We start from the raw sequence: 72,089 nt of genomic DNA, 5'->3' as shown, positions 1-72,089 counted from the left end.
TACCTTGTCAATACTGAACAAGTTGATTTGAGTTATCCTACTCAGATGTACCAACAGTACTTGATCTTGCGAATTAATAAACAAATGTTATCTCTTTTACTTGACAACAATAAAGATCTAACATAATTAAATATAAGTGGGTGAAATCTATGTCAAACACTGGGTTTAGTACGATAAGTATATTTACTTTAAAAATTACGAGATTTTGCCGTGAGGATTTAACATTCAACTCTCTGATGATTGTCTGCAAAGACCTGTGATTTAACAGAAATAATATCTAAGTAATATTCAGTTTTAAATTACAATCTTCTAACGATTTAAGTTCTATCACTAGGGGAGACCCACTAATAATACAATTGCGATTATGATGTCTTTCCTTTCAAGTCTGACGGAACAAGATCAAGTTACCCTCGTAGAATTATTAAAAAGATTCATTCCAAATTCTGCACAGATTTCCGAGTTCTACAGAAATGCATCTGAAGAATCTGGAATGTTACATCGGCTTGAACGTTGTGTGAATAACATCAAAGATTCGAACAGTAGTTCGAATAATCCAAAGAATAAGAAGTATCAGTCATTATCTCCAAATCTCTAAAGCGTTGCATGTACGTTAGTGTTGTTCTTTTTAATTACGTTCATTACAAAAAAAACCTCTATACGAGCACTGTTACTTTTAAAATCCGGTTATATGACTACTTACAATATGTCAGCAAGGCTACAGCCGGTTTCTGGCAAAAAGATGACGACGGCTTCTCTGAGAGGTTCACAAGGATTCACTTGTTACACACTGTTTCTTAGTTCCACGTGAGGTCAACTATTTTCAAATAATATGTTTATAAATTTACTTTTATTTATTGCAGACTATTATCCTCTTCTTTCTTAGTTGTTGTTTCACGAGTTTTCGACCAACTATTCCCCTAACCTTCGTCAGGTGGAAACCGCGACGAGATAGGAACTCGTAATCTTACTGCATCCCTAGCAATTACTGTCTCCTATAGTTTTTGCCGTCTCAGCACGTTTTGACCAAGTAAGCCTCTGGATGTCTTTAGGTCAGATTGAAACCGCTATCTTCAGACAATTCTCACTTGAATATTAGAGTTTCAACTAATCCATCCACTGCGCCATAGGCCCCGAAGAACGATCAAGGTTGGACGTTTTGGTCTTATAAAAAACCGTATATTTATTATCTGATCTTCTAGGGTGGGTTCGTACAGAATGGTATATATATATATATATATATATATATATATATATATATATATATATATTATTTTAATTGAAATTCATTATTGAGATGAGTACTATTCATTAATTTTATTTATTGCGGACTATTATCCTCCTCTTCTTAGTTAATTCCAATTAAAATAATATATATATATAATTTAAAGGAGATTAGAATAATAGTCTAAAGAGCTAAGTGTATTTTAATGTAATAGTGAAATTACTAGTTTAATTAAAATACAGGAAATGCTCGTTGTAATTTAGATATATAATAAGCTCGATAGTTAAATGTCCTAGAGCTAATTCAATATTAAGTAATGTGATTTATAATTTAAAAGTTTTAAAATTTTTAAAATTTAAAAATCAAAATTTAATTAAATTAAAAATCAGTTTCATAAGAAGGAACAACAACAAAGTCAATTATCTGTACGATCGTTTCGGAAATCCGTGCTTTTTATTTGCGGTATACATGAAGTCACGTAGAATAATTATACATAGTTTTTTTGGTAAGCACGGTCTCCTCATCAGCAAATTTAGGAGGATTTCTATTGAATTGAAAAGACACCAAAAATAAACCTAGCATTAAAAGTAAGGCAGATGAATCTGAAAAATTGAAGTAAAAGGTTTGGATATAAAATTTATAAGAAAATTAATAAGAAAATTGATATAGGTTAGAGATAGAAATGAGTAGAAAAAAATATATATTTTTGAATTTACATAATAAATTTGATTTAAAAATATATAGATATATAATTACCTTTTGGTTTTTCTTTTTTTGAAATCAGGAACTGTATTTAAAGTATTCATTTAGATGTTTGCTATAGCTTTTTATTTTATTGAATGATGAATTTTAAAAGGGCGACGCTCGTGCAGTAAATTGTTTCCGTTAGCGTATTTTGATTTAGAGACGCTACAGTTAATATCTATAGAGAGAGAGTTTTTTTTTTTTTTTTTTTTTTTTTTTTTTTAAGACCGTGCTTACCAAAAAAACTATGTATAATTATTCTACGTGACTTCATGTATACCACAAATAAAAAGCACGGATTTCCGAAACGATCGTACAGATAATTGACTTTGTTGTTGTTCCTTCTTATGAAACTGATTTTTAATTTAATTAAATTTTGATTTTTAAATTTTAAAAATTTTAAAACTTTTAAATTATAAATCACATTACTTAATATATATATATATATATATATTATTTTAATTGAAATTCATTATTGAGATGAGTACTATTCATTAATTTTATTTATTGCGGACTTTTATCCTCCTCATTCTTAGTTAATTCCAATTAAAATAATATATATATATATATATATATATATATATATATATATATATATATATATATATATATATATATATAGTAAGTTATAAAATGTATATGGCGATTAACCTATGCTGAATATTCCGCGTTTCATCCACTCTAGGATTCTTCAGTCTTATGCGCGAATTCGGTGGTTGTTTGTTGTTTTTTTATGCTCATCTCCCATTGAGGATTTAGTTAGCCAATCAGCTATCTAGTATCCACCGCGCCCTTCCTATCACACAATGGAAATGCATTTATCGGACAAAGGCTTATTTGACCTCTGGTTGACCTGTTCCTTTGTGTGTGCTCTATTTAGCCTGAATATTTAGCTCCTTGATCTGTTTTAAATCTAGGTTAGTTTTTTTAATGTAAGTTTATATACAGATATATATATATATATATATATATATATATATATATATATATGTGTACACACATATATATGCATATATATACATATGTACACATATATATGTGTGAATGTTTATGTATATTCATGTTTATTTAATTTATTTATTTGTTTACTTTCCATTGTTTTTGTTAGTTTTAAATCTTTTTTTTATCGCTATCCTAGAGTAAATTTTATCTTGTGAACACAGTTTTTTGGTATTTCTCTTCTACAGTTTAATAGATTTTGGGGTTCTTTAAAGGTACATGATAGCAAATTTTTCATAAAGGCATAATCTACATGGGTCGTCTTTGTCCCTACACGTGGTAGCTTGTCTTATTATTTTCCATTCGACTACCGGCGAATGTTCGCTTTCCTTTAGTTCCCAGTATTTATTCGCTAGTGTTGTTTTCATACGGTGGTTTTTTATTGTTGAATGTTCTTTTATTGTCATAGTGTCGAGTTTTGAAATCTAAGGAAGTCATACCTACGTAATATTTCTTGTTATTCGGGTTTTCTTTCGCAAAAAAAAATGTGGCATGGTAAACTACGCTTTTGGTTAGACATTTATTTTGAAGTGAGAATAGTGTGCGGTGTCTACAGTTGCATTTATTTTGTTCGTTATAAGTATTTTTATTTCTAGTATGGTTGTTCTTGTCCGGCGTTTGTTTATTATTATTATTATTATTATTATTATTATTATTATTATTATTATTATTATTATTATTATTATTATCATTATTATTATTATTATTATTATTATTTCTGCTAGTATAAGTTTTATTTTTGTTATAGTGTCTACTTTTTTATTGTTTATTTTGTTGTTGTTTACATTGTTTTTCTTTAATATTTTTTTTATTATGTGCTTTAATTATCATCTCTAAATTTTCGCAACTACTGTAGAATAGCTTTAAGGTATTTTTTATTGAAAATTTTGTGTAAAGGGTTGGTTGCGGGAAAGTGTTTTTAAATAAGATCTAGAAATGTCTTGCCAAGTTTTGTTTTTAACGTTTCATTGTATGGGGCTGTATACCAAATTATAGTTCGTTTTCTTCTATTTTTAATTTTATTATAGTTATTGCTGTAATGTTGCTTATATTTGATATCGATATTTTTGTATCCCCTATTTTTTAAGGCTGTTTCATAGGTATTGGTTTACCTGTTAAATGCATTTTCATCGCTTGAGTTATTACTGAGCCTACTTACGATCGAGTTAGGAATGTGTTTTATAATTGATGGTGGGTGGTTGGACTTAGGGTTTACGTATATTGGAGTAGCGTTATCTTTTAAGTAGGGCTCATGTGTGTTTTATCTAAATTTAACGTGACATCCAGGAAGTTTGTTATTTTTATGTTAGCTGATACGTCTGCTTTTAGGCCTAATTTTTTCATTTCCTTGTATATGATTTTCTTAAAGTTATCTCCCATGGCTTTGTTGGAGTTTTTTATTATAGCTAGTCCGTCATCTCTATATAGGCCGATATCCGTAGTATCAAATATGTTTGTGAGGGTATATTGAATTAATACTCCCACAAGATCTGATGCCTATGCAGAATCCCTGGCACCCATCGCCAAATCAAACGATTTTTTTAATTTTAGTTTTTATCCATTGGTTATTGTTATGTAGCTTAATCGTCATATACATTTAAGAGCTTACAATCTAGCTCTACCTACGTATTGATCACTTTGGAATAAATACTTTAAGTTTACGCATAAATCTATACTTTCGTATATTATTTTTATGTGAGTAAATTAAGTAGTAATATATATATATATATGACCCATCCATCCGGACCGTCAAGCGTAGCACGGATCTCATCTGTAAATAGCACACTTTGTGGGTGTGTATGTGTATATGTATATGAGTATGTATATATATATGCATATAAATGTATGCATATGTATATATTTTTGTGTGTATGTATATATTAATATATGTATATATATTTGTATAAGTATATATGTATATGCATATATAAGCATATATATATGGATATATATGTATACGTATATATATATGCATGTATATGTACATATATATGCATATATATGTATATATTTATATATATGTATATATGTTTATATATGTATATATATATTTATTCATATATAATCATGTATATATAAGCATATATATATATGTATATGTATTTATATATATATTTAAATATATAGATTTATGAATGTATATGTTTTTATATATGTATATATATATTCATATGCATGTATATTTATATATCCATATATATGTATATATATATATATATATGCATTTATATATATATTTATGGATATATATATATATGTATTTATATAGGTATATGTATATAAATGTATTTATATATATACATATACATGTGTATAGATGTATGTATATGTACATATTATATGTAATAATATATTATATGTATGCATATATATTTATGTGTATATATATTGCGTATATATAATAAACTTACACCTCTAGTGTGTATGTTTATTAACTGACTAAATCAGTACCAATTTTGGAGAGGAATTAGTATGTGATTGAGCAAACTTTACTGGGACTTACACACGCAGCTACCTACAGATGAGTTATCCATTCTGTTTTGAGAGTGTACAGAGACAATGAATAATGAACGATATACATATGCACATACACTCATACACACACATAATTACATACACACATAAGTAAATTCATACCTATATATATCATTATTATTATTAGTAGTAGTAGTGGTAGTAGTAGTAGTAGTAGTATATTATTAATTCAGTAACTGGAGCAAAGGTCACTATTTAAGTGAAAGTATGGAATGAGCCTTTCTTTGTCTTCGTTTCTACTAGAGCTAATAGCCAGATCAGACAAGGTGTAATGATAGGCGCACACGTCGGTGTGATTGTATGGGATGCAGTAATATACCTTTTCTCTGCTACTTTTTCTAGCCGTTCGTACATGGTTTTTAACTAGGCCAACAATGGCATTTCCGTTCCCTTTTTGCTAAAATTACAAACGTTTTAGAATTTGCCTAAAGCAAAAATACAAAACGATCCTTTATTCCTGCATCCTTATTGGACTGACCTGTCCGCACAAAGTTCTGGCCTCCACTCCTACATCACAGAATGAGAAATTGAGTCACTCATCAAAATGGCTGTGCAAAAGTAATAGCAGAAATAAAGGTGACTGGAAAATAACATGTCGTTCTCTTAGCTTACGTGTCTCTCTACTAATACACAAAAAATTTGTACGAAAGTTCCAGCAATATTGTTAATTGTCCTAAGGCCCGCATGGGAAACCCAGAGATACTGTGAGCTAAGACACATATAGGCATACACACATTAACAAAAAATTATTTCATTCAGTTATATAAAACTAAATATTTGACCTCTTTCAAAACAAAACGTAAGACTGCAGAGAACAAAATCAGTCCTGCAGATACAACATATTTTCTAACTTCTCAGATTGAAGACCAGAACTTCCTTACTTGCGTTGAAAATGTCAAAATAAAAAAAAATAAAAAAAATTCAAAATTCAAAAATTTTTCAATCTGGTAAAACTCCTTTATCTAGTACTAGCGAGGGGTACCCGGCGTTGCCCGGGTTTTTGGAGGTGTGTGTGGAAACTCCGGGGGGGGGGGGTTAAAAAAGTAAGTATGAGGATCGAACCCGAACTGGGTACCCGGCGTTGCCCGGGTGTTTGGAAACTCCGGGGGTGGGGGGTCGGTTAAAAAGTAAGTATGAGGATCGAACACAAATCCTTGAGCTAAAGTTGTAAATTAAATTGTGAAAAAAAGTGCGACGTTAACCATTGCCCCACCGTGACATGCTAACGAAAACACGTTTGAATTTATTTAATTACTTGGATTTAGCAGGTGCCCGTTTCAATGAGTTAATGAGGTCAAGTTTGACTGCGGGATAGTACCTTCATTTACTGCTGAACGCTTCCCCCCCCCAAAGATGTTATAGGAAAAAGACTAACCCACATGCGGCGAGCGACAAATCTTTAATATTTATCTTCCCGAAATCAAGCAAATTAAATAGAAAGACGAGCTTCGTTGGTAAGTGTTAGATATTACGATTTATATGTGATATAAAAAGTTTTAAAAAGTTGTGAAGCGAGCGACCGCTTCTCTGAAAAAAGCTTTTGTTGACGTACAGAAAAAGCGAACACACACATACATACATACACACATAAATACATACATACATTTCGCTTTTATATATATCGATTAATAGCCTCATGGTATTACCTATTCAGTTACAAAATGTGTTTTTCTTTTTAGTTTCTAATGATGTGTCGGGCAATATAACGTATTAGGAAATAAAAGAAATAGATATAACTATAGTAAACAAAAACTTCAAGGATAACTTGCAAATTTTGATAAACAATTATTACAGTAAGCTTTATATAAACACACCTCATTTGTAGAAGAAACATAATTTAACATGCAGTATACGTTATATATATATATATATATATATATATATATATATATATATATATATATAACGTAGTGTGTATTAAGTAATTAACGAGGTTATACTTTCTTTTTAAATATTTAAGGAACGAGTGAATAAAAATCCATGAAACTTTGAATAGGTTCTTACAATACTATTCAGCTAATCCAGTTAAAAAATAAAAGTATTTCAATGAGTAATCGCGGAAATATGTCAAAAGATAGGAATAGCTGTTGATTGTATTGTGCCAGGTTATTAACGAGGTTGAGAAAAACACAATATACCGATAACGTGTTTATTGAAATAATTTTCAAACATTAAATGAACTAGAAAAAATGCTTAGAACACAATAACTATATAGCAATTTCTACGTTGACATAATTTGTAGGCGATAGGCGATCCTATTTTATGAATGACTTGTAAAAGCTGTTGGTCCACAGAATTAGTCACATTTGTGATTTCGTCAACAATTATACCTCGCGATATCTCTTGAGGGCATCCCTTAACACATCTTTGCTTTTAAATTGGCGTCCACTTGCATAGAGGCATCGCGTTATGATACCCCAAAGGTTCTCAATTGGATGAACATCTGGTGAATTTGAAGGTCAGTCCATCCTCCCTAGCCCAGAGAACCCCAGTTGGTGCAAATACTCTTTACTTTTGTTTGCTGCATGCGAAGGAGCAGCATCCTGCATAAAAATAATGGTTGTCTGGAACGTCAAACTTTGCTTCTTCAGCCATGCTTACAAATGCCCCTTCACAAATATATATGCATCTCTCTTTCTCTCTCTCTCTATATATATATATACATATATACATATATATATATATATATATATATATCACTAGCTGTTTCAGCCCAAAATTGCAGGAGTTGATTTGCAAAATTCTAAAATTGAAATTCTATTTTTAAAAACTGAATCAGGACGTACACTTGTGGTGTAATAACGTTTCCTTGTAGTAGCATTTTCAGCAAATAAATAGATACTCAACTTTTTGAAATAGATTTCGAGCTTCAAAAAAAGCACCTGGGCAATGTATATTTTTCGCCTGAATATTTCCAAATATAATAATCCAGATAAAGATAAGTATACGAAATATTTAAGTAATGTAAATTATCTATTGACAATCAAGCTAAATGGTATTTGCTTATTGTATAATTTGTCGTCGGTTGGACATCTTGTTATCAGTATTGGTAATCGTACACACACCGATTCAGAAGTGCGGTTGTTATTACCGGACTTCCGGAATAATGTAAAACGTATTATAATAATGACAAAAGCGAAATAACCTGATCGGAACGTTGTTAGTTTTTAATTGCTAATTTATGCAAAATAAATATTCATTATTTAAGGTCTATGCTTCCGAAAGCATTTCTCGGGAAGTATCAGTCGATAAATTTCAAGATGAAAGAAAATACAACGCAAAGTATTTTATTTATCGCTTTTTCAATGTGCTTATATTTATTGTATGACATTTACATTTGTCTTACTAATTTTGCTTTGCTGTTATTCCTTATTTATTTATTATTTTAAAAATTAGTATGAAGGCAAAAAAATTATAACTTATTCTCGAAGTCAAAAACCATTCGATGTAAGGATTAAACGAGAATAAAAATTTTAGTTTAGTAGTAAAAATATTAAGAAAAGTAAAACGATGAATGAAAAAAGAAGGCTTAAAAACTACTACGGTTGCTAATGAAAATAATTAATTTTCATGTGATTTGTGGATAAGCATAATGTAGTTGGCTGCGACGCACTCCCATTCGTTTATAAAAAAATATTTCTGGCGATATGCACCATAGGAAAAGTAAAATCATTTCAGTTATGGGACTAATAAATTTTAAATGCGTTTTGTGAATATCGTGCAGGAATGAGACAGAGATTGGAGCACAAGTTAATGTTTATCTATAAAAATAACGATAGAGAAAATAAATACTGGCACACATGCAACGTGAATCAGAACAAATACCTGATGACCATTACAAAGTCTGTTACAGATAAGGTGGGCTCCGTCTATAACGCTACAAAAAAGGCAAATATTTTATAGTCCTCCGAAGTCCCCATTTGCTCATGGATGTAATAATGTTGCTAGGTTTTTATTAGTCTTCTTTAATTAAGCAAATGGAAGCAAACAACACACACATATATAACTCTTTCAAATTTCATTAATTTTATATACGAAATATTTGGATTCTTAAGACTACTGATTTCATCATGAGTGCTATTCGCATAACAATGTTACCCCAAACCTTGTTAATGAGTATCTTGTAAACCTCTGGAATCTTTCTGATGAACTCAAGAATTTTAATGCCGAGCTCCAGAATATGCAAGTGGCCATGGTAAAAAAGATAGAATAATTAGTGAAATTTAGTGGTAAAAGTTATATTATTGGAGATGAAAGGAGTATTCCTCAGTGCGAGCAACCTCAAAAATGCAAGTACGAATTATTTATGTGTTCTACCAAGTCATGGCTGACAGAAGTAAAACATGCTACCCTCGTAGATTAACCAAAGTGTTCCATTCAAAGTTCTTTCTAAATTCCTGAGTTTGATATAAAATTCCCCGAGATCGACAGAAAGATCCCTATATTCGACAAGATCCACCCGAAAAAAGTCAGAGCGAAAAGTTGTGCAAATCAGAATCAAGATGATAGAAGAATCCAAATAATACAGATAATTAATCCTCATTTGAGAAATCATCTGAAATAAGATTAAGTTATTTATTCATCGGTCGGTCACATTTCTAACTTTCATTTTTATCAAACAATATATATATATATATATATATATATATATATATATATATATATATAGATATATATAATTGTACAGAATGGCAGATAAACATAGTTACCGTCAGTTTCAAGCCTAACATAAGGAGGTCCAGTTAATGGTAAATAATGTTAAGCTCTCCTCAGCCATATTATATTCGTTTTATTTTTCAGCTTTTATCTGTAATAATATTCATTTTTTTTTCTCATTGTGGCTTATCTGTCCCTATTTCTACATACTTTATTTTAATATCAATTTTTCAATTATTTATTTAATAGATTTTAGGAAATAGATGTTTAAATTATTTATTTGGTTCTATTTCGTTCTTCATTGACATGGCTTCCAGCCTTGATCGGTTATTTCTGACACGTCCTAGGAAGGTAAATAATGTATCTGATTAATTCTTTGAACCTTTGGTCCACATATTTCATTTTAATTAAGGTGGCTTAACTCATGAATCATTGCTTTTATATTTTATTATATTTTTTATATATTTCTTTATGTATGTATATATGTTTTATATATTTTTTACGCTTTAATTTTGATTAATTAACATTAAATATGATATTTTTTGTATGTTTATGTATACCTCGGTATGTTTTAATTGTATCAGGTTTTAGGTGACCTTATACTCAGGTTATTCTAAGATAAACTATTTTATTTCATTTACTGAATTGTGATGTCTGATCCTTATTTTATTTTTATATCTTTTAGATAATGGTATTCTTCAAGTTTTTCGTAAGAATGATTATCTCTTTAATCAAAAATTGCCTAAATATTTGTTTCGACTTTGGCTGAATTATTTTATGCTTTTACTTGACTGTATTTAAAATACTCTTTAAGAACTTCTTATATGTAGGGTACTCGTTTATTGTTCGGTTCTCCTAGTTTATTAGGAGTGCTTGTCTTTTAGGTATACACACATTATAGAACTCGCTGCGGACATTAAAACATATCTTTTTGGGGCCATATTTAGTTTTTATAATGTGGCATTTATCTGCACCACAAAGAACACACTGTGTTGAATCTGGTGAGTATGTCAGTCTTCTCTTTATATTATTCTATTTAATACCGAATGGTGGTCCGTTGTTTTATAATTGCCATACTCGGGCACCAAATGCTGTCTTCATCCTTGTTCTTTCCATAAAGGAACTGTTATGCATGTAAACTCTCTGCTTAAAGGTCGCTTGTGTCATACCGATATATAGTTCTGGCGTATAATCATGTATATATATATATATATACATATATATATGTATATATATACATATATATATATGTATATACACATATATACATATGGTGTATGATCATGTGTATATATATATATATATATATATATATACATCTCTGCATATATATATATATACATGTCTGTATATATGCACATATCTGTATATATATAAACATATATATACATGTCTGTATATATACATATATGCATATATATATATATATATATATACAGACGTGCATATATATATGCATATATACATGTATATATATATGTAAAATATGTTAATCGACACGAATTTCTTCTCTATCTATGAGATTATCCAACCATTTTTTATCGATTAAAGATATATAGAGTAAATTTTACTCCAATTAAAATCGAAATTATTGCAAAAATGCAGCGTGTATTCATGTTTACGCTTTTATAATTTCCTTTTCTTTTAGATTTTTTTACAATTATTGATATGCCGTGTATATTATTCTAGAGTCAATATGTCATTATATTTTCTCAGGTGCGATTTTTCTTTGTTTATTTTATGTCTGAGTCTTTGGGAAACAACTGAGTTAAGCAACTCACTTTCACATAAGCTTTTAGAGAAATGTGTTTATCTATCTGTACTTTCATGTCTTATATGAATTAATGAATTTTATATTTGAACACACTTGTTTATCTCTATGCTTTGCTTCCATTAACACATTTTTAATTCTACCTTGATAGTGTAACACATAAATATACAGTTTAGTTGAGGATTCGGTTACCAAATGGTTAGTTTCATTGCATCAGGCAAAAACCTGCCTTTCAATTGTAGAGTTGTCGTTTCACTTCTTGAGATTCTCGTAGATGCCTTATTGCTTGCAAGTCATACATTAGAATCATTGCTCTGTATGCTCCTCGTAAAGACGATTCAGTCTATTCAAACACATTCTCACATCTTCAATTATGCTCTATCTATAAATATTTACTAAAAGACTAAATATGCCATACTGTGGTTACATTTAAAATTACATATAACTACAGATACATTTCTGAATTTTCATAAACAAGATCCCCCAAGATCGCCATGGGCATGGAATATGTGCCTATATTTAAGATAGCTTTCCATGTGGTAGGGACATCTCCAGGGAAGATCCTTACTTACCCTATATGCGCTCGGGGGTTGCTTTAGCTCACACTACTGCATTTATATTTACTCTCTATCGCCCCCGCAACACCAGAGTTACTATCTTTCAAAGCGAATCTGAGAAAATTGACCAAGTCCTATCTGCTTATCCTTCAGCTAACATTCACGTATGTGGAGACTTCAATGTTCACAACGTCGAATGGTTGACCCACTCAAACAAGACCGATGATGAGGGGAGGTTCTGTCATGATTTCTCCATTGCCTATGACCTCACTCAGATTGTTCAGGAACCCACCATGTGCCCGACAATGACGGTCAGTATGCGAGCCTACTAGACCTTTTTCTCACAACTTGGCCTGAACTATGTTCAGTTTCTGTTCTGTCGCCTCTTGGATCTTCCGACCATTCTGTTGTATCAATTAAGATAAAAACGAACTGTAATATGTCCCCAGACATACCTCTCCATCGTACAGTATATCGATACACTAAGGCTGACTGGGATAGCTTCCGTACATTTATATCTGATCTACCTCTGCATTCCATGTTTAAAAAGGATGTGTCCTCTATAGTATTAGACCTGACGGAATTGTTACTTGTATGTATAGACCGTTTCATACCCTGTAAAATGTTTCAGCAAAACCTAAAAGCCAGCCATGGTTTTCTCCAGAATATGCTGCTGCCATTACGCACAGAAATCACTTTTTCCACTGCTTCCAACGTAATAGATGTATGGAAACTAAAGCCGCTTACAGGACTGCCAGGAACCATTGTAAGAAAGTAATAAAGAATGCAAGAGAGTTGTATGCTCAATCTGTTAAGTGCAAAGAAGCTGAGCAGCGGCTTGGTTCCCACCAGTTTTGGCAAATAGCAAACAGAATCCTGAACAGAAGCGTGTGCTCCATCCCAACTATTATCAATGGACCTGAGGTAATCTCGTCAGAATCAGACAAAGCCAAGCTCTTTGTCAAGAACTTTGCAGCTAATTCTACCCTTTGCGACCAAGGCCGCACCCACAATATTTCATCCTGTATCAGAAAACACGCTATGTGATATGCGTATATCTGTACGTGATGTTGCCAAGCTAATCAAAAATCTTGATTCCAGTAAAGCAACTGGCCCTGACGGTATTCCAATTATAGTACTCAAAAAACTTCAACCTTAACTAGCGCCCATACTTACAAAACTGTTTAAACATTGTCTTAAGGAGAATAGTTTCCCATCTCCCTGGAAAATTTCATCAGTATTCCCTGTATTTAAGAATTCAGGTGATCGCTCATCCCCCTCTCAGTACAGGCCAATAAGTCTCCTGTGCGTCATGAGTAAGTTGTTGGAATCTGTGTTAAATACCGAAGTAATCAACCATCTCAACAAAAATTACCTTCTTAGTGACACTCAATATGGTTTCCGTTCTGCGAGATCTACAGCAGATGTGCTTACAGTTATATCTCATAGGATTAGCAAATTTCTCGACGGAGGCCACATTTCTAGGGCAATTACTCTTGACATATCTAACGCCTTTGATAGGGTATGGCATAAAGGTTTACTTCATAAGATCTCTAGCTGTGGTATAGCTGGAAATGTCTTTTCAATTATTAAATCATTTCTTTCTGATAGGCTCATAAGAGTAGTAGTTGAGGGGCAACAATCAGAAGCTCACAGTATTAATGCCGGTGTCCCTCAGGGGTCCATCCTGGGCCCAACTCTTTTCCTGATCTACATTAATGATCTTCCAAATCACATCCTTACATCATTTGTAGACATTTATGCTGACGACACTACCATTTATGGTAGCACATCTAAGACAGTAAACGACAAAGTTCTCTCCAATTATCTCTCCTCTGATCTTGATCACGTAGTACAATGGGGAAAGGAGTGGCTGGTTACTTTTAATGCATCTAAAACCAAGCTTCTCTCTTTACATCATCAACCTTCTGATCCACATCTGGCATCAATTGAAATGAATGGCTCTCGTCTTCAGGAGGCCTCAAGTTTTGACAAGCTTCTGGGCTTGACCTTTACTCCTGATCTTAAATACATCAAATCTGTTGCTAAGGCCGCTGGAAAAATGGTAGGATCTTTCTATCGATCCGGTAAATATCTCACTGCTGATGCTATTCTCTATCTATATAAGAGCCAGGTACGTCCAAGAATGGAATATTTTTGCCACATCTGGGCAGGAACTGCTAGAAAGTACTTGACCTGCCTTGATAAAGTTCAAAATAGACTTCGTTGTCTTGTAGGAGATGTTCTTTCCTCTTCCTTTCGACCTCTATCTCACAGAAGAGATGTTGCGAGTTTGTCTCTGATGTATCGTTATTTTCATGGAAGGTGTTCAACTGAGCTTTAATCTATGGTCCCTCCTCGCCAAACTTTCACAAGAAACACTCGTCTAGCTGTACACACTATCAATAATTCCCCCCACTCTTTATCTGTGCCTAAACCTAAACGTAGATTCCATGAACAAAGCTTCTTTCTTAGAACGGCACGCGTGATAAATTGTCTTCCGTTTTCCTGCTTTCCGGCTGACTACAATATGGTTGTGTTCAAGTCTAACGTAAATAAGTTCTTGATGAGCCGTTCTATATAAGTTATCAAATTTACTAATGATTACTATATTGCCCAATGTCTACTGTACACTCTTTAACCCTTGTCCTTGAGTTTCCTCTTGGCCTTGATAAGTGGTGATGCCTATGTAAAATATATATATATTATTCATATCATTACATATTAAACTTGTAAAATGTTTAATCTATTACATATAATTACAGATGAATTTCTGAATTTTATGAAAAACTATTTGAGTTTTTCATAAAATTCAGAAATGCATCTGTAATTATTTTAATCCCTAACTTTCTTTTTTGCACTATTTTTCCCACAGATATTGTATTGCTAGTCTCTGTCTTTTCTATAATATACTGCCATGATATGTATTCTTCAAAATTATCTGATCTGGCCCTGCTTCCTTGGTTGCAGATCCTTTAACTCTTTGGCGTAATGGTCTCTTAGAATTAACTGCTTTATAACTCATTGTAAAATAACTACCTTATCCATCAGCTTCTTATCAACAGCTGCATGCTTCTGGAATCTCTCTATGTCGTCCGTTTTGAAGGGTTAAGCTAATAATTGTCTCCCCTTGTTGCAATAATCATCTTTCGTTTTTGTATATTCCGTACATCACATGGCTTGTTTGGGGCAATTTCCATAAGAAAGTCACTCTCGATGAGACATTTTTCTTAGTTGTACTTTATCACCTATGTTGCTTATTTAACAAAATGACAAGATATTTGTATATAACGCGTTCAGAAAGTGCTTGCGACATTATACCACAGGTGTTCATGTTGTAAGTAATTTATCACAGGGAATAATAAATGGTGCTCCATGGGGTGTTGGTCACTAAAAGTTCTCCTCAATTTGCAGTTTTTTTAACTTCCCTCTATACATTCTGCAACAAACTTTGGGCTATCCCAACAGTAGCTTACCATTGATTTTCGCTCGTAAGGATCATTTACCTGTCTGAAGTTTGAGAAGTAATATTACACTCTAAGGTCAAGTAATAATTGTGTATTTTAGTGAGTATTTGTCCTCTTCCGAATTTGTCGTTTCATTATTCTGAGGGTTTTTTTCTGATCGCTAATGGTCTCTTATGTGGAGAAGCATTAAATTATAGGATTTCTGACAGATTTACTAAACTTAGATTCGCATCATCTTTTATATCTTACAACAATGTTTCGTTCAGTTGTTATTTTAATACTCTTCGCCGTTGTCCATAACCTTTGCAAATTACAGTACTTTAAAGCAACTGCCGTTTACTAATGATTTTAGAAGTTGAGTGATAACAAAACTCACTTATGTCTCAGCACTCGTCGCTCTAAATTTCTAAAGGTCCGGTTTTTCTCTTTCTACTCAGTCCTTCTATCTTCATTGACCTTTCATGACTTGTGTATGGTTTCAGCCGATGTATGCATTTTTGGGAGGAGAGGCTGTGTTTATAAACATTTCTTGTAGTTTCACTTTCGTTGGATTCGTGTTGAGTTCCTTCCTTGTTTTACTTTTATTGTAGTTTCCATGTATTACGATTAGTGTTTGTAGTTTGTGTGTGTTCATTTCCCGATCTGACAGTGTTCTTTAGATGTCAGATATCTTCATCATTACTAAGCATTGTGTAATCTCAGGTTTCCCCTAAATTCTACTTCTTTTTTCTGGGATATTTCCTAGTGCTCAACAATTACTAGGATGATATTGCCTTTCTTTATATATAATATTCCTTTCAACTCGCTGATTCATCTTCTATCTCTTTTATTTTTACCCTGTGGTTTTCTAGGACAGAAATATCTACTTTACAATTTCTCGCACATCATGACATAATGGACATATATTCAGAATATGGAATCGGTAAAGCTGTCGCAGCTAATCATCATTAATACGATTGAAAAAATATGTATGCATTCTCTTCCTGCTGCAAGCATACATTAGACTAATACCAAACTAATAGTATTCCATAAGATAGACTATCCGTTAGTAGGGCACGCATGTGAGAAACTGCATTTCATCATTCAGTCGAGCTTCGGTTTGCAGTATAGTTAACGTTACTTCGTGTTTTAAATGCGTGATTGCTTATATTGACGCGTCCACGCAACTCCATAAATGGCAATGCATGTCTGTAGGCTCCAACCTGAAATCTCATTTTCGTTGTGAAACGTGTATCTTGAATGGACGCATCTTAGGGATATTTGTCTTGATTTTTTTTCTATCCACCTTTTCCCCTATCCTTAACATTTCCTCTGCTATTGTCTTCTTCCTTGTCTCCTTTTTAGCTTGATTTTATTGTTTTTCTCTTCTTGAATGCATTATCCAAATACGGCTAATCACTCTCGATAAAAGGCGATATCAATGAACATAATAAAAATAAGATTCGGCGGTAGATACGAAGAGACCCTCCCCAGTATCGGTGTCATTTAAACCATATCTCATTTGTTCGGCCGTTTGAGTTAAAGAATAAAATATTTCGAAAACAAGAAGGGGTGCGATTGATAACGATCAAATATCCATTACATCTCGGCCTCAAACTCACCCCGCTAGTTTGTAACCTATTCGTTTCACAATTTTCCATGCTCTCTCACAAAAATAAATGAAGGAAACAGAATGTTCATGGCTCTACACCGGTTATGATTTGGTTGATTCAATCTTCACTGCGTTTACATAGACACCTTTCCTTGCGATTTTTTTAGTTGAGCTCGTTCGATAAGTGTGATCTATTTCCTTTCTCGCGGAACCCCTAATTTTTTCTCAGTCATCATCTCACACTCTGTTTCCCTAACTACCGTTTTTTGTCTCTCTCATATATTATATATATATATATATGTGTATATATATATATATATTTAAATATATATTCTTCATTTATATGTTTTAGTTTGACCAACATAGGTCGCTAGAAGTTCACCAAGCTCAGTACATCAATCCGTGTTGTGTGTAATCTTTGTATGTAAATCTAATCCAGTAATTTATTTCGTTTTCTTTTTGTTTGTATTTTCTTACATACCCAGTGACTTATTATTAATATCCTATTAATTTATTTTTAAACAGATTACTAAAATAGATTGGTGCTCTCACGATAAATTATTTTTTCTTAATGTTAGAGGAGAACCCATCACTAAAATAATGCATATTTAATGAAAATAGAGCAAAAGTCTCAAGTAAGATACTCAATATATTTCATCCTTCCAAGGGCGCTAAAATATATGATTTAGTAACCAAACGCATGGTTGCCCCTCTCGGTGCGAGGGACCGTAGATTTTGTCAGGTCATTCACCTAGAAGAAACTCTGATATTAAAATTTGGGGGAGGTAAGCCTCTTCAGTAATGGTCGACAACCTTCCTAAAACTGGTGACTCTTACCAATTCCCCGGTTTGAAAGCCTGTAGCTGGCTTTCACATTCCTCGATTGTCTGTTAGCGAGGTGCAGAAGTACAATACCAGGGACTCACCGGACCCACTATGGACTTGATCTTGTTTGTGGCTTAGGGCATTGAACGCTGTTCCCTTGTTTCCTATTCCCAATTTCTTTCTTTCTCTTCTAAACTGAGCAAATTGGGCTGGCTTGCATGCCACTTGTACTCAATCGGCTGGTTGAGTCCGATTTTGTCTGGTAGGTGTAGTGTACCTGATTAACAGTTTGTCTGGCTTCTGTTTTCGATTGACAGTACAGAATCGTAACTTTATGCTGCGCTTAGAGCGGCTGCTCTATCATCAGTTGTATAATATTAGGATAGTTTTAATGCTATGCCTCGTATGGAAAGGGGCGCTGCTGCTATTTATGACAGGTTTTCACAAGGCCACAGCTATCTAAGCAGGACTCGGCTAATTTATATTATGTGTGTATACTTGGCGTCAAATCAGTTCACTTTGCTCAACACTCCCCCTCAATTGGAATTTAAAAAAAAGCTAGTGAAATGAAACCACACACAAATATCACGATCATACTAAACAACCACCCAAACAAAACCATTTCGATTTCTCTCGTGCGGCTCGCATTCAACAATATCTGTGGGCTTAGAAGTAATCTAGATGATGTGGAGGTTTACCTCTTAGTAAACTCACCGGATATCTTAGCATTAAGTGAAACAAACATACACTCCTCACTCCCCTCTAACTAATTTAACATGACAGTATACCGCCTTCTCTGTCGTAATGACTTGAATAGATACATGCTCGAGCGTGCAGTGTATATTCGTGGCACATTCCCTTAAACTAGAGCGCAACATCTTGAATTTATTTGCTTTTGACTAGCCTGCTATCATTGCGTTACTTACTTATATTTTCTCTACTTTTTTGTATGCGGACTGATGCCCCATTAGATGATGTGAAAACCAGTCATGTCCGCGATATCATAAAAAACGTAGACACCTCTAATGAGTGTGAGACTTATCTCATCTCTGCTGTACTAATAAATAAATCCTCAGCTGAGATAACTAAGCTCAGCAATAAATGCCTTGCTTAATCTTTCCTACTTAATAGCTAGAGGATGGCCTCTGTGATACAATTTTGTACAAGAATTTTCGTGGAAGAACTGGCCCTCTCAATTTCACCCTATCCGCATCCCCCTGTTCTTCGCTAAAATCTTTGAGACCTTAATTAATCAAGCACTAGTCCACCACATACTAAAGCGAATATTCTCTCTGTCAATCAGTATAGATTTAAGCAATATATTTTTACTGCAGATATTTTAAGTCACATCTATATGCATATACCTTGCAGTGGATAAGGCGGCAGAAGCCAGTACTTTAGCCCTTGATATATCCAAGACCTTTGACAAAGTCTGGCACGAATGGAAATTATATCGTCCCGTATAACCGGGCGTATATGAAATATAATTAGATCCTTCTTGAAGAATAGGACTATCCAAGTTGTGATTGATGGATGTACATCCAAGAAGCATATGATTAATGCGGGAATTAATCAGTAACGGCTCTGGAATCATGACGTTGACATTTATAACACATTTTTACGAATACAGTTTTGTGAATTATACCGCTTTATTCGTCTTGACTTTTACTGGCTTGAAAAGCTTCCGCAATTCAAAAATATCCAAAGAAAATTAATAAATAGATGACCCATACCTCACCCCCATATATATATATATATATATATATATATAGAGAGAGAGAGAGAGAGAGAGAGATACAGAAAGAGAGAAAGAAAGAAAAGAGAGAAGGGGAAGGAGAGGAGAGAGAAATAGCAAAACGAGGAAAAGTGGAGAGAGAAAGTACTGCATGTTAAATGAAGCTGTTATTTACTCCGTTTGTATAGAAGTACCTAATGAATTCAGAACCAACCTCCTATTTATCAAAACATTAAGTGGGTACACATTTTCAGCCATGTGTCATTTAAAACTTTTAATGTGCTAGTCTTCCTCACACAAAACTATTCGTAGCGGTTTTGCCGAATTAAAGGAACAGTATTTATTTATAACTAAACACGTAATCAACTAAAATATATCAATTGAAGTTACATAAATCATTAAAAAAATATCGGTTATTTTCCACATTCAGTTGGTTCGTTTTTCGTCACAAATTAAAAAAAATAGTGTTCAGTTAGTTTTCGTCTTTGAAGGAAAGTCGACTATTACAGTTAACCACATTAAGCCCATGAGTCTAGGAACATGAGAGCCAAACCCGCGAAAATGTACACTCAAAATAAGAGTCATACTCAATATACCTTGGACGCATCACTTTTATAAACATCTCACAGGATAATATTTTATTACCTGCTGTACTTAAATTGTTAGGAATATTTTTACATGAGCAGGATGTGTTATTGTACCAGTACACCTCAGAAAACTGTCAATTGTATATAGCGGTTGATGTTTAATATAAAAACCCAATAACATTATAAAATACGACTGGACGAATATAGATAGTTGACTTTTTATACTGCCCTTCATTATACAACAACATTTCGTAAGCGTGCAATTAACCGATTCAGTAATATGTACAAGTGAGTATTTTGAATTACCTTATCGGATATTTTAGCGAGGGAGAAAGACTGGTTGAAATTTAAGTTTTAGCTCTGGATGCCTAAACCACGTGAGAGTTACGCCTTCCGCTGTGTCTTACTTATACAACACTTATACTGGTGAACAAGATATGAATCATTAAATGGTTGTTAGTCATGGCTAAAACCACAGTTCGTGAATTGTCTGCAAAAAAATATCGAATTTCGGCATTAAATATTCTTCAAACGTATGGATATGCAGCAAGATGGAAGTACGAAACAGTGGCTTCTGTTTTTTTTCTGTTCGTGTTCTATCATGATGCGGCGGGCCAATGTCGTCAATGAACAGTTAATAAACAAAAACGTTGATGTTGGGATATAGAGATACAGGACTCGACTGTGCACAATAAAAGTCGGTAGTAAAAAAGGCGAGTGATGACCCGACACACTAACGTCGGCCCGTCAAGTTAAAGGCCCATAAAACGACACATGCAAAAGATAAACAAAGCAATACTGAATCACATATGAAACGAACATAAAGGACAAGTGAGTCGTAAAAGGTTCGCATAATTACTAACTACAGATCCTTAGTATTGTACTGTTTTAAAAATATCAGCATTATTTTTTTTTGTTTTCTTAAAATAATCTCTTTTTATCCTAACAATATGAGAGTATATTCGCATTGGCATTTTACCATGGGTTGATTCATCGATTGAACACTCTGGTGAGGGAAATCGTGGGTTGAAATTGCGACAAAGCAAAGTTCTTTATAAAGTCAATAAAACCTTTCCAGGCTCTGATAATCCTAATATGAAAATTGAGATTTCAATTTCTAACTTTTGCAATGAAAATTCAATTAGAATTTTGAACTCACACCTTAAATTCTAGTTTCCTCCGTTTGCACCCCAATTGATGCCCTTTCATAGATACATATACATGTTCACATTTAAGTGACCTTTTGGATTTCATGATAATACATTTATCGTTCAAAATCCAAATTATTCCTTTTGGGTTTTGCGGAGTACAACTTCAATAATAAATTAATTCACTAATTTATTAATTAAAATGTAATTGTTTAAATTTTCTTTAAATAATTTATGTAATGAAGTTCTATTGAAAATACCTTTTACTTCAGAAAAGTTTTTTTTATTATATTTCAACAATTATGCTAGTATTTTACTAATGTTTATGCTCTGATGAAAGATATTTTCTAATCCATGAATTATGGATTGTTCTTCATTAAATTTTCTAGCTTGAATTTATAATGCATTAATAAATATTGTAAGTTGTTCAATTTAATGTTTATCATAGACTTTTCATCAGTACATACGTGTGTGTGCCCGTTTTAATTAAGTATATGCCGAACAAAGCGCATTGCTAATGCGACGTAAAAGGCTACTAAATTTTAGTGCATTTCTAGACACGATTCACAAAAATAGTTCAAGCTTGTGTGCATACACTGTATCTGACGGCAACAGACATTTTTCTGAAAAAAAAAATATATCATTTGGTGTCCCGAATCTCTACAATTTTATAGGTGCAACTTTGCCTGTGTGTGATTTCGTTCCTTATAGGCTCCGAAACAGCTGAACAGGTTTTCTTTCAAATTTACAAAACTTAAGAATATAAATCTCGATGTGATCTTAGTTAAGTTTTATTTCAGAATATCCCGATAATTAGCGATATTCGATAATCTAAACCGTTATTTTAATTTATCTGTCATCGGTAAAGTCATTTTTTCTATGTCCTCGCTTAGCAACAATGATAGAACGCTCGGCCGTGAATATTCTGCTGTCGGGAAGTTGATAGGGTGCTTTTTTTGTTTTTTTTAGTTTTTTCATGATGTCTTCAGGTTCAAACTTCGCATTTCTTTTTTATATTAACTGCAAAGAATTTTATATGGCTTGAAAATTTACCTGTCTGTGTGTGTGTGTGTTTTATTTTTTTATTTGCATAGCGTGTTCTGTACGTTCAAACTGAAAAGAAGTTTATATAAACAATTTTTATAAAAGAAACAATAGGTTCTCTAGAGTACAATGTAGAATAACATATTTTGGACTAAGTTACTGCATGGAGATATGTGAGACTTCCTCCCGGGCGATTTCACGGATTTCGAGTACAATAAAAAATATAGTGTGAAATATTCGTTGATCATCATTCAATCTCTGGCAACGTCGGGTCTCCCTGTTAATTTTTATAAAGCGTAAAACAGAATATTTGTCTTTCACGAATCTGCATTTTTTGTAAAAGTAAAAGCACAGATTAACCGTTTTACTAGTAATTATAATTTTAGTTGGTCTGTCAGGCTTATGTTTAATATAGCATGATTGGGGTTCGGTCAGACATGATTGACCCTTTTCGTAATTCTGTGTGCTAATAATTATAGGTCCTGTCTTACAGTTAAAACGTAAATATCATTTTCAATTGTCCCTATAAACGTGACAGAAATACTGTTGAAAAAAACGTGTGTTCATTCTACAAAAAATTATGCAATAAATAATATAATTATTATTCTGTCAAGTTTATTTAATAAATATAACATGACGTAGGTCACACTGAGTTGAGGTTTTGTTGCGCTGTATATTTATGCCATGAAATAACATTTTATCGTGAGTAACATGTACGTTTTGGAAAACAGTTTATCCGTCTGTAAGATTTACGTTTTAAAAATTATTTTGTTGGTCTGAAAACATTTTGCTGATCTGTAAGGTTGTGTGCTTAAATTTTATATCGCACGTTCATTGGTCGGCTATATTTTTTTACATCGTTTTAAATAAACATTAAAAATTCTGCTACAACTTTCTTCTAAACTTTATACATCCCGAACAAAGGGGATGACGATGTTAGATATAAGCTGTTCTTGCACGTCCTTTACATATAACGGCTGTTACCCCAAATAGTAACCCACCTGGTGCTGACTAGGCACAACGTTACTTATCTTCACTGATCTAAATACAACCGGGGTGCCAACTTGATTATGCCGTATAACGATAAAGAACCTTGTGTTTAGAATCCATATGTCAATTCTGATGTAGATCCATTATTTGATTTGGATTTAAGAACATCTCGCAAATTGAAGGTTTAATGTTTCATGGTTCTTCAGTAAAAAATACAGACCCAATGAATCTAGCAAAATTGGTATCTAATACTCATGTATACAATTCTATGCAATTTTTTAAAATATTCATAAGAATATTTATTCCCCTGAAATGTCTTTAATCTATTAGAAAGCATTCGCATTTAACGAATATATGTAACTGTGATGACTAATAGGTTTGCTTTAAAATCACAATGACCGTTTAATTAATTTAGGGGTGAAGATTGTACATCTATATATCTATAAAAACAGAGATGTGTGTGCCACAGACGATTTTTGATTGGTTAATCCAATAATCACATCTCCTAAAAAAGTATAGTTCTTACGCTCTTAACTTTACCATAAAATATTTTGGTCTTATTTATTGTCCATCTTGGAAGGGTTTAATTTTTTTCTAACTTGCCATTTACAAATTAGAAAAATACGAAAGTTACAGACATCACAATCCAACCTCTGACTCAACGTCCGCCATTAACACAAGAAAGCAAACGCTGGACAGATTATTAGTACTACTACTACTACAAACAATACAGCACGAAAACACGCGCACACACGCACACACACTCACGTCCACTACCGTCCTTGGCTACGTCACGTTGTTATGGCAACACGATAAATACACAGTAAATTTGATTTTCTTCATTTCTACGCAAATATTACGCAAATATAAATCATATAGAATATCTGTATGAATATAATTACACGTAATAGTTAAATAAAGATGATCATCGTATAAGAGAACCGAAAAAAAAAACTAATAGGGAATTTGTATAAAGTTGTATTTTCTTTATAAATAAATAGAAAAAAAGGGGTGTTGATAAGACTATCGATACTTATACAGTTTAGTGACGACATTAAAAAATGGAAATATTGAAAAAAATTTTTATTGTCCGTAACTGTTATAGACTGAAGTTCTCCGAAAAAAAATTCTTACAGCGAAAAACAATTATTTATCACGACGACGTCAACGTGGCCATTTTGGAAATGTACCTAGCAGATTACCTCCATTTTAGGCCAAATTTCGCAATCTAGCCTTTTTTTTTCTCGCCATATTGAGATGCGCACAACACATCTGAAATTTTTGTACGTTTTTTTTTTTTTTTTTTAATCTGCAATTTTTTTGCGTATTTTTTTTTTTATAAATAAGAATACTATTGAATATGCAAAGAAATTGAAGAATGCAAAGAATTGAGGAATGTTTATACGAGATTATTTTCGAAACATACTCAGTTGGACACGCATGGATAACTTCGAAACTTCGTTTATTTACTTCTGTTACAAATTTAAAAAAAAAAAAACACCCCAAAAATGGCATCTGTCTTCGCAAAAACAAAAAAAAAAAAATCTCATTCTGGTGGGGGGGAAAAAGGGCTAGATTGGCCTAAAATGCAGGTATTCTGCTATGTACGGCAGTTACCTGCCCTTGGGGAATTCCTGGGCCTGCAATAACATTTCCAAAATGGCCACGTTGACGTAGCCGTGATAAATCATTGTTTTTCGCTGTAAAAAAAAAAAAAAACTACTTGATCAAATGAAGTGAAATTTTTTTCGGAGAACTTCAGTCTATAACAGTTACGTACAATAAAATTTTTTTTTCAATATTTCCATTTTGTAATGTCGTCACTAAACTGTATAAGTACCAGACTATCAATACACACAAAAAAATATAGATTTATTTTTGGGTAAAGTTCCCCCGGGTTTTCCTTTCACTTCAGTAAATAATGATCTTTTGTTATATATATGGCGTACTATTATCTTTATATATATGATGTTTATGTTTATATATATATGTATAAGTGATAGTGTCTGTGTGTGTCGGTGCGTCTGTGTGCATTTCCCTACGTTAAAACTCTGTCAATTTTAAGCCTACAGATTCGAAATTTGATATACAGGGTACTGAGATTTGGGAACATCGATGTGATAGGTTTTCGGCAGAAATTTGGCGATTAAGTGGTCAATATTCAACAATTAGACCTTTGAGAACTCTACCAAACTTCTCCTACAATTTAAGGTCTGAACACGTGATATTTTATATATATAGATTCCTTGGACATGGATCTAACTTATTAACTTTACTTGATCCCTAAACAATAAATGTTACGAGGTCATAATAGGGGTAAAAGTTTTAAAAAATTGACCTTTTTTTTTTCCTAAGCAAACACTTCAAAACACCTGGGCAACGCCGGGCACCGATTGCTAGTAAAATATATAAACATATGCATGAATCTTGCTTTATATTAATAGAGACTATGTTCAAATATCAATTAGTTGATCAATTACGCTTAGTGATTTTTTAAATGTGCATACCTTCGTCTGTCAAGCTTAGGTTCGACGTTGTATTTTCGTGTTGCGCTCAAATACAATATACCATATACAAAATTTACAATATACTTTCAGTTAGTCTGTCACAGTTAACTCTTAATTGGGAATTCGCTAAACACGCATGCTTAATGGACGCACCATAAAAATATAGTTTTGGTAAAGAATTTGAAAAGAACTTGATCACACCCAATTTCTTAGTCAATACACTTGCGTATTTACCTTAAGTATGATAATTTAGACTGAAGATACGTATTCGAATTATCTAAAAAATTACGTGCGTATTTATGTTACGTTTACCAAGCCATCCGTAATCAGAAACAAAAATAACAATGTTTGCCTATGAAAAGATATTTTAGAACTGAATTGATTTCACCCCATTTTAACTTCAAAATAACTTTCCTTATTTCTCTCTTCTTTCTTTACCCATTGGAATACTTGCTTGAACCCTAGGTTTTGATTCTTGTTAAACTAACACACATAAAATGGAAACATTATAAAAAATATGAAGAGACAACGAAATGTGAAAATGTGGATGAAAGAGAAATCATTGTTTGACAAGACAAATATTTATATCTGCACACAACAAACCTTTACTTAGTAATAGACATTAGCAATTTTTCTAGTGAAAACTAAATTGATCGCAATTTGTAATTACAAACTTCAATATATTTCATCGCTTTTTATTAAAGTTTACATCGTATATAACATTGTAATGCAGATTGTGCAATGGTTAGACGTTGTATGTACTGAATACTGCGGATATGAAAGAAGCATGTATATTGAGCGACACGAGAACAATTAATCTCTCTGAACGTTTGATTAATGAATTAATAATGCATGATTTATAACAGTGAAGTATAATGCACAAGTAAATATTCCATGCATATTCGAAAGATGTTTATAAAGTAATGCCTCCTACTTATTAACTCAACAACTAAAACGTTGAACAGTTATGAAGGCAGGTGTGGGACCACTAAAGCGAAATTAACTTTGCTGATATCCACTGTATCGGCATCGTACACGCTCGATTAGGCTACTGCATGTTAATCAGGTCAATTTATCCTGCATGAAAAATCTAATGACGCTTCTGACGCATGTCCATGATTTTGGTTTCTTTCTGATAAACTCACACCGTCAAATCTGCAACTAGATGAAACTTTCAGCTTACTAATACAGGTTTTCAGACATCATAAAGTACAATTTGCAATAGCTTTGATCTATTCGAGGGGAATAAAAAATGAAGCGCTACGTTTCTTAACTCTTGTGAAGTGAAAGGAGGAAAGCGTCATTCGACCAGTGACGCTTTTTAAGGGACTTCACTATTCTGGGGGTCACAGAATCTGTCTGTCAAGGATTGGGCTGCAAAGAGAGAACGTCGTCAAGGACAAATTTTCGATTTATTCTTGGATCCGAGGAACCAGCTAAGAAGAATATATATATATATATATATATATATATATATATATTTCTTATATTTCTTCAGGCTTACACCTGACGAATTCTCACGAAAATGAAATGCGGAATATTCGGTGTAGCTTAATTGGCATATATACTTCCATAACTTATACTATATATATATATATATATATATATATATATATATATATATATATATATATATATATATATATATATTTCAAGGTCGTACCAGTGGTTGATTGCGCAGAATCATCCATAAGAGTTTGGAAAGAGTCAGTATATATTCATCAGCGGCATTGAAAACTGAAACAATGCAAAGTGAACAAACAGAGGAAAAAAAGTTAAACGAGCGTTTAAGGCTCAGAGTTTCAAATTTTAAAACATAACTTAGTAATCGACGACAATAGATTTGGATTATGGAAGGAAAAAAGCGTGTGTGTGTGTGTGTATGTGTGTGTGTGTGTGGGTGTGTGAGTGAGTGTGTGAGTGTGAGTGTGTGTGTGTGTGGGTGTGGGGGTGAGAGAGAGAAAAAGAGAGGGAGAGAGAGTATGTGTGTAACAGATTATGGATACCCACGAAGTGGTGCCTGCGCGTGAAATTCTTTTGTGACAGGAGGTGGGCAATCTTCAACAACACATCTCCTGGATCGACATTTTTAATTACCAGGATGACTGGAAACAAATGCCAAGATAAGTGGAGAGCACATGGAAGAGCAGTTAGTTGCATAAAATTTTTCGTCCATCAAGACGTGGGTGACTTGGTGAGATTTAAAAAGGTGGAAAGGACAGCCGCCGAGCAATTTTTATTCACATCAAGCGTTTGCATATAAAGATAAGAACTATGTGGTCGCAGGATTTTCGCCAAGCTTTGAAGGTGTGCGATATTAAATCTTGGATATATTTTCTGATTTCCCACTATAAAAATTTCCCACACAGATAAAGGGGCAATGTTGTGTAAAATTCATACTTAATACACAAGTCAGTATCTGAGATAAAAGGAAAGACAGAATATAACGTGTCGCAAAGAGCTGATTTCAATATCAAGTCTATTCAAATGTATATATAATAATAGATACAATATAAAATGTCTACAATTGGTGAAGGCAGGAACTTCTTTTTTTTGCCATTTAATAACAATTAATCAAGATTAATGCATTATAGAGGTTTGCTTATGTATTGACGATTTCATATGTCTTATAATTTTATTTTTTTCGCTTTTTTATAAAATACTTTAATTTTATAGAAAATTCAGGAGTGTATCAAATGTATGCTGAATGACAGCAACTGAAAATGTAAAATAAATACGAAATTAAGTAAAGTCAGAATGTATGGCCTTGTGTCAAAGAAAACTGATACGGATGCCCGATGTATCAATATATATATATATATATATATATATATATATATATATATATATATATATATATATAAAGTAATCCTGCTGGGTCTAGGAAGGAACATTTCATTGGGCGATAATTTATAACTGAATGCGTAAATACTGGATCAGTGTAGGTTTAGGTGTTCCTTCTCAATTTAATAAGGAATAACTATAGCTAATAGGGAACACATGAAACTAATATGCTTTCCAAACCAACATCGGATGGTTGTTCATTATTCCATATTTACTTGCCTCTCCACGAAGGCAGAGTTAGACAAAAGGTCGGTTTTAATGTGGGGAAAATCCTGTTCCCCTAAAAGAGCAGTCTTGATAGGAACAAAAATAAAAATTGTTTCAATCATTAAGGATTTCCACTCCATTTACCGAGGGAAGAAAAGGTGAAGTGCATCCAAACAGATACTACATTTGGGTCGAAGGTCATTTACGGGTGTTACACGGCGAGTGTTGTAAGTTGAAAGTCGAAATCTTGCTGTTTGAAAAACAAATTTTGCATTACCTTTAGGCTGCAATGTCTGCAGACAAGGCAAATCGGCGTTTTTATAGAATATCTAATAAACCTAAAATGGATGAAAAATAAATGCATAATAAATAAAAACAATCTACTGTACTCTCTGATGGGGTAAGATTGTTTTTTTTGCTTTGTTTTAACTTGAGTTTAAAGTTGTACTTATAAAATGCAGATAGTGTAAAGCGTGTCGAGTTAGAAATATAAAATAACAGCTTCATTTAAGCTATAGACAATCTTCAATTGAATTCGCTAAATCAGAAATCAAACAAAATTCTTGTAGAACAGTATATTATCGCACGATTTTGTGGAATCTATTATATTTGTTAAAACAAAAATAAAAACATATTAATATGCATAGAAGAATAATTTAACTTGCCTATAACACTTATTTGTTGTGTATTTATGTTTTACGCGTTTCACGTTTAGTAAAATATTTAGGAAACTCACTGGAAAATTGTATTTTATTATTACTTGTCGAAAACCAATAATTTTCACAAAATTGTAAAAAAAATGTGTTATACGAATAAAGAAATTAGAATAATACATTAATTAGAAACAATACGAATGGAGGATTTCTGAAAAAATGCAAAAAGAAACAGTGAAAAACACTAAACTTCTTATTGAAACCCTCTTTTTCCTTCACGATGATTTCCTTTGCGCTGACAAAAATATGAGTCAGCCAATTAGATAAAGTTTATCTTTTTATTGCTTTCACTGATTTTCAGATAAACTCTTTTTATGGTTTGCTTATTTGCGAACTCTTGTTTGTTTAAGGGCTGTAAATCAATTCGGACCGACTTCCAGAACAAGAACGGTTAAGCAAAAACCCCTCTTGTTTTTAGGGTGGAGCGGCACAAAATAATCAAATGCCTTTCTGGACCCTAAATTCTACAGCTTTTTAATATATATATATATATATATATATATATATATATATATATAGTCTATGCCTAGGCGTGTAATAAGATGTCTGTGTTATGTGGCGGTGATAGGCGTTCATTTCGACTAATATAAACTGAGGAATTATTAATCGTACGGAATATAAACGTTTAATCGTTAATTAAATTGCCCAGCTGAAGAACCTGTAAATTTCTGAAACTGACATTCATAACATCTTATGTATGCACTCCGTCAAAAGTAAAGGAAAATTAATTCTTCGCCAGCGTCAGAGCGAATATTTATTCAACAGAATTGTTTAATTTATGGTATAGAAATACGACATGAGAAATAGATAAAACGTCTCAAACTAAACAGTTCACTTCAGAAAAGTAACGTATATATATATATATATATATATATATATATATATATATATATATATATATATATATTAATACATCGGGCATCCGTATCAGTTTTCTTTGACACAAGGCCATACATTCTCACTTTACTTAACGTATATATATATATATATATATATATATATATATATATATATATATATATATATATGCGTAAAAAAGAAGCAATACATAAAAAAAAATGATAAAACACCCCATTCTAGAAATGGAAACTCTCATATGCGATTTCTTTCGAAAATCCTCTTATTACTTGAAATATATGCCGCTGCCAGGTTTTACTCGCAAACTTTTGAGTCGTGATGTGAAAAAAATAAAAAAATAACTATAGCAATAATTATGTCTGCCCCTTTAAGAACTGGATTATTATCGATGAGTACTGTATATGTTGAAATGACAGTATGTCACTTAGCCCACGTGCGTAGATCGTAATGTTTACAATATTTGATCACTCTAGACCTATTGAATGACATTTACGTTTCATAAATGGTAGATTAACGTAACTTGTAGCCCCAGTTTTCACCGGCTGAGGGGTTGGTTCATTGCTAATAAAGAGAAAAGTAGTTGTATGCTCGTGTACGACTCCCTGGACCGGTAGTAATCGAAACTCCTTAGACTGTTCATTCCCGAAAGAATGAAACACTAGTGCATGTAAGTATAAAAATCATTAAAGTAATATATATATATATATATATATATATATATATATATATATATATATATGTTCATTTGGAATAGAGGTAGAAGGATTGTAGAGGTAGAAGGATTGTCTAGGGGGGTAGTAAAGACGTGCCTCTGATTCATATATTTATCTCTTGCTTTTATTTTCGTTGATCTTAACCTCTGTAGGGGCTATTTTTATTGATATGCTTTATAACCTTAAAATTAAGTATCTAATCTCGGGTGTACTATTATAAAAGACATGAAAAGTTCGCCGATTTGGCGTCGATAACCACGGTCAACTTTTAAAGTGGTTAACAATTCTAAACGGCCGCCCAGTGGGGACAAAACGATATTTCCGATTTTACACACGCATATTTCGAAAGTATACATACGCGCAAATACACAGTAGTGGGTGTACACATTCAGTATATATCTTCATGCATAGACATATATATATATATATATATATATATATATATATATATATATATAATCTAAAATATGTAAGACTACAAAATATAAAATGTGTCAATACAGCGTATACATGCATACACATATATACATGCATACACATATATACATGCATATATTTGCGTACATGTGCACACATACATATACATCAATATATACAAATCTATATGTTTACACTAAATGTAAATATATATCCACGGAATATACACTTATACACATACATACACGTACATACACATATATACATATATATATACACACATATATATACACGCACATATATACATATACATAAATATATATATATATATATATATATATATATATATACATGTACAAATACACATGCACACATAACATACACCTACCCAAACATATACTCACGGAAAAAATTATTGGACACAAAACAGAAACAAAGCTATGATTTCATTTCTCTAAATAATTGTAGTAGAAAATTTCAATTAAGCTGATATTTTGTCAACATAATCTCGTAAATCACCCTGAATAAGTTGTGCCAATAAAATGATCATTTCCAGTTCAAACATTTATTCAACCTGGTATTTTACTCTCACCAGCTTCTTCTAAAATGTGCCACACATGATCTATGTGAGGAAAACATAAACACGATATGTAACCATATCTAAAAAAATATCTTAGTTTGAGTAAGAAAACTAATGTGATTCATTGATTCAGCGCAACAGATTCATCGTATGTCAGCTGAAAATGTAGTTGTCGAACAGTGTTAAAGTTTCTTTCTAAGACTCAAATGTGGCTCAATGGCGAGAGTCGATACATTCGAAGAGCAACATCCGTCACTTCTTACACTGCTGATTGCTAAAGCATGAAACATGTCTTCAGTTATAAAAAATATTTATTTCTTATTTATTTGTAATTATTATATATATATACATGTACATACATACACACACGCACACACACACACACACATATATATATATATATATATATATATATATATATATATATATATATATATAAGTAAATAAAAAAAATATATATATAAGTAAATAAAAAAATAAAAAAATAAAAATGAGCTCCGAGGCGGCGCCAATATTTACCGTAGTTATCGCTAGAAAAATAACAACAATAACAAAATCTAAATTTATAAGCGATAAAAATAAACAGTATAATCAATTTAGGGATTATGGCCTAATGGTTAAGGCACCAGACTGTGGTAAACATGGTCTGAGGTTCGATCCCTGGAGGCTGTTAAGCTACGCTGATGAGAGGTAAAAAACCTCGAAACACGCGTGTACGTAGATTACTGTTTAAAAATAATAATAAAAAAAAAAATATATATATATATATATATAGATAGATATATGCACGTATATATATTAGTGGGCTGACAACCCCGGAGGGGAGACAAACGAAGCAGCAAAACTGAAAGGCACCATGTATAAAATGTAGGTAAATTTAGGCATATTTAATGGTTAGAAAATATAGGGTTTTTTTCACCAATTGTCATAAAATTTTAACTGAAGAATAGTATTATAATCTTCAAAAAGACTGAAAATGTTCTTGTTGTTTCGTCCGTTATGAGCATTTCAATAATCAATTTTGCAACAATATATATACATACACAGTTTTGGGGCAATTTTATAAGTTCCAAATCTCAGCAATCAAAATTAAACAAATGAGGGCTCGTTGGAACTTTAATTGTATACTGGGTTTTGTTACATTTGCCCTTAAGGTCGCACGTTAATGGGGTCGTCCATCACCCAGAGTCTATTTTTGGCATTTAATTACAACCAAAAAATATTTAAATCATAGTTATTTGTTTTCCTAGTTTTAAATATGAATGACATAATTTGTGATATTTCCCCAAATTATCTAGCTTTGATGAAAGGGAAACTTACTGCTTTGGTTAAAAATGATCTAAAATAACTGAAGATATTCATAACAGTACCCTATTTCCAAAAAAATTAGAGATAGAACGTCTGAGACATACTTGCAATCAAGTTTCTCTTTGCTGTTATTTCATATAATTTGGAACCATAGCAAAAAGTGTTCGTTTCCCCTCAATCAAAGCAAGAGGTTTTGGGTATGTATATATTATTTTTAAAATGTAATCATCCACTGGCACGTGTTTCGTCATCTACTAGTCATCAGAGTGGTTGTATCTAGCGAGATTCGAAATCGGGACCCAACGCTAATGAGCCTAAACACTTACCCCTGGACCATCTCGCCGACTGACTGGATATATCGTGATTTATTAGATGTTGTTTTTTTTTGGTTTTAGCGATATGTTTTGAATGAATATATATATATATATATATATATATATATATATATATATATATATATATGCGTGTCTGTGTATATGGGTATATATATATATGTATATACGTGTATATATATAAGCATATATATGTACATGTCTATATATATATAAGTACATGTATATATATATATGTAGTTTTATAATTATGTATGTATTAATATACACATATATATATTTATATGTATATATATATGTATATATATATATGTGTGTGTTCGTATAAATCTGTATATATATATATATATGTATGTTCATTATCATTTTTATTCATATATATGTTTATTTATATACACAGGCGGCAAAAAGAAAGTCCGCACTTGTAATGTTTTCAAAAGCTGCAAATTTAACTTAATGTAACTTATTTAGAAATTTAATGGAAATATTTAAACAAACTAAACCTCATTTGATCGGCTTGTTATTGTTCTATAATTGTACCTGTTGATATTTGACTTTTAATTGAAGTATTCTAGTCAATTTAAAAATAATATCTGCAAATTGAGGGAAAAAATCGCACATAAGAAATTTTTTATTTAAATGTAAATTAAGGACATTAATACAAAACAAATAAAAAACGAACACAATGAGTTAGTCAATATTTAGCAGCGTAGCTCTTCTACAATGTGACAGCCAGCAATCCTTTGGGTATTCCTTGATTTAGACTGTAGCAATAAACAGGGTAAATACCTCCCACTTTTCTTTAATTTTGGTTCAACAATTTTCCAAATTTGAATTTTTTTGTTGTTGTTTTACATGGAGTTCACCACTTATCAAGGTCCAATGACCACTCGGGGATTAGGGTTATTGTATGTACAGTAATCAATGGGATAGCGTAGCAATAGTATTGGAGAATTGATAAGGTGTCATTACTAAGGGGGGCGCTTCATCAGGAATTTGTTCGTGTTGGACTTGAAGACATCCAGGTTGAAGTCGGGAGGGAAGCAGGCAAGCGGAACAGAGTTCCACAAGCGTGCAGTTCTAAGAAAGAAGCTTTATTCATGGAATTTACGTTTTGATTTAGGCACATATAAGGAGTGGGAAAATGATTGACGGTGGTTTAAGCTAGTCGGGTGTTTTTTTTAAGATTGGGGAGGGGGCACCGCAGAATGGAGTTCAGACGAGCACTTGCCATGAGAAATAACGATAGAACAAAGACAGGCTCTCTACGTCTCTTGTGTGGGAAAGAGGTTGCAGGGTAGAGAAAAAGGCATCCCTCACCAAGCCACGAACTCTATTTTATACTCGGTCAAGACAGGATAGGCTGTTTTAGCAGCTCCTGCCCAGATGTGGCAGCAGTACTCCATTTTTGTGCGTACTTGGCTCTTATATAGATAGAGAATTGCATCATTAGTGAGATATCTTCTGGAGCGGTAGAAGGATCTCACTATTTTCCCAACGACCTGGGCCACAGACTTTATGTATATGTTCCATTTAAGATCAGGAGTAAAGGTCAAACCCAGAAGCTTATCAATGGGGCTTCCCCTAGACGAGAGCCATCCTTTTCAATTGATGCCAGATGGGAATCAGACCGTTTATGATGTAGAGATAGGAGCTTGGTCTTAGATGCATTAAAGGTAACCAGCCACCTCTTTCCTCACTGAACCACGCGCTCAAGATCACAGGAGAGAGAATCAGAGAGAAAACCATCATTTACGGCCTTTGATGTGTTGCCATAGATAGTCGTGTCATCAGCATAGATGTCAACGAAGGATTTTAGTATGTGTTTTGGGAGATCATTGATGTAGATCAGGAAGAGAGTTGGGCCCAGTATGGACCCCTGAGGGACACCAGCATTGAGACTTTGGGCTTCTGATTTCTGCCCATCAATCACTACTCTTATGAGCCTATCAGAGAGAAATAATATAATTATCGAGAAAACATTTCCAGTTATACGGTAGCTGGAAACCTTGTGTAATAGGCCTTTATGCCAAACCTTATCGAAGGCCTTTGATATGTTAAGAGCAATTGCCCTAGAAATGAAGCCTTTGTCGAGAGATTCTCTAATCCTATGAGATATAACCTTTAGCACATCTGCTGTAGATCTAGCAGAACGGAAACCATAATGTGTGTCGCTAAGAAGTTTATGTCTGCTGAAGTGTTTGACTACTTCTCTATTTATTGTGGATTCCAGCAACTTACTCATGACACACAGGAGACTTATTGGTCTGTACTGAGAGGGGGATGACTTATCACCTGAATTCTTTAATACATGGCATAATGATGAGGTTTCCAGGGTGTTGGGAAGCACTTCTCCTTAAGGCAACGCTTAAACAGTTTGCTAAGCATGGGGGCAATTCTGGTTGTAATATTTTTAACACTATAATTGGAATACCGTCAGGACAAGTTGCTTTACTGGAGTCAAGGTTCTTGATTACCTTGGCGACCTCACGCACAGCTATTTGTATGTTGCATAGCGTATTATAGGAGGGAATATGGGGAGCTGATGGCCTTCGTCGCACAGGGTAGAATTTGCCGCAAAGTTTTTGGCAAATAGTTTGGCCTTGTCGGATGCTGTCGAGATGACCTCTGGTCCATTGATAATGGTTGGGATAGGACGCACGTTTCTGTTCAGGATTCTATTTGCTAGTTGCCAGCACTGGTGGGAACCAAGCCGCTGCTCAGCTACTTTGGATTAAACGGATTGAGCATATAGATCTCTTGCATTTTTATTACTTTTACAGTCGTTGCTGGTGGTCCTGAAAGCAGTTTTAGTTTCAGTGCATCTATTACGTTGGTAGCTACGGAAAAAAGTAATTTCTGTGTGCGATGGCAGCAGCACATTCAGGGAAGAACCATGGCTGGCTGTTAGTTTTTTTTTAATTTTTTTGATGGTATGAATTGGTCTATGCCTACAAGTAATCATTCTGTCAGGTGTGATACCATAGAGGACACATCCTTTTTAAACATGGAATGGAGAAGTAGATCAGATATGAATGTATGGAAGCTATCCCAGTCCGCCATAGAATATCGGTATACAGTACGGTGGAGAGGTACGTCTGTAGATTTATTATATTTCATTTTTATCTTAACTGATACGACGCAATGGTCGGAGGATCCCAGATGTGATAGAACGGAACATGAGCATAGCTCAGGGGAAGTGGAAAGAAAAAGGTTTAGAAGGCTTGCGTACTGACCGGTAGAGTCGGGCACACGGGAGGGTTCGCGGACAATTTGAGTGAGGTCATAGGCAATGGCAAAATCATGACAGCACCTCCCCTCATCCTCAGTCTTATTTGAGTGGGTCAGCCATTTCACATTATGGACATTGAAGTCACTGCAAGTGTGAATGTTAGCCGAGGGATGAGCAGACAGGATGTGGTCAATTTTCTCTTAAAGACAGTAACTCCGCTGGTGTGGAGGCGATAGAGGGCAAATATAAATACGGTGGTGTAAGCAAGTGCAACCCGGAAGAATATATAAGGTAGATTAGGGTCTTCTCTGGAGATATCCTTGCACCATGGGAAGCCATCTTTAATGTAGGCACATATTTCATGCCCGTGGCGATCTAGGTGTCAGATTTAGAAGTTAAGTTACAGTATCCTTTAATTATGAACTCATCTAGGGAGGTGGTCGGCCATATTCAAGTTTCGCTTAGAAAAATATGTCAGGTTTCGCCTCCTGTAATTGTGTTTCAACCTCTGGAAGGTTAGAACGTAGACCTATGATGTTGGAGAAGGAGACATGGTAGTATGGGTCTACGTAGGAAGATGGGGGTCTAGATTTATTTGTGTTTTCTTTTTGGAGATAATTCATGTTGAGGATTTTGGGATTTGTGGAACAGGTCAGCATACTTTGTTAGAGCAGAACAGAGAGGGACAGTAAGAGAGGAAAGACGGGAATTTTTGTAGCACATGAAAAGGTAAAGCTGTAACAATTACCCACTAGTATTGCATCGAGAGGCGCCACCAGAAACTACTGCATGGTCCAGAATCCATTCAGCAAATCGCAATACAGCAGGCCCAGTACTTTGCACCTGCTGGTAGGGCAGCCTCCTTAGTGGTTATTCCAACTTTTGAGTCCCTGACTATCAGGCGGTTAACTTCAGCCCAGATTAAAACGTTCACCCGCAGCACTCTTAGTAGTGGCATGTCCGCAAGGATAGACATAGAGACAGAAAATTTCCGAAATGTCAGACTACTGTTCACGAGTACTACCGACCTGGGAAGCAGCTTTTTCTTCACCCTTTGTCAGAAACATCACCCATTACAAATGAGGGATGAGGGACAAAAAAGGAGAAGCGAGAGTTACTGGAGCTGCCGATAACACATCCACTGCATTATCTACTCTCCATTTAAAAAAAAAAATTGTTAGAAGGACTTATTTATATTTACTTAGTATGAGTACTTTGCTCATTCTTAGTTTAGAATAGAATTTGAAGATAGTCTCCCCTCCCATATTATTCCGTGGAAGTTTTTTTTTTTTGCTTTAGGTACCTCGCGATAGAACCTTCGATATTCAACTTATAATTACGCTTCAATAATGCAACTTGTGAGGTCAGGTTATGTTTTTAGATTGGGGGGGTATCTTATTTAAAGGCTGGTTTAGCGTAACACCAGGCGTATTTAACAAAAAACAAGTTTAAAAAACGAGTAATAAGACAAGTAATGTTAAGGTGTTTCAATTTTTAGTAAGATTTCAATAAGAGAACAAGGATAAATAAATACATAATATATATATATATATATATATATATATATATATATATTAATACACAAAAATTGGCAAAATTAAGACAAGATACATTTCAACAGTAATGGATACAGATTTTAACTTAGCTCTTGTTCATGGCGTAGCTGTTGCTTGATGTAATGCCATATGTTTTCGATAGGATTGAAGCCAGGAGGTTATGCAAACTAATCCAACCACGGAATATCATGCTCTTCCAGGAATTACTTGACATTGCCAGCTGTGTTATTGGGAGCATTATTCTGCATGAAGATGGGATTGTCACTAAAATTCCGGCCAAAGTAAGGTAGAGAATGGTCAGTCAACATATTAATGTAATTGGTAGAATTAATTCGACCTTGCAAGCGAACTATAGGCCTTGTACCTTTGGTACTAATAATGCCCCACACCAAAACTGAACCTCCACCGCCTTGCAGCGTTGAAACTGAGCACCTTGGATTAAATTCTTAGTCTTTCCTCGGATGGACATTGTCTATCCTTACTCCTAGCCTATTAAACTTGCTTTCGTCTCTAAAGAGCATTTTGACCAATATTAAGTCATGATCTTCATTGCATCTGACGAAGTTCAGACGGCTCTTTCTGCCCTTTAGAGAAATCATTGGCTTGCGTCTTGCAACACATCCTCGCAAATTAAATTCCTTTAATCTGTTCTTGAGAGCCGAAACATACCTATTTTTACAAGGGCGCACTGTTGTTGAATTTGGGGATCCGTTTCAAATCTGATTCTAAGGTTGCGGATCTTATAGCATTGTCTTCTCTGTTAGAAGTAACCCTAGTAAGACTAGATGTAGGGGCATTACGATTACTTCCGATGTTTTTTTTTCTTTATGGATGATTTCTCGACTGGATAAACCAAAAAGGTGGAGATTAACGAGCTCCTCATGATCACTAACAGAAAGTCGTTGCATATTACGTTGTATAACCTCGAACAACAACAATTACGGTAAGAGATACTTTGTTGCCTGTTGAGGGATATTTAAAACTGATTAGGGGCGATAATTTAAGCTGGATTTAAGCGAATTTGTTGCTGCGGTCTTTCGTTTTGCCTCCTCAATTTGAATTATCTTTTTTAAATTGACGTGGACACTAGATATTTCAATTAAATGTCAAAAATAAACAAGAAACATTATACAGGAACAAAAGGTGAATCGAATGAGGTGTAAGTTGTTAAAATGGTTACATTAAATTTAGTTTAAATTTGCAGTTTTTGAAAAGATTACAAATGCGGACATTCTTTTTGCCGAAACTATATATATATATATATATATAAATTCATATGTATATATGTGTATGTACATTTATATATATATATATATATATATGTATATATATATGCATATATATTTATCTATAATATATATATATATATATATATATATATATATATATATATATATATTAAGTTGGGTCAAAAATAATGTCGTTTTTTCTGTTCAAAAGCTCATAACATTTTCATAACATACTTTATTATTCGAAATTAGAACTATTAGAATCAACAAATTTTTCCCAAAGAGAAACAAGGCGTTTTCTTCCATTAGCATTGAAATCCGAAATTCTGTAAGCGTTGAGGTCATTGAAGGCTGATTTTACATTATCGCGGCTTTGGAAGCATTTTCGCGGAGGAAGTTGTCGGGCTTCTTAAAAAAGTGATAATCGCTGGGCGAGAAGTCCGGTGAATATGACAGATGAGGGGAGTCTCGTAGTCAAATTCGTTTAACTCCTACAGGGTCAGTGGAGAAACATGCGGACAAGCCTTCCATATTAACCAATCACGGGCACATACGTTATGGCTTCTTATGCATATTGTCAATTTGTCGGCACTGCTTTTATGCAGCAATCGTTTAGCCGGGGTTTAAGAAGCGGTGATGCATGAGACTGGCCGCAGACAAGCTAACATTAACCATAACGTGTTTTATTTGGTAAAATTTAGGTTTCGGGAAGTGTTGTGGAGCTTTTTCGTCATTCAACCACTGTGGCTAACTTCACCGATTGTCGTAGAGGATCGTCTTCTCATCACACGTCACAATCCGCTCGTGAAATGAGTTGTTGAGAGGATATGTTGCAAGAAGGAGCGTAGAACACACCTTAAACGACGATTTTATCATCGGTCAATTAATACGGCAACCATTTATCCAACGTTTTTGAGTTCTCTATGCGCTTCAAATGGCGAACGACTGTCGAGTGGTCGACGTCGAGTTCACCAACACTTTCTCGGGTGGTTTTGCGAATATTGGCTTCAATTAAAGCTTTCAAATGTTCGTTATCAAGCGCAGTCGGCAAGCCACGACCGTCTTCATCTTCGAGGCTTTCGTCAGCATTGCGAAATTTCTTGAACCACTCTTGTGCCACATGTTCGTTAGTGGCTCCTGGTACTAGCGCCTCATTAATATAACGAGATGTCTCGTCAGCTTTTCGGTCTCGGTTAAACTAAAACAAGAAAATAGTGCATATTTTAATTTTGTCCATGCTGCCAAAAATCCTGCAACAAATGAATGAAGAGAACGGTAACCAATAACAGGATTCGATAGAGCGAAAAACGCGCTTCAAAATAATCTATAATATTGCTATATATATCTATGAATAATTCCAAAATAATATATAAAAGTAACATATGTGAGAAAAAATATTGTTTTCCACCAACCTAATATATTTTTTAACAAAATTATAAGAGAATAAAGATTTAAAAAGTGGAACCGAATTTTCAAACAACAGAACGTTATATTTTCACGTATTTTTAAAGCAACCTTTCTATAGTGATTGTATACGAGTAAATATTTTGTAAAACGTGTCGACAAAAATATCTGTCTGCTTACATGTACAATATTTATTTAAACGAAATCGATACATTTAGTAGAAATGAGGTCACTCTTTGTGTATTACACTTATATGTGCTTCCTTTAATTATTAATTAGTTTTAATGCATTTCAGAATTTCTTACGAATATCACGGCATTCTTGTCTTATAATATATTGATCCTATGGATCATACAGAAATGGTTTTCAATGCTAAAATATATTTTGTAAGTGTTACCTCATTTTATTTTTACATTTAAATTATATTAAACAAATTTAAGAAAATATGTACTTTTGCTCATAAATGTAAAAATACGAGGTAAAAAGATGCAGTCAGCTGAAAACGACTATTCTTCAATTACCCCTTTTCCTTTTTTCACGTAAATTTCTAGGAGAATTCACCGTCATTTGAACCAAGCAATTAAACCTGAGACAACAGGCCACATTTGTTCTTATATATATACACACACACAGGTACATCTACACACATAAACACCCCCACAAAAACACACAGAGACATATACATATATATATATATATACATATATATATATATATATATATATATATGTGTGTGTGGGGGGTGTCTGTGTGACAAACAGTTTATCTTGAACTTGTATTATTTGTATTTGTCCTTATGTCTACTACTCTCTTTCCATATTCATTTGGACAGTATTGGATTTAACACACACACACACACACACACACACACACACACACAAACGCACATAGAAAAAGAGACAGACAGAAAGAAAGAAATGGAAAGACAGGTTTAAGTCAGTTATGATAGCATAAATTTAATTTCAATTGTCACTAGAAAATGTCCACCCAATCTTTTATTTCATCTTGATTGTAGGTATTGTGCGGCCATCGTTGGTATGGTTTCCTGCTTTCGTTTATCGCGCGTTCAGGTCAAATATTTCAAATTCGAAAGAAGATATGGAAAGTCATAAATTAATGCGAATGTCTGTATACAATTCAACAATTTTCTCGCCTATTTGGCCCGGATTATTTCTTTTGCTTTTATATTCTCAATTTTGCTTGGGGGGGCATCTTTGATTTAATATAAAAACTCTATTGTAAACGACAAAACATTTAGCGCACACGAAATAAAGCATGCCATTTTAAGGTTGAGTATTAAAAAAGTAAGAAAGACATCTCTGCTGCGCTACAGCTTTCATAATCTGCATGCATGTTATAGAAGTGCTATTCAACCGATAAGAAATTAATTCATCACATATATTTTCTCACCCACTGACGGACACAGAAAAATTACCCCATTTCTTTCTTTATTTCTCTCTTTTTATTTTCTCCGATCGCTTGTGTAATTACTTTTTTTAAATCTTCAATATTTATCAATTGTACAATTTTAAATCTACCTATTATGGCGAACTACGTTTTTATATCGCCTCTCAGCTATTGCGTTTTATCGTACCGATCAGTTTAATATTCAAACATAAATCTGTTTTTTTTAAATTTTTATTACAAGTCAAACAGTTATTTTTTTCACATTTCAATCGTCTCTCTTAGCCGCACGTACCCTACTCTTTAAACTTATACAGGTAAATTTGAAATCATAAAAATATGCATTTAAGAAACGTATAATTAGATTTTCCAATCCAATATATTCGCAGCGTAACACCCATTACTTTTATTGTTCAATTACTTTTTATAATACATATATATATATATGTGTGTGTGTGTGTGTGTGTATTTTTGTGCGTGTGTGTTTGTATGTGTATATGTGTGTTTGTATGTGTAATCATTCACAGACTAACTGTATTCGTTTTCACAACTCTTCCTAGAGATTATATGAACAAATGCTTGACCCTAAAATCCTACCCCAATCATTTTTCTTGTATAATGCACTATGCCAGCAAGCTCAGCTTACAAAGCAAGTGGATTATTTTCGCTATTATAGTCATTATAATATATCTAGTAATCTAGAGTGTTCTATTATTTTACGAAGATCTATACATTTTCAGTAACTGCAGAAAAGTTCGCATTTCATGCAGACGTCGATGAGCACACTTAGTCATTCAAACACAAGCGTATGTTGTTTAATTACCCTTAAGGATATTGAAAGGTATAAATGTTATAGGATCGGCGCAAGACCTATTTGTCCAACAGTCATTATTATTACCCCTTACGCTATTAACGTAAACTATATAATACAGGAAAGTTGAATTTTGAAACGCATTATTATTGTCCAGAGAACTAACTTATCGAGTTACGAATTCTAAGATAAAATTTATTCATGCCAATCAAGAAGCCACGAAACAATTGTGTTTTATATTCGTAACCGGTTCGTCAGGTTAACTTTCAAGATTAACATTCATTGATACGTTTTATATAGATGAAGCAATTATCCACAACACGTGTGCTACCTTAACTGCAGATAATTAGCATAACTGACTATTGAAGGATTAGAAACATTGACCGACAAGGCTCCAATCTGGTGCTTTACTAATGGTCTATGAAAATCCTAACAATTGAAATTATATAATTAATATATATTTTAATATTACCCTCGCTCTCTTAAACTACAATATCAATAGATGAATAGCGTATTTTAACCACATTCGGTTGGTATAATGATTGGTAATATTGACCATATTTCATTTAATTTAGGTTTATGAAAATTGATCAAAGAAAAAGTGGAAACGCGTCGTAAGAATTCAAATACCTCCGATGTGTGTAAAATTTTAACACGATATAATAGACATCCAATCCATCTATACTCCTATGAATTCGATTTCTTTTCTTGTGCATTGATATTCATATTAACCCCCTCTTTTCTATTCATTTAAAAAGAAAGTACAATTTTCTTATATATGGGTTGTGGAATTGCATTCATTAGCAAAACATATAGCTAATTTGCATATTCTTTTAAACATTCATTTTAATAATTCCCTATTAGTTGCTTCGGTTTTCTAATGAGATAATCATATTTAGTTTACTACAAGCAGTTTTGACCGGCTTTCCTCAGACCCTATGTACTGTAGATAAGTTTATGTGCATATGTATATATTAAACAGCGTGAATATGTAAAATAATGCCTTTCTGTATAATAGTTTCCTTAACTACCAGAGAGAAAAGACAGACAGACATATTCACATTTATAGAACTACTAGCGATTCAGTTCGGCTTTGCTCGGGCCCTATATACTGTTCATAACTTGCTCTACGTGTGAATACACTAATTGTAAGATTTCAACTATTTAGACCAAAAATTATCTGAGTAATTTCGTAGAGACCGCGGAAGCAACTTTTTATGAATTGGCGTCAATTTTGACCCCTTAACATTAATTATTTTGGTCCCGAATCGAAATATAAAGTTTTACCCATGTCCAAGTTACCTACATCTAAAATTTCAAGTCTTTAGACAAAAAATTGCCGGAGAAATTTCGTAGAATTGGTAAAGGCCAACTCTGTCAACTTTGATATTTTGGCAGCCAATTTTTCCCTCCTCAACGTAGTAAAATGCTTGCTGCCTGTCTGAATACCCGTTATGTGTAAATTTTAAATGATTACGCCCAAAATTCGGTGAGTAGTTTGCTAGGCACGGCAAAGGCCAAATCTTTTGAACTTTGACCCCTCGGATGTTTAAATTTTCGACCCAAACTTATTAAAAAGCTTACCCCATCTCTGAATACCTTTTATGTAAAATTTCAAATGTTTAGACCAGAAATTGTCTGATTAATTGGTAGAGACCGCAGAGGTCAGTTTATTTTTGTTAATTTTCACCACTATTATGACCCATTAACATTAATTGTTTTGGGCTCAAATCAAGTTATTAAGTTAGATCCATGCCCAAGGAAACTATATCTAAAATTTCAAATGTTTAGACTCAAATTTGTCGGAGGAGTTTGGTAGAGTTCTCAACGATCAAATCGTTGAACTTTGACCCCCTTAACAGCCAAATTTCTGACCAAAAACGGATAACAAAGATTTTCCCAAAGCTCAGTAAACTGTATATCAAATTTTGAGTCTGTGGTCTTTAAATTTACAGGGTTATTACGTAGATAAATGTACACTAACACACAGACATACACACAGAAAAACAGACAGACACACAAACACGCTTACCTTTAGAGATATACAAGCATTTCAGCCCAGCGTTGCCCGGATGTTTTGAGGTGTGTGTTCAGCAAAAAAAAAGTGGTAGTAGGAAGGCATGCTCGAACCTGTACTGCAAAGGAGGAAAAGAACGGGAAAAAACGTGACGTTTACTGTTACGAACACCGCCAAACCGGAAGTAACGTAGGTTTTAATTAAGGCTAGACAATCGAAAGGAGAGGTTTACTTTAGAAAATATTGGCGAAACTCGCCCCCCCTGTAGAAAAGTGCCCAGTTGCAGGTGAAAGCATTAATGTTTTTAACCATTTTTTCAATATTTGTCGTCTGAAAGATTGAACGTCAAAACGATACTGATTTTGATAAAATCCGTCGCCTCTGTCAACAGTTTACGTAGACATGCACACATTCATACATACATACATACATTTATATTTTTGTATATAAAGATTTTCGACCCAAACCGATTGCCCTATCTCTGAATACCCTTTATGTAAAATTTCAAATCTTTAGACCAGAAATTGTCTGAGTAATTTGGTAGAGACCGCAGAGATCAGTTTATTTTTTTTTTTAACTTTGGCCCCTAACATTTATTGTTTCGGGTTCAAATCAAGTTATTAATTTAGATCCATGTACACTGAACCTATATCTAAAATTTCAATGGTTAGACCCAAAATTGTCAGAAGAGTTCGGTAAAGTTATCGAAGGTCAAATCGTTGAACTTTGACCCCCTAACAGCCACATTTCTGGCCGAAAACCGATCCCATATTTTTCCCAAATCTCAGTACCCTCTATATTTAATTTTGAGTCTGTAGAATTAAAATTGAAAGAGTTATTGCGTGAGGAAATGTACACACACAGCCACACACAGACATACACAAGGAAACTCACATACACGTTCACTTTTATATATATATATATATATATATATATATATATAGAGAGAGAGAGAGAGAGAGAGAGAGAGATAGATAGATAGATAGATAGATAGATAGATAGATAGATCGATTACGTGTAATCATATCCATGCAGATATTCTACATGATTTATACTTGCAAAATATTTGCGTAAAAAGTTTATAGTAAATACAAAATTGTTTCCATATATATTTATGTACACGTATATATTTTTTGATTAACAATTTTTGCCTACCAAACTCCTAGAGTTTTTGGTTTACAAACATGCGACTTAATATATAAGGCATTTGAATCGATGCATAACTTTATATTTTGGTGTTAGCCCGGAAAAATCGGTACAAATTGTGAAAATTAAAAAATAAAAACATGCCAGGTTAAGGTCGAACGGCAGCATCACGAATGCAACGTAGTAGCTATTGGTTCATGTTTTAATTTTTCGCCTTGCAGTTTTCATAGCCCAGTCATTGATGGCAGAGGCAAAATAAATCGTGAGCTGAACGTTTTATTTCGATTTTCGGTAGTGGCGCATGAGTCTTTTTTTTATACTTTTTAATTCATTACTATATATTGCATCAAATTTATCTATCTATATCTCTATAAAAGTGAAAATATCTGTCTTTCTGTCTGTCTTGTCCCTATGGTAGTTAAGGAAGACTATTATACAGAAAGGCATTACTTTACATATTCACACCTCTTAATATTTACATATGCACATAACCTTATGAACAGTACTTTTGGTCCGAGCAAAGCCGGGCAGAACTGCTAGTCATAAATATTCCTCAAATTCTAGGTTCTTCGTTGTATTGTTATCTTTGTCTTATTATTATATTTGTCGTATTATTACTCTTAAAATAAGAGCATGGTAGTCTTTTTTGACTACCATACTCTTATTTTAAGAATGTTTTGCTTTTTGCATTTTTTATCTTTATCCATTAGCTAGCAATTATATAAAATAAAGTTTACTATGATTATATATTGATTGTAATCTGCGTACGGGAACATAAATTGATCTCATCAGATAATTAATCATATCCACTTTCCTATATATATATATATATATATATATATATATATATATATATATATTATGTGCTGCGATGTCATTTGGCTGCGGAAATAATTATTCATATATATATATATATATATATATATAAATAAAAAAATTATTATTATTATTATTATTATTATTATTATTATTATTATTATTTCCTCAGCGGAAATTCAAACATGCAGCGGGCATTTTAATTAAGGTGGAGCGAAAATTTTGCTGTCAAATGGTCAAAGTGTAAACAGTTGGCCTTTGCAGGTTCTACCAAATCCCTTTGCCAAGTTTGTATGTAAAGACTTAAAATTTTAGATGTAGGTAACTTGAACATATGTAAAACTTTGTATTGTGATTTGAGACCAAAATAATAACTGTTAAGTGGTCCATATTGGGGTAAAAGTTTTAAAAAATTGATCTCTTCGGTTACTACGAAATTACTTGGACAATGTTTGGCCTAAACATTTGAAATCTTATATAAAATGTATTCACATGTACGGCAAGTTATAAAAAGTACATAGGATCCGGGAAAAGCTAACTGCTAGTATATATATATATATATATATATATATATATATATATATATATATATATATATATATATATATATATGTGTGTGTGTGTGTGTGTTTGCGTGTGTGTGTATATATATATATTCATACCTACATATATATATATATATATATATATAAATCGGGAGAGAATTCGGATATAAAATGAGATATAGTTAGATATATGTAAATACTGTTATGTATGCACATACAGAGATGAAAGGATTGTACTCGCTTGATATATAGATTAATAGAAAGACAACGAAAGAGACATGTAAACATAGCTACAAGTTCCTCTCTCGACTGTAATTGATACGGTTCTCTTTATTTTGTGTGAAACGATAAAACGCTTGGCTTCTTCTGAACGCTCTCTTCAAGTGATATCTTGCCAATTGTTTACTGTTATTTTTACTACGATTTAATGTTACGTTTTAATAAAATAAAAATAAAGCACCGGTGAGAAAATAAAAAAAGAGAACAAATGACAGCGGCATTTCGCAAGTCTTCGGTTATTTCTCTTTCGTTTATTTGAATGCAATTTAGACATCGCCATTAAACGTTTATATTAGAAGCATTTCAGTTCGCTTGAACGACTACCAACAATATAACCATTTTAAATTTAGAAGGAACGCCATATTGTTCGAATATAATAAAGATGATGTCAGTGCATTTGAAATCCTCTCTTTTTTTATTCAACCTTTCACAATACAAGTGTGATATACTTAGATATATAACGCGTGTATATGTAACAAAGGACAAAATCGTAATCTAATGTTATATCCGCATTTGTATATAACACTGGCAACTGTGTATATAAACGTGTATCTTAATGTATTCGGGAGATCGAGTAATAACTTAATGATCACATCGGATATGAACAACTAGAACTTGAAACCTTAGAATTTGAGTCGTATAACATTTTGAATCCAATACTGATGAAATTTCCTAATTGCGCACATCCATCACGTACAATATGTAATTGAATAGATAGTTATTACGTCATTTGATGTAGATAAACACAATCCACGTGAGAGTATCACAGGTAAATACACCTTGGCATTGTGTTGATGATATAATATAATAAATACTATCAAATGACACAAAGAGCACGTAAAAGCGTTGGACTCAAATGTAAGACGTGAATATAAGGATTATTACTGGAACCTTTCATAGAAAACATGAACTGCTCGGTGGTCAAGCTTCAAGATTTGGCTTTTACTCTATTAGACAACAAAATGAACAAAGACTAAACTACTGAAAATAAGATCGGCACAAAGAAAAAGATATTCACGACGGAATCATGGATAATATGAATCTAGTGAGATAACACTATTACAAAAAACGACAGCTATTCTAAACAGATTCATTTCTTCTTATCTCATCGTAAAATTAACTGCGTAACTTCTTAAACATAAATACATATTTATACTGTTATTACCAAGTTTTATTGAGAAATCCAATATCGTGTTCTATATCAAAAATCTATACAGAATATATCATATCTTTCGATTACGTATTGTTATATAGGTTTCATTATTATTATTATTATTATTATTATTATTATTTTGTTGTTGTTATTGTTCGTTGTAAGGAAGTCTTATTAAAAGTGATTCTTAGAGAGTCTTATTAAGAGAGATGTTGCGTGTTGTGGTCGTGTTATGAAGAGATTCATATATATAAAATGTTCATACTTAGAAGTGTAGTAGAAGCTCCTAGAGTGGGGAGACAGTGTTGGGACAGTCTTAGTGTTCACATTGTAGACATGAGATGTAGAGACATTGTGTATGTGAAGACATTTTAACACACAGGATATATAAGACATATAATGACAATTTCACTTTACATTTTGGTAGTATTACAACACAAAGACGACGTTTATAAAAACACATGACGCGTTTATTTCCATGGACCGGTCGGTGGTTTTCTTAGTCAGGAATTCAAAGTTTTACATTCTATGTTTCAAAGGTGACCGTCTCGCTTCCAGACGTTCGACTGTCCCTCTCTGGACTCCAGACTGTCGTCTAAGACTCTCCCTGTTTAACTTTAAGGTTTCTAACTATATCGAGAACTTCCCATTTTTCATGACGGCATACCCACGTTAAAACATGTGTCTTCTTTCACGTGTTCTGAAAATGCGTGTCCAACATTTTCCTTTGTTTACAAAAGGAATTTTAACCTATATTCCACTAACCTATATTTCCAATATGTTAAAAGCATGTTTATTAAATTATCCTATAGTTGCATTCCTCAATCACATTTCATAACAGAATTGACAAATGCACATTCCTTTTCTTAAAACTATTTTATCTCTAAGCTAAACAATGGGGTGTTTTTACATTCCATTTTCTAATTCTCTCTCGTAATCTATTTCCAAACCTAAATTACGTGGTTCGAATTTCGTCTATTCTATTTCATTTTCATTTTAACTAAATCTCTCTACTTTGACTTACATGAAAAAAGGGGACGGACCCTTTTTACCATGTAACAGTATGTCAGGACACCTTGTTGTGGTGAATTTCAAATACTTGGAGAGAAAACTTTGCTTCACATGTATGTTTCATTATGTAGAATAAAATTAAGAAATAATGATATTGAACTTTATGTTTGGAATTCCAATTCTACTTTTGATCAAAATCCACTATATGACTTTGACTGTAGACAATGTCAACAATTTATGGTTTAATTATAAATATCATCTATAATATGAGTCTCACCTTTCTGTTTAAATATGTATGTATACATGTATGTGTGTATGTATGCATTTATGTATGCACGTATATCTGCCTAAAACTTTCGATAGAGGCGACAGATGTTAACGAGATTGGCATTACTTTTAAGCTCGACCCTTTCAGACGACGACTATGGAAGAATTGGCCACAAGTATTAATTTCTTCGGCCTTGACTAAGCAGTTTTCTACAGGGAGGGTCTGTTTTATCGCAGCCATTTTTTGAAAGTAATTCAACCTTCACGTCAACGACGTCGGATAAAATGCGTTTTTTACCATCCGTGACGTCATAACTGCGGTAGGCACATCGATAAGACGTTTTTTATTCACCTTTGTAAACGCAAAATTGTACCAATATATCCTGGAAGCTAATTTGCTGCCAGTTTTGGATAAGCAGTTTGGCAGGGGAAGCTACAAACATCAGTTTTCAACATGACTTGGCACCAACGTACTCTGCCAACACCACGTCTTCCTGGCTCCGAGAACGATCGACCCCTATTCTTGAATGGTCGGCGATCTCGCAAGATTTGAACATTATTGAAGCCTTGTGCGACCAGATAAATAGGAAGCTCGGCAAATGAAAACCTACTACATTGCAGCCATGAAGAGTGTCATCTAGAACACAGGAGATTCTGTGTATACACAGGATTGCGAGAAGCTTGTTGATTACATGCCCCAGGGAATTGATGCTGGTATGAAGGCAAAAGCTGCTGCTATTAAATATTGAATAATTTTATTTGTATTTGTGTTAATAAAAAAAACTATTTTGTTTACTTACCTGCATGTTTCTATTATTTGGAAACACGAAATATTGCGAAACGGACATTGCAATTGATATGAAAAAAAACATTCTGTCGTAAAACAATTGTTTCAGTTAGTTTAGTATGAAAGGAATATTTTAGCACCAATTACATCTCACAGATCGTCCGCAATAAGACTTTAGCGCTAAAAAACATGATGTTCTATTTTTGACCAGCACGAGTATACACACACACACATATACACACATATATACACACACACACACACACACATATATATATATATATATATATATATATATATATATATATATACTTCAATTAATCACATAAATTAATATATGAAAATAAAATTTTATGCATTAATTTTCAGTATTTACTTCAACAGTGCTCAATATATAGGTAGAACTTGGTAGTAAGTTATGAAAATATATATGGCAATTAAGCTACACAGAATAGTCCGCGTTTCATTCTCATGACAATTCATCAGACAATGCTTTTATTCAGTTTTTTTTTTAGATTCGGTCAGCGTAGGAATTATAAGAGTTTTAGGTCCGAAACTGGACTTGCCCTCCAGTTTCCGACCTAGCTTGAGGGATTCGTTTATCTAGTCGCAAAAAGAATGGGGCAAAGTTGATCATTTTGCCCAGTCGGTTATTAAATAAATATGAACAATTTCCATACCTCTGTGGCAGCGTGATTTCGTAAAGGTAAAATGTGTCAACTGTTTTCTAAGCATCGGGTGTTTAATTTCACCTCGAAACTCTAACAATTCTTAGTTATACAGAAAATTATGAAGAGAAACGACGGTGACAGATTGCTTACACATACAGACACAAACACTCACGTACGGCCGCATGGATCACAGAGTAAAGTATTAAACAATAAATATTTGACTGAATCCATTGTCAGTATTATTTCTAATTTAGTATGACTGGCAAAATTTTGATTGGTACTCTGTCACAAATTTAACTTAATTTAAATGAATTAGTCACACTACTTCATCTTGACAACATCTAAGACAATTTCGTTTTTATATACATTTACTGGCGCATTCTATTATTTCTCTTTTTTTAGTTTTTGACGGTTTAGGACCACCGCCCTTCCTGTTGTACCGATATAATTCAATGTTGCAACAACAGATATGACACTTACTCGGATTAAGAAAGTGTAATTGTATTAACTATTGTCCCGTTCCCTTTTATAATAAAAACAACAAATAATAATAATAATAATAATAATAATAATAATAATAATAATAATAATAATAATAATAATAATAATAAAGTAGAAAGGACCTTGACCTGATGAAATTCATGGGAACTAGTTGTGATCATTCATGCTGTTTCTCTGGATGATTGCGTCAGATTGTGCCTGATGCCATAATGGGTTGTACTGGAAAGAGCTACTATACTGATGAAAGACATTACTACACGGCCAGTATGGAAAATTATGGGCCAATTGCTTGCTTGAACTTGCTTTGGAAAACAGTGGCGGAGATAATCAGTTCAAAACTATATGATCATCTTGATGTAAATAGTTTACTACAAGTGGAATAAATAGGCGGGGAAAAAAGTGTTTAGGAACAAAAGACCAACTATCGTTAGATAAATGCATTTTAAAGAACTATAATGAAGCTTGGATAGATTACAGAAAGGACTGTGATATGGTGCCGCATTCCTGGGTAATCAGGACGTTGAATATGTTAGGGGTGGCTGAAAATATAATTGTGTATATGGGAAATATATGAGCAGTTGGAAAACTATCAGGGAGAGTAAACATCAGACATGGTATCTTTCAAGAAGATGTTTTACCCCTTCTATTCATAATAGCACCCATAACATTGGCACTTGTACATGAGAGGCAAAGATGGGGTACCAACCTGAGAAGATCAGCCACATGTTATTTATGGATGATCATAAATGGTTTGGCAAAACAAAAAATGAAATTGACTCTTTGATTCAAACTGCATAGAAGTGAAGTGACGACATGACTACAGTTTGTAATTTCCAAATGTGCAGTAGTTAGTCTTAAACGATGGAAGAAAGGAGCCATGAATTGCATAATTTTAGCAAATGCTAACTAAAATAAGAGATCCTGATGTAGAAGGCTACACGTGCCTGGAGGTTCTTGAAGTTGCTACGATGATTTGCAAGGAAATATAAGAGAAGACGAAAGAAGTGTATATGAGGAGACTCAAATTGCTCCTGAAATATAAACCGCGTCGTAGGAACATATTTTCAGCTAACAGTTCAAAGGTGGTTGCTGTAATCTGATACAGCGCAGTTTTTTGTAGAATAGGCCAGGAAGAAATGAAGATACTGGATAGAGACACACGAAACCTGTTGATGAAGTATAGAGAACTTCATCAAAATGTTTACGTGCCCAGGCTCTATATCTCAAGAGAGAAAGGATGAAAAGATTGATTGGGATAGAAGGACATATCGGGGAGGGCTTAGAATGTGTCGCGAGTGAGCTTCAGCACTTTGGCTCGCAGGCATGAAGTGGTACTTGCGACAGTGGCGAAAGAGGAAGAATTAGATATTGGAAGATAAGTAGAAGTACAAGGAGAAAATCGAAGTAGAAAAGTTAACTGAGTTGTTAAGAATTAAACTTAATGATCAGTTTGAGCGAAATACTAAAACACAAAAATGTGAAGACACGTGGAATTTTCTATTTAAATGTGACTTGAAACAGAAACAGAAAATCTTATACTTACTGCTCAGCAACCGGCAGTAAATACGAATGCAATAAATAAAAGTATATATGGGAAGGACTGTTAAGATAAGTGCAGATGGTATGGCACATCTGTTGAAACAGTGCCACACATTGTTAGTGCGTGTTCTATACTTGCTCAAAAAGAATGCAAACGTTACCATGACAAATTTTGTACAAACCTGCACTGGAGTTTGTGCCAGATGTTTAGAAATCTAAGTTACGGACAAATGGTACCAACATCACCTTGAAGGCGTAGTGGGCGTTAATAATCTCTAAAATTACATGCCTAAGTCTGAACGAGTGATAACTCGCAGAAAACCGCATAATGTACTTATAAATAACAAAAAACACAATAAATGTAAAATTATTTATGTGTCTTGCTCAAACGACACCAACTGAAATGGAAAGAAGAATGAGAAACTACAAAACTAATAGAAAATGATGGTGGGGATTGATAGATTATGGAACAAGAAAACTTCCATCGTGCCAATAATCAAATGAGCTCTTGGTTCAAATCCTGATGATTTTATAAAACAACTGAACCGCTAGGGAATTAAAAACAACATCACTGTATTCCAGAAGTCAGTTTTCCTTAACTACACCAGGTGATTTGCATGCAATTTACTCTTTGACTATCCTCCTTAGCTTTTGTGGGAGAGCCCGCTCTTGATTTAAAAAATATAACGGTGTAAAATATCACAACGCTTTGAAATCAAAGGGCTACTACTACTACTACTACTACTACTACTACTACTAATAATAATAATAATAATAATAATAATAATAATAATAATAATAATAATAATAATAAATTGTGGACATTATAATTAAAACACGGAATTGATCAGAAAGCTAAAAGAAGTATGGAAGATGAAAAAAGTAAGGATACACCAATATTAAGAGGAATACTAGGAATAATACTAGGAATAATACTAGGAATAATACTAGGAATAATTCCGAAATAAAAAGTATTTGAAAAAAGAATGGCAGCGATTGGACTCAGAATAGTTCCTGAAAAAATATAACTAATAAAAAATGTAAACGGCTGTAATATTAAGGAAAACGCTTTAATACAGAGACTAATACACATGAGCTATAGGAACTGACCTGAACTATAGAAACTGCTTCAGAAGTGAAGCACAAAGAAAACCCACATGGAATAAAGTAAAGTGAAACTGCATAATTGTGATTAAACACGCCCCTAAAACGAAATTAAAAATAAATGTCGTGTGGGTACAAGGAAGACGGAAGGACCGAGGAGAAAAATCACTACCGACCCATCCAGTGAATGAATATGAATGGAATTAGGATCTTAAGAAGGTATATATATATATATATATATATATATATATATATATATTGTGTACAGAAAGTTGTTAGTTGAGACAGGTCATTGGTACCGTCGGTTTCAAGCCCGATAATAAGGCCCGTTTAAGGTATCCTTATCGAGCTCTCTTCAGCCAATATTCGTCTATCTTATAACCGGAAGTGTGAAGTATATATACCTCGCGAATCCACGTTCAAATCTCGTTTTGTTTAATCCCCCCCTTTTTTTTATCTATCTATCTATATATATATATATATATATATATATATATATATATATATATATATATATATATATATATCGGGTAATGTAATACCTAATTTTCAACTTTGAATTATTTATATTTAAGATCTAATTTCGAAAAAATGTTTTTTTTATATGAATCGATTTTAATTTGAACCCCATTTAATTTTAAAATCTCTTTCCTTATGTATAAAAACTTTAAAATCTGTATTGGTATCGGTTAAAAACTTAAAAATTCGTTTAATTATATCGAACATTTAAAAATTTCCAAAAATACGTTTAAAGTTTTAAAAAATATATTTTTAAGTATATCGAACCACGTTTAAAAATTTCGAAATACGTTTAAAAATTATTTTTTAAAAACCCAAATCTTTCAAGGTTTGGGGAAGTGAGTATTTATCTATCCTAAGTGATTTCCCTAGTTTATTAACATTATTATATTTTTCTATAGTTTTAAATTCGAAATAGATTATAAATTACATTTATAAAATATAATATATATATATATATATATATGACATTAATTAAAAATCTATAATATAATTGCGATTAAAATCCAAGTTTACCGACTAATTATTTATGTATTTACAATTTTTTTTCCTTATATATATATATATATATATATATATAAAAACAACATCTAAGTGTTGTTCTTTTCATTGATCCAATTTATTAGGAGACCCTTCCTTCTATGTATGCAACTTTTCAAAGCTTCACTCCTCACATTTAAACATTTTATTTTTGGGTCATGAATGGACCGGAGGATGTAGTATTTCTCTGCGTTACAGAGTGAGCATTGAATTAATTCCGGGACGTATGCTGGTCTATGCTCTATTTTTCTCCATTTTATGGAAAAGGGTGTATTTTTTTCTTTAAGCTCCCACACGCGGGTAGCTAATGCTGTATTCATCCTTGTTTTAGCTCTAAAGGAGCTCATATGTGCATAATATTTGAAAAGTTGCATACATAGAAGGAAGGGTCTCCTAATAAATTGGATCAATGAAAAGAACAACACTTAGATGTTGTTTTTATATATATATATATATATATATAAGGAAAAAAAATTGTAAATACATAAATAATTAGTCGGTAAACTTGGATTTTAATCGCAATTATATTATAGATTTTTAATTAATGTCATATATATATATATATATATATATATATATATATTATATTTTATAAATGTAATTTATAATCTATTTCGAATTTAAAACTATAGAAAAATATAATAATGTTAATAAACTAGGGAAATCACTTAGGATAGATAAATACTCACTTCCCCAAACCTTGAAAGATTTGGGTTTTTAAAAAATAATTTTTAAACGTATTTCGAAAATTTTAAACGTGATTCGATATAATTAAAAATATATTTTTTAAAACTTTAAACGTATTTTTGGAAATTTTTAAATGTTCGATATAATTAAACGAATTTTTAAGTTTTTAACCGATACCAATACAGATTTTAAAGTTTTTATACATAAGGAAAGAGATTTTAAAATTAAATGGGGTTCAAATTAAAATCGATTCATATAAAAAAAACATTTTTTCGAAATTAGATCTTAAATTTAAATAATTCAAAGTTGAAAATTAGGTATTACATTACCCGATATATATATATATATATATATATATATATATATATATATATATATATATATATATATATATATATATATAGATATAGATAGATAAAAAAAAGGGGGGGATTAAACAAAACGAGATTTGAACGTGGATTCGCGAGGTATATATACTTCACACTTCCGGTTATAAGATAGACGAATATTGGCTGAAGAGAGCTCGATAAGGATACCTTAAACGGGCCTTATTATCGGGCTTGAAACCGACGGTACCAATGACCTGTCTCAACTAACAACTTTCTGTACACAAAATATAAGTACGCTCTTAAAATTTGGATTTTCCTTTTAATTGAGCACTCTGCTGGAATTCTTTTTCCAAAAAAACTAATCATATATATATATATATATATATATATAAATATATATATATATGTATGTATGTATATATATATATATTTATGAATTTCAAATAGAAAGGAAGAACCAACATGATATTCCGACGGGTTTCATTTAAGAGATTTGGAGGTTTGAGCTCTTTTTAAATTTAGAAGTATTTCGTCTTGACTTCCAGTTTGTATCAGCATGGAAATAGAACTCATTTCACCACCCTCTTTTAAAAGATATTTCAGTCATAAATTTGTTTGTAGGCTGTTTATAATTTTTCGATAATGACACTTCGGTTTCCAGATTATATCGGGTTATATGTATAAAATCCGCACAGTTTGGGGCCAAATACTCGACAGTTTTAGCAAATGCTAATCTACTTTCTCAAATGATTCTCTACATATTATGAAGCAATCCGAAATCTTAAGATCTTTTGTTAGAAAATCTACCGGTTAAATAAAAATAATTTGGATTTTATGTGCTAAACAATAAGACAAAATTTCACATTTGTTCTTACAATTCAATTGCCCTATGTTCTGTTTTATAACTTTAAGTCAAAGCATGTTTGGTTTGCTATCTTCGCGAAATCCAAAAGAAGTTACCGTTAATTATTCAGCTATCAATGTGAAATAGAAAGTATTTATTAGTTTCTTAAAGAAAACTAACATTAAACTCATTTCTTCAATTTTGAGACAAATGGGGCTTAATCGCGTAACATTTAACACAGCCAAATTATTTCGTTGACGCCAGAGAAGATGTATTTTAAACAGGATGGTTTCTTGGGTTGACGATAAGCATAGAACAGGATAAAAGTTAATTTCTTCCCTTGGGAAGCAGAATCGTGATAAACAGGAAGACAGAAAGGACACATCGTTGGGATGTTCTTATCCAAACGTTCGTATAAACATCCTGGCGTTTTGAGGTCAGCAATGTGTCGAGAATATGTAAACATACGAAGAATAATGCCCGTAGATTTGTATACAATCATTCGTCAAAAAATGTATTACTCTCCTGCGGATATAAGTTATAAAGTTTTTGGCAGATTTAATACGCATACTGTGAATGGAGAAAAGTGATAAGGCGGCCTATTTTTTAACATGAAAACTTCTTTCTGTACCAAATGTGTTTAATAATGATGATCCAGTTAATTGTAAACAAGTAAATCAAGTAAATTGTATTCAGATTGATTATAATAAAACAAACATAGAAATTATGCAGTGAATGAGATATAGAATTTTGAAAGTTAGTACACTCGTCCTTCTATGTCTCCTAGTATACATATATTTATATTTATGTCAGAAATCTATACAGAATTTCGAATTGAATCATTTTTATAGTCCCCAGGAGTTGAGTTTTCTTATTTTTTTATTTCATTCTTAGCTGCTATCGCCCATAATAAGTATTGGACTTCCGACCATTCAGATACAATTTCATAGAGCTTTGCACCAACTCTTCATGCCGCATATAAGATTTGATTAGATTCTACTGTGGTTTCACACATTAGTCTCCCTCAGCTTTTATGTGAAGTATAAATCGCTTAAATGCTCTGCTAATGTAGTCGTATTTTAATATTGTTCATTACTCAAAAATGGGTAGCCTTAGAAAATAGTTCCTGTTATGTAACTGCTCATTCCTCTCAACCCACTACATATATACTAACTCAAATGTAACGTAGTCAAACAAATGTTAGAGGCCTGTTAATCGTGAAAATATTTCATTATCATCGTCTCTGCTCCGTACGTAAATTAGTTTGATTAAGCAATTTTGTGTACTTTTATGACATAAAAGTATACGTAATTATTAAACAAGTGTTTCTAATATCGTGGAGTAACATGTTTTGTTTTTATAACAAAATATTACACATTCATTTGGATGAGAGAAATGTTATTTCACCTAAGTATTGTACAATAGCTGCTGCACAGAAATCAAGCATTTATTAACAGGACAATTATATTGAGTCGCTCTAACGAACCTCGATCATAAATCATGTCAGATACGAACTTCCCTATATGCAGCATCCTGATACCAAAGCAAACTATTGTGGGAGCATTTTCTTCTCATTAGGGACCCCAACAAATATCGGACCTAATGTTTAATAAATAGTAGTACGGTAAATAGACGTAACCGAGTTTTGTTTCTACAGACGTGGATGAACCCTTGTAAAATTGTGTAGTTGTCGAACTTGGATTCTTGCATGATTGTAGATACAAAATCATTCGAACCACACAATTTATCAAAAAGAAATGCGCAATCTTATAAAACACGGGAGAAGAGAGAGAGAGAGAGACAGACAGACAGACAGAGACAGACAGACAAACAGACAGACAGGTGGGATTATTATTGTACACTTAAGAAAGAGTGATATACACGCAGATTAATAAGGAGAACGCTTGTACCGGTACAACTCTTCAAAAACAAATATTCGTAGAAGTATTTCCTGTTTAAGATCTCGCCAGCCACGTCATCGAAAATTTTTGCTCGGAAATCACCAAGTTTAGCAAATTCACTCTGATGATACTCTTGGCCCATAATATATACGAATATGAAGTTTTCTATTAACCATGTAACAATTGTAAAAAAAAAAAGAAAAATGTTGTAAACATTGGTTTACAAGAAAAATAAAAACAAAGTATAAATTGAGCATCCACACACTAATTGAGAATCTCTGCTCAAAATAAGCTATGAAAATAAAAGTCGCTCATACATTAAAATGAGCATCACATCCTAATTTGAGAATTAAGTGTGTCCTAGTGACAAGTCATAACCAACCAGCTTTTCAAAGCGATGCTAACTTTTCTTTAAATTATTCTAACTCAACTAAACGTCTTAATTGCGTTTTTCTTTTTTCAAAAACAAAATTTCCATTTCTAATTGTAAAGACGGTTCTCTAAACGTTCTTATATTCCGGCATCTACTTCCATACGTTGGTTGGATATTTCCAGTCGTATCAGCTGCAAATTACATGTTTAATCTTATAAAATTAGATGTCTTTTAATTCTTGTATAACACTAAGTTTTCAACTGTGAAATTCTTAATAACTGATCCAGTAAAATGAGAAGTAATGAAGTAAAATTAGTCTTAACACACACACATACACACACATACATTATTTTATATGTATACATCAAACGTTAGGTAAATATTTTCAGTATATGCACCGAAAAATACTACATACGTAAATAGAGCTTATAGATCCTCACAATGAGGAAACGGTGACACAACTGTGTAGCACTGTCTGAAAGAGAGTGAAAAGAGAGAGAGAGAAGAGATTAAATTTTTCATATATTATATAATAGGATTTTTCCTGGAGCGTAGCGGTATACGTAGAAATATCACTTTCGTCTGCAATACCTTTAATGGTCATTACTATCCCTTTAGGGCGTCGATTATTTCTGTGGACCCGCGCATTATAAATGAAAGAAACAAAAATTAGTGTAAAGTGTATAAAATATAATATGTATTTATCATAAAGAATACAGGAGCCACTAAAGTGGTATGAGAGGAACGTGTTCGGTGCATGCGGTTAAACATGGTATGAATGTCTCTATTTAGTCTCTGAAACCAGCGCGGTATTCATAGGACTGGTTGATTTCACTTAGTTCATAAATAGTGGTGATTTGTATCCTACAACTCTCTCCCGAGATTTCATTTCCCTGGGATGATCGTATAGCTCTTTTTCCTGCGAGTTATCTCTCTCAGGTGGGTCATTTTCCTTTCCTTGGAGGACCGGCGTTTTCCGGGTGCTTGTGGTGTTACCAAGTCGAACGTGTCATATACCTGGTCCATTACTTCTTCTTCAGCAAGCGGTTGTCTTTCGTTATCAGTTATACGTTTCCGAATTTGGTTTAAGTTTTTCTTGAGCGTAAATTTTGTCCCTTCGATAATGTAGCCCATCCGCCTGATCCTTTTCGGGAGCTTTCCTAGTTCCCACTTCGTACTATTATTTTTGTGTACCTGGAAAATACCTTTTCGCCAGATAAACACCGCTTTTTAGGAACTATAGTATTTGACGGTTTCACCTGTTTTGGTAAGAGTTTCTCGAAGACCGGCCTAATTTTCCTCGCGAACATTAAATCTGCCGGCAACATCTTCGATAGAGTCCTTTCATTTGGCGTAATTCGGTAAATTTGTAAAATTGTTGAAACGCTTTTTCTGAGGGCGTTCCTTTAGCCTTCTTCAGGGCTCTTTTCAACGTGTTTACAAACCTCTATGCGTGACCGTTCAATCGAGGATGATAGGTTGGCGTCGTTATATTGTTAACTTGGAAATCCCCACGGAAGCTTTAGAAATCTCCTGAAGTGAATTGTGTGCCATTGCCTGACAACAGACAATCAACCACACATAACATCGCGTACAATTCGTAAAGAGCATTGATTTTAAAATTCGTTGTTGGACTTTTACATCGAAATATCTCAGACCATTTTGAAAAAGTGTCTACCATTATTAAATACTAGTTTCCATCCAGTGGGCCTGCGTAACATTTGCCATGGGTGGTCCTCTTTACACCATGGGCTAAATGTTATTGGGGGCGCTTTTGCTGCAAAATGCGACTGCCTTACACGACTTTACTATATCAGTGTCAATACTCTTCCAGTAAACGTAGGGTCCCGTGAGGCTCTTCATTCACGTAGCCCCAGGGTTTTCCGTATAAACATCCTTTCGAATTATCCTTTGTAGTGTAGCTGGGATTACTAATCTTTCGTGGTACAACAGTACCTCATTGCTAAAAGAATAAGCTTCGCCCGCCGAGTCATCCGATTGAATATTTTGTATCACTTCTTTGATGAAACTATCTTCTTCAGCCTCTCTTAGTATATCTTCTAAATCCACTGGTAGTTCCTTAATCGTATTACATAGTATTTGTGTATAGTCCTTTTCACTTTGTAGTGACGTTATTACTGTGTCTGCCAGCGGTTCCCTTGATTTCGGGATTAATCGCGACAATCCGTCTGCGTGACTTATCTTCGCAGATATAAGAAATTCCATACTGAAATCGTAATTCAGTAGAAGGCCTCCATCTTTGCAGTCTGTTGGCTGTATGAATTGGAAGACCTTTTTTTAGAGCCAAAGATGGTTATAAGCGGCTTATGATCAGATTGCAATTTAAATTGACGACCGTGTAAAAATCGGTAGAATTTTGTAACACCGATTATTAACCCCAGTCCTTCGTTTTCGATTTGGAAGTATTTTTTCTCGGCAGGAAGTAAAGTTCTTGACGCATAGGCGACCAGCTTTTTGGACCCATAGTGCATCTTGTGTAGAATGCACGCCCCGCTCCTACACGAACTTGCGTCAGTAACGACAATAATCTCTTGTTTCGGATTGAAATGAGTCACAGATAAATCTGACGTTAATACATCTTTTAATTTCTTAAACGCTGCCTGACACTCAGGGGCCCAGCCCCATTTTTGTCCTTTTTTAATAGTACATTCAATGGCGCACGCAATCCATGCATGTTCTTAATGAACGTTTAATAATATTTCGCGAGCCCTAAAAATGTCTGCAATGTTTTTTTTTATTTTTTTTTATTACATTTTCACCCCAAACAAGGCACATTGCCACTTTGGTGTAGGGGGCTACTATCAGGGGAACCATCTACTGGGGTATTATGTAGGGATTAGGGCAGCGAGATGTTGGTTCACGTTGCACTTGAACTTATGCATGTCAGTACAGTTGGGGAAGCAGTGACCCGGAATGGAATTCCAAAGTTTAGCAGTTCTGGGGAAGAAACTACTGGAGTAGAAGGATCTTTTACACCTAGGGATCTCTACAGTGTGGGGGTGGGATTTTGCAGCTTGTCGGGTCTGTCGAGGGTGTTCACGTCGTGGGGGCACAAGTGCTTGCAGTTCTTCAGAGCATTCACCATTATAATACTTGTAGAACAGGCAGAGGGATGCAACGTTTCGACGATGGGACAGAGGCTGAAGTTTTGATGCCAGTTTAGGGCCTATCAGATTTGCGACTCTCTTTTGAACCCTGTCAAGGAGCGAGAGACTAGTAGCCGATGCACCGGCCCAAATATGATAGCAATACTCCATACATGGGCGAATAGTGGCCTTATAGAGGTACAGGATACTTTCGGGTGTTAAAAGTTTTCTAGCACGGTAGAGAGAGCCCACCTTCCTTGCAGCGGCCCTGGCAATGGCCTCGATGTAACTGTTCCAACTCATGTTTCCAGTGAACGTTAGGCCAAGGAGCTTGAGAGACGTACTCTCAGATAAAGAGTCGTTGGCCATTGCTATAGGTGGTAGAGAAGGTTTCTTGTAATTATTGAATGAAACCAGTTTTGTCTTGGTGGCATTGAACGTGACCATCCATTTTTGTCCCCATTCCACTACTGATTGGAGGTCATCCTCTAGTGTTTCTGCCATTACTTTAGATATATGTTCGTTTGTTTTCCTGTCGTGCCTGCTATAGAGTGTGGTGTCATCAGCATATATCCCCATCTCAGAGGCAATCTTGTCGGGGAGGTCATTTATGAATATCAGGAACAGCAGAGGTCCCAGGATAGATCCTTGGGGCACTCCCGCATTTATATCATATTGTTTAGATGTACGACCGTCGAGGACAACCTGGATTTTTCTCTTATCTAAGAAGGATTTAATTACGTTAAGTATTCTACCAGTGATACCGTAAGATCTAATCTTCCTGAGGAGACCCTCATGCCATACCCTGTCAAAAGCCTTAGATATATCTAGAGCTACCGCTCTTCCCTCTCCCGCTTTGTCCAGTGAATGGTATATGCGTTCAGAGATTACAGTAAGGATGTCTGCCGTGGAACGGGCTTGTCTAAATCCATATTGACGGTCGGTCAGAAGTTTAGCATCTGTAAGGTGCTGGACTAGAGCATGGTTAATTAAGGTCTCAAATATTTTGGCAAAAAGAGGGAGGAGGCTAATAGGGCGATAATTTAATGGGTCAGTTCTTTCGCCAGCATTCTTGAATACTGGTACTACAGAAGCAGTTTTCCAACAGCTCGGAAAGCAAGATTCATTAAGGCATTTGTTGTAGAGTTTGGAGAGAACTGGAGCTACTTCGGCTGAGCACTTTTTTAATAGCACAGCTGGGATGAGGTCGGGTCCACATGCTTTGGAAGTGTCAAGGTTTTTTATGATAGCATGCACCTGAGCAGGGGTGATTTTCAGGTCGTCTAGCGTGGCGTCTGTCCGCATAGGAAATTGAGGTAGGGGGTGGTTTAGAGGGTCCAGTGTGGAGTTTGCGGCAAACCGACTGGCAAGCATGTTAGCCTTCTCGGTTGCTGAGCAAAGAACCTCGTGATTGTTGGTTAGTGGGGGAATTGTTGATTGCCCATTATTTACTACACTGTTGTAGATTTTCCAGAAGTCACGAGTTCCTAGTTTTTGTGCTTCGATGCGTTTTTTCGTGGTTTCCGTAAATTCCCTCTTAGCTGTCGCTATTTCTTTCTTAACGTTACTTCAAGCTTCTATGTACTTCTGTCTGTTTGAACTGGACTTATGTCGATTAAACCTGCGGAATGCATGCTGCCTTTGAGCAATGGCAGTTGCGCAAGTCGAAGTAAACCATTGGGGAGAGTGGGGCTTGCTATAGAATTTCCGCATGGGAACATGCGCTTCGATTGCAGTTTTGAACCATTCAGTGGTCTCGGTTGCACACTGTTAAGCAGGAAGAGAAAAAATATTGCCCCATGGGGCGTCTCTGATAAGATCTCTGATAGCTTCCCAGTCAGCCTTTTTATAATATCTCGAATGTAGTTACATTATTAGGTTCTGGCATGGCTTTTATAACTGTGAACCTGTTTGGATCGGTTTTCCTCCCGTCCTTATCTATTATATGGCCCAGGTATTTCATTCGTTCGTAAAAAAATCGCATTTTGCTTCCTTCAATGTGAAGCCTATTCGTTTATTCCTTCAAACACTTGAAATACATGATCTCTATGCTGTTCAACATTTTGACTACGCGTAAGAATATCATCCAGAGAGCCAACTGCAAAATCTAAGCCGGAAAGTATCAATTATCTGTTGGAAAATTGCAGGTGTTTCCTTTATACCAAATACTAATCTATGTAATTTATAAAGTCCTTTGTGCGTTGAGATACACAAAAGTTTTCAACTATCTTTGCTGGTATTTATAGGTACGTCTTGCTTAAGTCTATTTTGGAAAAATATTTTCCGCCCTTTAACTTAGAGTATATTTCGTCTGGGTTTGCTAGGGTGTAGTGATGGTCCTTGAGCGTCGCATTCAATCCGCTCGAAAAGTCCGCCCATATCCTAATCACTTTAGATTTTTCACTTATACGGTGGGGACTGGCCACTCACTATAGTTAATAGGGGTTACAATCCCAGTGTTAACTAGTCTTTCCAATTCTTTTTCCTTTTTTTCTCCTCGAAGCGGACGGTACGCTCCGTTGCTTTTTGAATATTGGTTTTGCTTCGTCCAGCAATTCGAATCTCGCATTTATTTTTGTCCAGCATCCAAGCTTTTCGAGGAAAACACTTGGGAAATATTTTTTGAAATCCTTTTTTAGTTTGTCGGCTTTGACCGTAAGGTTTTCGACTTAGTGACAAAAACACTTATTGGCGAGCCCCATAATTCAAATTCATCAATCCAATCGGTCCCGAATATGTTCGTTGCGTTTTTAGAACAAATACTGTTGGCTTTTTGTCGTTCTTTTTAGTGACACCTAAATAACTAGCTCACCCTCAAAAATTTATTTTTTCACAGTTACAGATCTTGCGACTTTATTTGTCTTTGTCATTGTGGGCTTTCATATTTTCTTCCACGCGTGAAAATTTATAATTGATAAATCCGACCCTGAATTGAGCTGCAGTTTAATTTCTTTATTTATGATTCTCACCGTAACATACTTCTTTATGTTCTCTGTTGATGAAGGGTTCATTTTTACAGTTTTTACGTAGCTACGTTTGCTCTGCAATATGAGACCTTGTGCCCTGCTTGCTTGCATATGTCAAATGTTATTTTCTTTCAGTACTGGCATGCATTGTACCCATGAGGTCCTCCACATTTGGATCCAAGAGGATCTAGGATTTTGTCTATCCTGATAATTTTGTGAAGCGTCCTGTTTGTCTCTAGATGATAATTGCTGGCAAGCGAGGGTCCTTTATTTTTGAAGCGTATTTTTTTAATGTGCGCATTACCTGTTTCTTCTCTGTTTCGGGAATTTTGCTTCATTGCCACGAAACGCTGACAATCTTCAGCAGTTTCTGAAGCGTCAAATCAGGTTCTAATTCGAATTTATTTAGAGCACGATGTCTTATATCGGCGTCTTTTGTGGCTATCAAATCTGGTGTTAATGACGACAATTTGAAATTGTCAGTGTTTATTTACTATAGACGCAAATGTTGTATAGTTCTGACTCTCCTTACGTGTAAGGTTCATACATTTCCATCTTTTACGAAAAAGGCTTCTTTTTGGACAGTATAACTCCATGAATATTTAGACTGCCTCGTCAAATGACAATTCATTGGTTTTTCTTGGTAAATATAGTCTACGCATTTGTTATATTTGGATGTATCTAACTTCCGTAGCAATCAACGAACCTTCTTTTGATCACTCCATGCACTGTAATAAATTTTAAAAAAGTATTCTAATCTTCTGAAATATGCCTCAAACCTTAGGTATGTTTCAATAGCTGACCAGATCACATTTTGGAAAAAAAACCGTGCAGGTTTCTTCTCCGCTGTCCTTATTCACTAAAACTTGCGTTATCAAATCCATTTTTTATCTAACTGGTTTTGTTGCTCTAAATATAATTTTTTTTCCATTCCAATATGTGTTCATTCATTTCGTTCCTATCTCTTTTCTATTTTTCCTCGAAGAATTTCATTAAATCTAACTGCGTTTCCAATATTTGTTCGTCTATTTCTGTCTTTTCTCTTCCTCGTTTTTCTTTGAGATATTTTATTAAATTTAACTGTTTGTCTTCGTTTTGTTTCTGTATGGCCAAATGTTCCTCTTCGTTTTGTTTCTGTATGGCCAAATGGTCTTATCTGAACCTTTTCTAAAGTTCTAATTGTTGACTTTGTTGGAATTTCACCATTTCCAAAATTTGTTTTCAAACTCAGTTTTTTTTTTTGGAGGGGGCGGTATGGAATTACTTAATATGACAAAACAGCCCAATTCGTTGTTTTACATTTTCTATTAACCAACTCTATAGAAAAAAAAAACTTTACAAAATTCGTACCTGGTTATTCAACATGTTTTTTTCATATATTTATTTCCTCCTGTGTCATTTTTTCTGGGAAAATAATTCGGCGTTTGCATTCATACAGATAACAGTAGATGTCGTTTGTCATGTTTCAATTTTCGTAGCGCGTAGGTACTGGGTTCAATTCCTTGTTGATCCTACACATTTTTCCTCTTTTTTCTTTAAAAAGAAAAAGTTACTTATCGGTAAAAGAGAGTTTATAGCATTTATTTTATATTGGCTATTATTTTTGATCTCTCTGCGAAAAAGAATGTCCTTTTCTCGTTAACACTTTATTTGTCGTGTTTAGCGAAATCGTGGTTTTCTCCTTCGACGTGCAGTCCCGTCGATCAGTGAAAAGTTTATTTTAATCGGATTAAAATCCGACGTCTTTTTTAATTTGTGCAAATACTTGCTTTAGCAAATAAAATAAAATATATCATTTACTTTTACAGGAGGTTTCCCCCTTTTTCCAACGCTAATGCCTTTTAAACATAAGATGTATTAGCAAGACATGCTTTTTAGAACGACAAACTTTTTGTACTTACTGAAAATTTGACCTCATCAATTTAGTAATAATATTTCCTCACGCAATTTGTCTTATGAGTTCTCTTTCAGCTCGTATTTACGTTTTAGTAGCTTTTTAAACAGCAAGATAAGGTTTTTGACAACGTATATGTTACATTTTTTTCCGCAAGGATTGTTGTCCCTTTTCGATGTGTTCCTTATCCCGTGTTTGTGGATTTTTACGCTCGAATATTGGTGTTTGTCCCAAAGTTGACAAATATTTTTCCTGTTCTTCACAGAATATTTGAAAAATAAATACTTTGAAGTTTCGAATTTCCCCCGAATGTAGGAAAAAATTATTTCGAACGTCTGCGTATGTTTTTTTTTTTTCTTCTTGAACCCTTTTGTTCGCCAAATGTTGTTTTCAAATGGCTGTTTTTTTTTTAGAGTGAATTCATTCCCGGAATATATGTCATTCACTTGTTGTTAGCAATTATTGTAGGTTGATCTGGGAAGTCATTAAATCGTCCTCGTCAGCCAGTTGTTGCAGACCCGTGATAGAGGTTAGAAATGAAAGAAACCACAAGTAGTGTAAAGTGTATCAAATATAATATGTATTTATCATAAGGAATATAGGAGCCACTAAAGTGGTATTAGAGTAACGTGTTCGTAGCATGCGGTTAAACATGGTATGAATGTCTCTATTTAGTCTCTGAAACCAGTGGTATTCATAGGACTGATTAATTCCACTTAGTTCTGAAATAGGGGGGATTTGTGCCCCACAACAAGTATGATGAAAACCGAGGTACATCATTTTGCCAGTGAAGATCCCTAACCTATTCGAATGATTTTCTTTCAGACAATATAGTAAATACGGCCACAATGCAGCACTTTAAGACTAATTTGAACAGAAACTGGGGTATTGTATCCTCTTCGATGTAAATCTTTACCATCATATCCTTAAATGAAAAAAAAAATCATGTTTGCCAACTTTATTCATTTGAATTGAATTAAATTCGCCAATACTATTATGTTTCATTATTATGTTTCAGGTTATTAATATATGAAGAGACTTTATGAAATTCCCTGGTATTTCGTGATATTGTTTTAAATCGATTTTTATGCGAGTGTCTCTAATGAAAATAAGTTTTTCTGACATTCCGTAAATAACCCTTCAAAATTGTAAGAAGGCCATTTTCACAAAATATATTATAAAATCAAGAATGCGTACATATTATCAAGCGTCAAATTTTACACGAGTTCACGCAGTGCATATATTCATCTTTCATCTTTCATAATTGTGTCTGTTTAGCTATGTATGTAGGCATTTGCTTACATTGCATTGTATAACAGCAGGTGCGTGACATGAGAGAAGTAATTGCGGCTACGCATTCTTTTAAAAACACGACCTTGCATTGTGCTGTGACATGTTTTGAAACCGTAAAATGAATAGGAGCGTGAAGCAATGGACGCTCGTGCTTTTCTTACACGTGTTCACATACCTGCGTTTTACTTGGAAATATGGTAAAGTCCGACATGAGTCATGAAGAATCTTGGAAACAACATGAATAAACATAGGCGTAGTAATAATATTCGACATGAATTTACCTTTTGATCCAAATATATAAAACCTATGTCAACATTGTGCAGATATACTCACACAAAGATGCAAATACATGTTTACATAGATGCCCAATGCACTTGCGGCTGTAGTATATTATTATTATTATATCTACGTTTAAGCAATATCGCTTAATATATTTATTGATTGTAATCCGATATCGCTTTATTAAATAACTAATAAAATATCCATATCCTTCCAGAATAGACCTATAATAATGTTTATTTTCTGAATGTACACGACTGGGAATAAGCTAAGAAAAGATGATTGCTAAATACATTATGTAGAAATTGCGCACGAAAATGTTATTGATTATTAAACCGTTCATCCAGTATTTCTTATATCATCTAATAATAAACAAAATGAGAAGATAGCCAAGACAACCCATGCAAATATATATTTAGTTTTAATAAACAACCCGGTTTAAAATGAAGAAAGAAAATTGACCTGCTGATGAGAATCAGTATTTTCTCATAAATATTTAAATTTGTCATGCGCAGGAGACACTTTGTACGTAATAGTTTTGTCATGGAAACGCTTAAAGTGATGACTAAAACAAATTGAGGTTCAAAGAATTTTGGCTCAGTATAATAACAAAACGGAAATGTGATAATAAAATTTGACATTAAACATTAAGTTTAACATTTTAAATCGTTTTTTTTTTTCGAAAATGATAGGGGTTACAAAAAGCATTATAAAAAGAAAGTGAAAGGGAACGGCAGAAACACAGAGTATATATATATATATATATATATATATATATATACTTATATATATATATACACACACACACACACACATATATATATATATATATATATATATATATATATATATATATATATATATATATATATTATACGTATGATCCAATGGCAAAATAAATAGCCATTCAAAAGGAGATAATTAATACTGAATAAGTAGAAAAACAAATACTAAATTATTGTCTCTTATGACATCAGTGCTAATATGTATATATATATATATATATATATATATATATAAAGAGAAAGAGAGAGAGGTTTAAATAGATAAAGATAGAAAAAAGAAAACCTGTACATCTATTACATTGCCAGAAATGCATACGTATATATATATATATATATATATATATATATATATATATATATATATGTATGTGCCAGAAATGCATATATATATGTATATATATATGTGTGTGTGTGCTTGTGAGTGAGAGAGTGTTTATATTTATGCATGTGTGTGTGTGTGCAATGCACACAGGGTGATATGAAGCGCAAGTGTGTTAGCTATAAGGCAGCGTCTTGGCTTACGCACCATTTCGCTCTCAGCAACCACCACTGGCTAGCCTTGCGCGAAACGAGAAGCCGAGTGCGTAAGTCTTCTCCTGTCAGTACACAGCCTCTCCATCATCAAGACCTCTGCTGTGCCTCCTCGTGGTCACACACGGTAACTGGTTGTCATGCGACTCCAGGCTGAATCAGTAGAGGATCTCGGAACAGTAGGGAGTCCCAGAGGGACTGTGCTACGGCCCACCGACG

This window comes from Euprymna scolopes, chromosome 37 (assembly GCF_053919585.1).
Source record: "Euprymna scolopes isolate OS-2025 chromosome 37, ASM5391958v1, whole genome shotgun sequence".
Lineage (NCBI taxonomy): Eukaryota > Metazoa > Mollusca > Cephalopoda > Sepiida > Sepiolidae > Euprymna > Euprymna scolopes.
This window is presented reverse-complemented; position numbering follows the sequence as displayed.